The 54362-nt window shown below is 42.3% G+C and overlaps 1 protein-coding gene across 1 annotated transcript; it reads right to left on the bottom strand.

Moving 5' to 3' along the window:
- Nucleotides 1–25605: 25605 nt before the first annotated feature.
- Nucleotides 25606–38092, bottom strand: IAPP (islet amyloid polypeptide). Its single transcript, XM_058191692.1, has 3 exons — nt 38013–38092; nt 37434–37478; nt 25606–25825 (listed from the first exon to the last, which is right to left on the bottom strand). Exons 1-3 carry the CDS (start codon nt 38090–38092, stop codon nt 25606–25608), a joined length of 345 nt encoding a protein of 114 aa, XP_058047675.1.
- Nucleotides 38093–54362: the final 16270 nt, after the last annotated feature.

The raw sequence follows: 54362 nt of genomic DNA, 5'->3' as shown, positions 1-54362 counted from the left end.
CACTCGGAAATCTCAAGTTATAGACTAGATGGAGAGGCAGCCCTGGAAGACTATAGTGCCCAATTGCCTTCTTAATGCTACCAAGGGAGCTGTACAGATATGTTTGTGAAGTCACCAGGAGATGAGTTTGACTGCAAGTTAACGAAGAGTTGGAAGGGACCATATATATTTGTACAGATTTACGACTGTTTTCTAACTCCTAGATCTTCTTTCTTTGATTTTTTTTTCTTAGCTTTTGCACCTTTCCTCTAGCCATTTATACCATTCATTCCATACCAGATAATAGTCTGTTTCTCCTTTTATGTTTGTGAATTAGTATATAAATATGTTACTATGTATAAAAGAGAAAGGAACCACATGTATAGACATATAGATGTAAAGGAGAAAAATGGATATGCTATGAGGAAATGTTGCAAAAAAGAAAATTGTTAAAAACTTTTCAAAATTATTTAATAAAAATTATTAAGAGTTGGAAGGGACCTTTGAGGTCTTCTAGTCCAACCCCCTGCTCAAGCAGGAGACCTTATACAATTTCAGACAATTGGTTGTCCAATCTCTTCGTAAAAACTACCAGTGGTGAAGCCATTCTGTTGATTAATTGTCTCACTATTTCTCCTTATTTCTAGGTTTGTCCTCTCCTTGATTAGTATCCATTGCTTCTTGTTCTGCCCTCAAGTGCTTTGGAGAATAGTTTGACTCCCTCTTCTTTGTGGCAACCCCTGAGATATTGGAACACTGCTATCATGTCACCCCCATCCTTCTTTTCATTAAACTAGACACATCCAATTCCTAGAACTTTTCTTCATATGTTTTAGCCTCCAGTCCCCGAATCATTTTTGTTGCTCTTCTCTGCACTCTTTCTAAAAGTTTCAACATCTTTTTTATATCGTGGTGACCAAAACTGGATGCAATATTCCAAGTGTGGTCTTACCAAGGCATTATAAAGTGGTATTAACACTTCACATGATCAAGTGATTCTAAGCACACTGTGAAAACCTAAATTTAAGTGCCTCAAGATGTGTTTTATAAACACTGTCAGATCTATCCTATCACAATTTAGATCTCCCTCCAATTTTATCCTTGTAACAGCCTTTTGCGTTACTGCAGGTTAGCCTGAAAAGTAGTTATCGGCACGAGATAGTAAGCTGTGTTTTGTTAATGATAGTTAGCTAGAATAATCCAACACGTTAAGCTATCACTTATAATATGCAACTCTACTGGTTGGCTTTGTGCTAAGTGCATATAAGTAAACAAAATGTGGTTTTTTTACATACCAAACAACCTTTGTTGATAGAATGGGGAATATTTAATTCTGGGACTCTAATTTTATCTAGGCTGCTAAAGACAAAGTACCCACCAGATGGCAGGAAGGGAGTTAGACTTATCTCTTTCTCTTTACTTCCATCTTGTGGCCACCTGAATTTTTGCAGCCCAGTATCTGGTGCTTGTGATAAGAAGCTCAGTTAATTTCATACCTTTTGGTATTTTCTGATAATATGAACTAGACACTCGACTTTCTGTACATTTTTGAATCTCTCTTCTTGCAGAGTGGCTGAAGGATTCAAAATCTGCAGGATGGTGGGTTTAGTGTGGACAATCTATAGGACCCTGTCTCCAAAATGTCTACTCTGTGGATGTTTTAGAGATGATTTTGGCAAGATTTTAGCCACTTTGGTCTAGTGATTACTACACCAGGGTAGAAACCAGAAAACTGTGGGTTGTAATCCACTTTAGGCAGGAATGTGGTTTCAGCCTAGTCATTTTCTCTCAGTCCAAACCACCTCACACAGTTGTTGTGGGAAAAATAGAAGGAAGTAGTAATATTAGGTATTTTTGACAACTTAATTATTTATAAAAATAATACAGGTGGGATTAAAAAAATAAAGATGCTGGACCTCTTCCAAGATCCTCTTATCACGGGGTCAGGAGGAATTAAATACAATAGTGCAATGTAAACCACTTCTGATATTGCACATTTAAAATGTAGATGAAGTCACAGCTCCATCCTGCTCTGTTCCCCATGTTTTAGGGAGGAGGAAGATTGGTAGGTCTGAAATAGCACTTCTCGTGTTTTATGGCAAAAGGGGAACAACTCTAAAATATAGAGATATCCCCATTGGCAGCGTGGAAGCTTCTGGGGCTAATATGGCTTCCATCAACACTGACACCAATCTTATTTGCTGTTAAAGATGAAATTTCTTTCAGCTGCCATGCTCTGCCTGCTTGCCTGCCTCTCTCTTTCTGTCTATCGTCTCTATCTCTGTCTGTCTGTCTGCCTGCCTGCCTGCCTGTCTATCTATTTGTCATCTCCTATCTCTATCATTTCTATCTTTATTATCTATGTAATTATCTGTCTGTCTATCATCTATCCTCCTATCCCTATCATTTCTATGTATGTCTATTTTCTATTTATCGTCTGTCTATCATCTTTTTCTCATCTCTCTCATCTATGTATCTAGCTGTCTGTCTGTCTATCTGTTTATCTATCTATCTATCTATCTATCTATCTATCTATCTATCTATCTATCTATCTATCCATCCAGTGGTGGGATTTCAAGTAATTTAACAACCGGTTCTCTGCCCTAATGATTTCTTCCAACAACCAGTTTGCTAAACTGCTCAGAAAGTTAACAACCGGTTCTCCCGAAGTGGTGCGAACTGGCTGAATCCTACCACTGTATCTATCTATCTATCTATCAGGGGTGAAATGCTCCTGGTTCAGACCGGATCGCCCGATCCGGTAGCGATGGCAGCAGGTGGTTTGGAGAACCAGTAGCAAAAATCCCTGCCCCACCCCCATGCCCAGCAGAGCTGCACAATCAGCAGAGGAGGTGTTTTTTTTTACTTTTAAAAGCATTTTTTCTTCCGCCAAAAAATGCTTTTAAACGTAAAAAAAAAAAGCCTCTGATGATCCTGTGGCTCAGCTGGGATCGTCAAGGGCTTTTAAAAGCATTTTTTTACAACCTCTTCAGCCGAAGAGGTTGTAGAAAAAATGCTTTTAAAAGTTAAAAAAAAAAAGTTGGCCACGCCCACCCAGTCACATTATCCTCCCACCAAGCCACACCCACACAACCGGTAGTAACAAATTTTACATTTCACCCCTGCTATCTATATCTATCTAGTCTATTTCTGGTGTAACAAAGCTTATAACACTGGCTTTTGAAAGAAGACTGTAGATTAGAGCGATCTGCAGAAATGGTTCGTTCAAATGATCAAAGGGCTAGAATGAAATTACTTGGGGAGAGCGAAAATTGAAATAATTGTCATCCCTTGTGACGATAATAATATTGTTCATCTGTCGCTTCTGACTCTTTGTGACGCAATGGGCAGAATTCCATCCGAATTGTCTATTAAGCAACAGCGGCTTTCTATTTTTGCGAGCTCCAGCCTTGCAAAAATGATAGTAGCTAATCATTTTTTTTCTTCTGTTGGCCTTTCTGAATTGCCTTTGCTTTTTCCAACCATTAGGGTGTCCTTCCATAAATTTCACCCTCATATTATAGGTCAAGAATAACTAAGCAACATGATTCTTGATCACTGATGCAATTTCATGATTCTTGCTTGCCCAAGTTTTACTTCATCACGGTCCCAATTGATGTGTTCAAAGGGCAGATGCTCGTATTTTTGTGTGTATGTGTGAATGTATGTGCCTGGGTAGAAAAATAGAAGGATGTGACAAAGATTCGCAACCTCTTGGACAAAGCACAGCATTAACTCCATATGCGCGCTAGTCTTTGAGTTTAGTATAGGAGTGTCAAACTCAAGGCCTGGGGGATGGATCCAGCCCACGAGGTACTTAGATCTGGCCCATGGGGCTGCCCTAGAAACAGGAAAGGACCAGGCCGTGGTGCCTTTTCCAGCAAAAATGGAGCTCAGGAGGGCTGCGTGCTGCCCTCCCAGGCTCCGTTTTCAGCTGCGACAGCCTCCTGCCGCCATCTACAAGTGAAAATGGTGTTCCTTTTCATTGGCAGAGGATGGTAGGAGGCCATTGCAGCTGAAAATGGAGGTCCGGAGTCTGTTTTCGCTGGCAGAGCACCACAGATGCCCCTGACACGAGTGACATCAAGCTGGCCATAACCCCCTGGCCATGCCCCCCTTGCCCCCCCAGGTCAAACACAACCCTGATGCAGCCCTCGATGAAATCAAAGTTTGGCACCCCTGGTTTAGTAGATCACAAGGACCTAAAGAATCAAGGCCACTGGATCCACACCTTCAACATTAAACAAGGAATCAAACTGCTGTTCATTACAGAAATGTAAATGGATTGCAAGCAGGCTTCGTTGATGAATGGATAGGTTTATGCTTTGCTTAAATGTACGGGCAATCCTTACTTAATGACCAAAGTAATGATGGACAAACCCCCCCCCCAAAAGGTCTGTACGTCTGACATTGTCGTGTCCCACTCCTCCGCTGACGGCCGGGTCAGAGAAATCTGAATCAGGTGTGCCTCTGCAGCTCTGCCAAAGTCCTAGCAAAGTCCTCAAGGCAGGCAGGAGACCAGAAAGTGACTTCAGCAAGATATGTTTAGACTTTGCCTGACTCAGAGACTGCCAGAAATCAGATCCTTTATATAGGCCATGGGGTGTGGCTCCATGATTCAGCACTTATCCAGGCTTGCCCCTCCCTTCCTTCTGACGCCGCCCCCTATCAATTCTTCTGAAGCGAGGGTCACTCCAATCGGCAGCTGTTGGTAATAAACCTTCCTCAGGCTCCCATGCTGTGGAGGAGGGGGAGGGGTCTAGTTGCTCCGTTTGCCTGGGCATGGAGCCAGAGCTGGGGGCTGGAGATACTTGCTCTTCTTCAGCCTGTCTGGGCATGGAGCCAGAGCTGGGGGCTGGAGGTATTTCTTCCTCTTCAGCCTGTCTGGGCATGGAGCCAGGGCTGGGGCCGGGAGGCATGCTAGGACATTCTTCAGTGTTCGGAAGCAGATAAGCAGACCCCAGCTGTGGTGGTGAGATCGGACGAGACACAACAGACATGTTCCAGACTTTTGATGGGAATACAAACACTCTGGGAACACAAACAAATACATACACACACATTGCGGTCACATCACCACATTTGGGGCTCTTTGCAATCAGCTGATTTTTATCTCTGCTTGCAGTGTACTACAGTTATGTGACAATGATACCTGATGGTTTTTTGCTAGTTTCTGGTCTTTTTGGCAGGTTTCCAGCCCCCCCCAAAAAACCCCCCACAGAAATGCAATGGCTCCTTTAAAAATGTTTTTGGACTGGAAGTTTAGATAGATAGAGATAGATGGATAGATGGGTGAGGAGAGAGAGAGAGAGAGGGAAGGAGGGAGGAAGGGAGGGAGATTTTGTTTACCTTTCCATTTAGGAGCTTTTCAGAATAAAAGTATATTGGTGTCCAGCCTCTGTAAAATCCTGGTTAAGATTATACTTTCCCCCACTTTCCTTTCTAAGAGAAAGAAGAGCTATTTTAGCACCCACCCCTCTCCTAGAAGAGTGAAATATTTTAGGAAATATTAAAAAATGCAGAATATTATATTTCCCCTAAAAGAGAAATGGCAATCTTAAGGGAGACAGAAACTCAGCCCCAGCTCCCTGCCCCCAACAGATATTTGGTGCCCATTGAGAAGGACTGGGCCAGCCTATCTACAAAACAGAAGACCTTCAGCCCCAGGGTGATGGGATTAAGACATGACCCTCCAGGACATAATAGGATTAACCCATCTAGCAGCAAGGCTCACTGCATTGCAAAACCTCCTAAGGACATTATATCAGCCCAGGCTCCTACCAAAGTTGATTCAGACGAACATGACCTCACATGGCCCCACGGGAGTCTGACAGCCAGCAATAGAATACATGCCCTTGCCACAGGAACAGGAAGCTCAAAGGCAAGGCTCAAGAGAGGGTATAAATAACCCTCACTCTCCATGCCATGTGCTCAGCTGCACCAGGACCATGTGCTTGATGGTTCTGCTTCATTAAACCATCTTTCCAAACAGCCCCCATGTTTCCAGTGTCTTTCTCCTCACTTGGAACTGAACCAGATGGATATTTTTTCCAACAATGGGATGTATAAAGGAAGACCAGGGCAGTAGTGCTGAACTCTTTACAGTTCCCCCCAAAATGTGGGCTGATCTTAGATGCAGTTTTGTGCACCTTTGCTTGGAAGCAATACATTGGTAAATAAGGCAAACCCTGGACTGCATGTGGGTGAGGAAAATACATTCATCTCAATTCTTCCTATCTCTTACCCCCAAACCAAAGGAATTGGGTTATTAATCAAGCACCAAGATGGCTTTCTGTCCACAGCACTGTCACAAATTTATTGCTTGCCTGAAAAGGGAATCTGACCTGTATCCCACACATCTGCTCTCTAGAGAGTTCCCTCCAGGAGCTTCCTAAACTGATCTGTCATATTATTTTTTCTTTATGCATTAAAAACAGAACCTACTGCAGTGCAGTCTTTATATACGGAAATTCAGATTTCTTTCTTTCTTTCTTTCTTTCTTTCTTTCTTTCTTTCTTTCTTTCTTTCTTTCTTTCTTTCTTTCTTTCTTTTTTTCTTTTTCTTTCCTTCCTTCCTTCTTTCTTTCTCTCTCCTTCCTTCTTTCTTTCTTTCTTTCTTTCTCTCTCTTTCCTTGCTTCCTTGCTTCCTTCCTTCCTTCCTTCCTTCTTCTTTCTCTCTCTCTTCCTTCTTTCTTTCTTCTCTCTCTCTCTCTCTCTCGCTGTTTCTCTCTCTTCCTTCCTTCTTTCCTTCCTTCCTTCTTTCTTTCTCTCTCTCTCTCCTTCCTTCCTCCATTCTTTCTCTCTCTCTCTTTCTCTCCTTCCTTCTTTCTTTCTTTCTTTCTCTCTCTTTCCTTGCTTCCTTGCTTCCTTGCTTCCTTGCTTCCTTGCTTCCTTCCTTCCTTCTTCTTCTTTCTTTCCTTCCTTCCTTCTTTCTTTCTTCTCTCTCTCTCTCTCTCTCGCTGTTTCTCTCTCTTCCTTCCTTCTTTCCTTCCTTCCTTCTTTCTTTCTCTCTTTCTCTCTCTCCCCTTCCTTCCTCCATTCTTTCTCTCTCCTTCCTTCCTTCCTTCCTTCCTTCCTTCCTTCCTTCCTTCCTTCCTTCCTTCCTTTCTTTCTTTCTTTCTCCGCTCCCCTGTGTTTACCTTCCCTGTGTTTTGTCGGGAGTGAAAAGAGTTTCTGACAGTACTTTGCAGTGCTCAGAAAGCGTGTCTTTCAAAACAAAAGGTACAAATGGATTTAAATCCTTTGAAAATAAAAATCTGGAGCTTTCATGCTAAAGAACAGGAGTTCTTGGAAATTGCCTAAAATGCAAAAGAATCATGTGAGAACATAAGCAAACACACACACACACACACACACACACACACACACAAGCTTAATGATGGCAAGACAACAGTTTTCAGTCAGAAGACATGAAGAGACAGTTTAAAATAACCAAAGATATTTATAAGTAGGATTTAAATACCATAGTTTACCTGCAGTTATTACACATTTACAAGAGGGGGAGATGTTAAGGCTTAGTCCTCAACTTACGACCACCATTAAGCCCAGAATTTCCATTGCTGAGTTTTATGACCTGTGTTGCCACAATTGCTAAGCGAATCACAGCAGTTGTTAAATTACTATCATGGTTGTTGAGTGAATCTGGCTTCCCCATTGATTTTGCTTGTCAGACGGTTCTCAAAAGGTGATCACATGACCCAGGGACACTGCAACCGTCAAAAATACATGTCAGTTCCCCAAACGGCCGAATTTGGAATATGTGAGCCTGGGGGATGTTGCAACAGTTGTGTGAAAAATGGCCATAAGTCATTTTTTTCCAGGGCTGTTGTAACTTCAAATGGTCACTGCCTTCGGTTGAGGACCTGTATACTGCACGAGTCAAAAAGAGGGCTGTGAAAATACTTACAGACCCCTCACATCCTGGACATAAACTGTTTCAACTCCTTCCCTCAAAACGACGCTATAGAGCACCGCACAGCAGAACAACTAGACACAAGAACAGTTTTTTCCCAAACGCCATCACTCTGCTAAACAAGTAATTCCCTCAACACTGTCAAAACTATTTACTAAATCTGCACTACTATTAATCTTCTCATTGTCCCCATCTCCTTCCACTTATGACTGTGTCTTTGTTGCTTGTATCCTTATGATTTATATTGATATAGATTGTTTCCTGATGGCTTATTTGTACCCTATGACTATCATTAAGTGCTGTATCTTAGAATTCTTGATGAACGTATCTTTTCTTTTATGTACACTGAGAGCGTGTGCACCAAGACGAATTCCTTGTGTGTCCAATCACACTTGGCCAATAAAAAATTCTATTCTATTCTATTCTATTCTATTCTATTCTATTCTATTCTATTCTATTCTATTCTATTCTAAATGAATGGTTGTAAGTCTATGCTACCTGTACTTTCTACAACCTGCGTAAATTGCAGAATATCACATCCATATCCTATTGCAACTGTCTCCAGATTTGCAGCAACTGATCATAAAGATACAACGACAACAATGAGAACGTTACAAAATAAAATTTGGACTTCTTTTTGTTTTTCCTTGAACACATTTTGCTTCTCATCCAAGAAGCTTTTTCAGTTCTTACTGACTGGTGGGGAATGCATGGATTTGCATTCTTTCCTACTTTCAGGCAGAGAATCTAAATCTTTCCGTTAGATCTGAAGAAGCTTCTTGAATAAGAAATGAAACCCTTTCAAGCCAAGCCAAACCAAGGAAGTCCAGCTGCTTTTTGGAAAAGCACCTTTGGGACAATCATGACTGGGTGATTGAGAATCTCCATAGACCAGGGGTCCCCAAACTTGGCAGCTTTAAGACTTGTGGACTTCAACTCCCAGAATTCCTCAGCCAGCAAAGCTGGGAATTCTGGAATTCTGGGAGTTGAAGTCCACAAATCTTAAAGCTGCCAAGTTTGAAGACCTCTGCCATAGACATTTAGACCTGTGGACAGAATTCTGGGAGTTGAAGTCCACAGGTCTTAAAGCTGCCAAGTTTGACTAATATTTTTCCAGATCTTTTCCATAACAGTCTATCCTCCAAGATGTCTTTTGTCAGAATTAAATGTATCCACCTCATTTGGTCTCATTACATAGGAGTTTTGATTTGAAACATTTATTTGGAACCACAGCTTTTAGCAAATTGTCACAGGACTTAGTTTCTTGTCTCATGGTCATTTTCCTCTTAGAAACACCGTTTCATTTCTCGGATATAAATCATTTTTTTCCCTTTCCACTGTGAATTCAATTCTTTTCTTTTTTACTGTTTTGTGGGAGGCATTTGAAAGCAGAAACGTCATTTATCATGTCACCCGGAGCCAATTTGCACACTTCCCTTTGCAATTCATGATCAAATAAGTCCAGGGTTGCCTGGCTCCACTTCTGTGTATTTCCGGAAGCCCAAATTAGTTCTCCAGGCAGAATCTGCAAGAGATGGTCTTGGAAATGCCCTTCTGCTGCTCATTTCTGATTGCTGCGCAGGTGGCGAAGACTGTCTGAGACTCAGCTTGTCAATAGATAAGACCAACAGATAAATGAACCAGGGCAATTACAGCCCTGAAAAATGAATCAAGTTTTAATTTAAAAAAAAACCACCTGTCATTATAATATCCAACATGCAATAGTCTTGCAGTAGTTATCCTGTGGTAAGATGGGCAGCTAGTACGTAAGGCAAGGTAAAATAAGGTAAGGTAAGATAAGATACGATAGGATAAGGATAAGGATAAGGATAAGGATAAGGATATGGATGAGGATGAGGATGAGGATAAGGATAAGGATAAGGATAAGGATAAGGAAAAGGATAAGGATAATAAAATAAAATAAATAAAATAATTTAAGTTAAATTAATTAAATTATAAAATAAAATAAAACAGTAAAATAATAAATTAAGTTAAATTAAATTAAAAAATAATAAAATAAAATAAAATAAAATCTGACCTTGGGAGACTGGAGGAAGAGCCACAGTCTAGACCAGGGGTCTCCAAACTTGGCAACTTTAAGCCTGAAGGACTTCAACTCTCAGAATCTCCCAGCCAGCTTCGGGAGTTGAAGTCCTCCAGGCTTAAAGTTGCCAAGGTTGAAGGCCCCTGGTCTAGACAACATTCAGACAAGCAGCTGCTGAATGTCCACCAAAAGAATGAAGGGATGGCAAACATTTCCTAAGGGACCCTCTCTAGTTTCTTCGACTGTCAGGGAATGAGAAGAGAGGAGAGATGGACTTTCCGACTTTTCAGATTCTGTTAATGTAAACTTTACAATAAAGCTAGAACTATCACTTATGGCAGTGCTTCTTATCTGGATCATCTTGCAAGGCTGACCTCAATTTTACAAGCCTGAAATTTTATCTCTCCCCCCACCACCCCTGCTTTTACTTGCCAATTAACTAGAGAGGGTCTCTTCTGGAACATTGCCATGGCGCCAGTCCTTCTGTGGACTCAGCTGCCTGAGCGCTGTCTAGTCTGCAGTTTTTCTGCCCATCTTTTAAGGTCATTCCCACATATCGATAACTCTACACTGCAGTTAATACAGTAGTCCTTGACTTATGACAGCAATGGGGCCCAAAATTTCCACTGCTGAACAAGGCAGTTGTTGAATGCGTTTTGCCCCATTTTACATCCTCGCTTGCCATAGTTGTTAATTAAATCACTGCAGTTGCTAAGTTGAGTTTCAGTTAAGTGAATCTGGCTTCCCCATTGATTTTTCTGGCTAGAAGGTCGCAAAACAGGATCACATGACCCCGGGATTCTGCAACCATCATCACCTGCAACCAGTTTCCAAGTGTCTGAAATTCGAACAAATGACCACGGGTCTATGCTGCAACGGTCGTAAGTGTGAAAAATGGTCATAAGTCATTTTGTCAATGTAACTTCAAACCGTCACTAAATGAATGGTTTTAAGTCGAGGACAACCTCTACTAATAATAAAACCATGCAATCCAGGGATGAAATGCTACCGTGATCGGACCGGATCGCGGGATCCGATAGCGATTGTGGCTGGTAGTTCGGCGATCCGGTAGCGATGGCGGAGCAAAGCTCCGCCCACCCGCCCGGGTGTCATTCTTCCTGGTCTTAACCAGGAAGTAATGTGTTTTTTACCTTCTGAGCATGCGCAGAAGGTCTGTGTGTGCATGTGACGCGCGTTTGCATGCGGACAAAGCAAGTGCGTGTGCGAACAAAGCGAGCATGTGTGTAAACAAAGCAAGCGACCACGCACGGTGCCTGCCCTCCTGAGCCAGTAAGGAAGGTAAGTAGATTTCACCCCTGATGCAATCTGTTTGTGAGGAGTACCTCAATTAAGGTAGTATCTATTGTGCAAGATTTTTGTAAGGAATTGGTTCAATATTAAGCTACTCAGCTTCCCAAATGCGGTCACCATGTGATCCAGAGCAGGGATCTCCAACCTTGGCAACTTTAAGACTTGTGGACTTCAACTCCCAGAAAGCTTTGCTGGCTGATAAATCCTGGGAGTTGAAGTCCATAAGTCTTAAAGTTGCCAAGGTTGAAGACCCCTGATCCAGAGGAAAATCCTAGATTGGCTTGATCCAATACAATTGTTTTTAAGTCTTGATATTTTTTCCTCATAAAATTTGTTTTCCACAAGTGCAGAGTCCCTTTCCTTCCTTCCTTCCTTCCTTCCTTCCTTCCTTCCTTCCTTCCTTCCTTCCTTCCTTCCTTCCTTCCTTCCTTCTTTGCAATTCAACAGAATATTGTGGTTAAGTTGGAGATTGTGAGTTCAGGTTCTGCCTCAGCCACGAAAGCAAGTTGGGTGACTTTGGGCCAGCCACTCTCTCACACTCAACCCAAACCACCTCACAGGGTTGTTGTTGCAGGGAAAATAGGAGGAGGACGATATATGTTGGATATGTCTGCTGCCTCAAGTTGTTTGTAAAAATAATAAAGAAGGAATACAAGCAGACATATAAATAAATAGGCCAATCTGCTTGTCACCCAAGTCCGAACTGAGAGAGAGAGAGAGAGAGAGAGAGAGAGAGAGAGAGAGAGAGAGAGACTGGCTTAAAGACTCCTAGCTGGCCTTCATGACTAAGGTGAGACTAGAACTTATAGTCTCCTAGTGATTGGACCAAAGATTGGATCTAGCTGGCTTCATGCCTAATGCAAGACTGGAAGTCACAGTTTCCAGGTGACCGACCCAAAGTCACCCCTCAACTTTCATGCCTGAGGCGAGCTAAAGCTCACAGTCCCCTTTTTCTAGGTTGGGGCTTTAACCACTAGACTAGACAAAATTGGTTCTCTTTCTTAAGTCTAGATAGTGAGCAGTGAGCTATTAACTTGGCTGCTTCCTTTCTTTGTACCTCCTTCATTAGTGGCCATTCCAACTTCATACAGAATACATAGATTGCAGGGACGCATCCTTCAGTTTCTTGTCACTGTGGGCCTCTCCATTCCTATCTATGTGTCTGTCTGTCTGCCTATCTGCCTGCCCCCCCATCTCTCATTCATCCATCCATCCATCCATCCATCCATCCATCCATCCATCCATCCATCCATCTATCTATCTATCTATCTATCTATCTATCTATCTATCTATCTATCTATCTATCCACGGTATCTAACTATCATCTATATCTCTATTTCTATCATTTAGTACGGTATCTATCTATAAACTCTCTCTCTCTCTCTCTCTACGGTATCTAGCATCTATATCTCTGTTTCTCTCTATCATCTATTACGGTATCTATCTATCTATCTATCTATCTATCTATCTATCTATCTATCTATCTATCTATCATCTATCACTATGATCTATTTCTACTCTCTCTCTCTCTCTCTCTCTCTCTCTCTCTCTCTCCTTCCTTCCTTCCTTCCTCCCTCCCTCCCTCCCTTCTTTCTATATTTGCCATTCCCAGTAAATGTTCTAGGAAAGAAAATGAAAGTGAACAAATCACTTTGCTAACAGAGGATACGACAGCTTGAGGCTCCAAAAAAAAAAAAAAGATTAAACTTTTCATCTTGGTTACGTATTCCATCTCCAAATCCATTTTTTCTGCCCATAGCCCAAACTCTTCCAGATCAAGTTGTCCTTCCTAGAATAGGAAACTAATGCCAATTAATCTTTTTCGTTTTCTTTATAGCTCAGTATGTTCTCCATTAATACATCCCATGTATACTAAAGTTCAAAGCCTGATAATTGTAATTGGTGTTTTTTTTTTTTTAAAAGAGAATAGAAATGCCATAGTAGTCTGGTTTCGTATTAGATATGAGATGACAATTTTCCCCTGAGCTATGGGTCACAGTGACCACAGACCATTATTTTCTGTTCTTTTAAATCCGGTGGTGCATTAAAGAAAAACAAAAAACACCACATCCAATTCCACAAAGTAGCGTTAAGTCCAAGGCCTACCAGAAATGTGTGAAGTTTCAACTCATTGAAAAGATCACAAGCTGCATTAAGTCTTCGGAGCCAAGATCTTGAGAAAAAGCCTCATTAATGAGTAATGGGTTATGATGTATGATAAGGGGATGAAGCATGAAAAAGGACTAAATAGTTTAATGGAACGGTATACATCAAACTGAGATCCCTGCCTTTAAACTCATTTTGGGTTCAATCAGGAGTGTATTGATCACCAGCTCTTCATGCTGTTTGAACACTTCTAAGCATGCTGGATGTTGTGCAGAGTGGGTTTGTAATGGTCTTCACAGAAGTGTGTGCGTGTATGTGAAAGTCAGTAGGGTCACAAATGGCACAATATAACGTCACTGTGCTTAACTTGGGTTGCAGATAGCTGAGTTATATTCTCACTCACAACTAAGTGCTGGCTGGGGAATTCTGGGAGTTGAAGTCCGCAGGTCTTCAAGTTGCCAGCTTTGAAAAACACTGCTCTAAACCACGAGTCTCCAACCTTGGCAACTTTAAGACTTGTGGACTTCAACTCCCAGAATTCCTCAGCCAGCTTTGCTGGCTGAGGGATTCTGGGAGTTGAAGTCCACAGGTCTTAAAAGTTGCCAAGGTTGGAGACCCCTGCTCCAAACCATGGTTTATGGCTTGGCAATGTGTGTGGACCAGAATACTGTGTTAATGTGTTACATGAGCAAGCCATTTCTTTCCCCCCCCCTTTTGTACCAGTGTTTGAATTTCTATGGAATGATAAAGGCAGTATATTGTAGTGCATGTGGCATTGTGTTACATATAGAAAAGGACTGAGGCTTGCATCACAATCCTGCCTTTCTCAATCGGAATGTCTCCCGTCCTACAATTCAAACCCCAGCAAATGGAACAACTATCTGGCTTAGGCAGTTTAAAAGATTTCATACATGGAAAATCAGATTACAGACCACAGCAGTAGCATTAATAATAAAATAATAGAGTCGGAATGGACCTTGGAACAGTTGTGGGTCTCAAATCCTGGCGCTATCGGTGTTGTGGTCCGCCAGCAGCCTATGGAGCTGGCAATGGAGTCAGACAGCAATAAGGCTGAGGAAGAACATGGGCCAGTCCTGGAGGCTGGGGAAGGCCCAGATGAGGGCTCTGCGTTGGAGGCAGAGGTGGAACCAGGGCCATCGGGGAGTGATGTGCGGACTTCAGAGCCTCCATAGGCTGACAGTAGTGAGGCAGAGGAACAGGAGGAGCCTGTTCCTAATGCATACATGAGAAGAGCTGCCAGAAGGCAAGAGCAGCTCAAGCAAAGAGGATGACTCGGGAGTAGGGCCAAGAGATGATTGGCTCCTCCCATAAGGCTTAAAAGACCAGCAATGGCATTTGGGCTCTTTGCCAGAAAACAATGTTGATATCTTTGTTCTTGCTGCATTTGTTTCTTATCGGCGTCTTCTGAACTTTTGCCAAGAAAGACCTTTGGCAGTTTGCCTAATTAGACCAAGGTTGGTGATAAGACTGAGGAATTTGTGTTGGGAAGAATTTGCTTTGATTTAGTTTGGACTACGCTGAGAATGAGTTAATTCTCAGCTGTTCGAATAAAGTTTGTTTGTTTTAAACTGACTGAGTTTGCTACTACCTACTTGGGCCTGGGTCACAACAATCGGTTTGCTATTGGTAGCATGCAGGTGTGCGCGCTCGCTTTGTGAGCATACGGCGCAAAGCGTTTTAGATGACATTTGGGTGGGTGGGTGGAGCCTCCCGCCGCTGCCATTACTGGTTCGTTTGAACCAGGGCGAACTGGGAGCAACCCATCACTGCCTTGGAAGTCTTTTAGGCCAATCCCCTGTTCTAGTAGGAGATCCTATATCGTTTCAGACAAGTGACTGTCCAATCTCTTTTCTTCTTCCAGTGATGGAGTCCTCACAATTTGTCCACTCCGTTGCTTCTTGTTCTGCCTTCAAGTGCTTTGGAAAATAGCTTGACACCCTCTTCTTTGTGGCAGATGTCCCTGAGATGTCCGAACGGTACTTTTTCAAGAGGCAACTGGACTTTCTTGTTTTTCTTCGAAGATGTTTCGTTTCTTATCCAAGAAGCTTCTTCAGCTTCTTCAGAGTGCTCTCTGAGCTTGGTTGTTTTCTTGCAAACGTTTCATTACCCAACTAGGTAACATCATCAGTGCACTGTTAACATTACCTAGTTGGGTGACTGGAGCACCAAAGACCCCATAGAATACGCTATCATGAAACCAATATAAAAATTGCTGTTGACTGCCTCTGGAATATTTTTTCAGAGTTTTTACTTTAGGGAAATTTCGCCAAACTACGATATCTCCCTCTCATGTATAAAGGCTAGATCGCCTGTGATTTGCTTGTAAAAGGGGGTAACCCAGCAGAAGACAAAAATTACAGCTCTCCCCATTTATTTTCAGAACCAAGTTTAAATACAAAGTTAGAGAGGATGCAAAAGATTATGGCAGCTCACGGTGCAGGTGCTAAAAACTCATCCTGCTCTTCTTGGATATCAAATCATCTCAGTCAACAACTTTTGCGAGTAATGACAGAGTGAGGGAAGGAAGGAAGTGTCTTTGTGATATATATCTGTATATCCATCTACCCACCTGAAGAACGTAATTCTGATGATGGAAATTACAGAGGTTGGCAAAAAAGGCCAAGGTGCATACGAATGCTTGAATCTGCCAGAAAACTGATTTCATCTCTTAGTAATCCGCAAACATAGCATTTGTTAGAATTATCCAATCTTGCTACCCATAAAGCAAGGAAGCTCCCACGGAAATAAATCTTATTTATGCCCAATATTGACAGAACATTTATGGGCCTTTTTTAATCCAGCTGGAATCACCTTGGGTGGCGTTTAGTAGAATCAAACTGGCACAGCTTAATTGGGTATTGAAAAATGGAATTTGTTTTCTCTCTAACTGAACGCGGAGCAGAAATTTCAGGGTGGGGGTAGAAGAGGAAAGGGTGCAGAGAAGACTGTCTTTATTAGAAGTTCTGTAATTCCTCCTTTTCTTGGCCAAAGCCTTCTCTTCATCCTAGTGACCTCATATGGCTCTTTCTGCAAACTTTAGCAAGCGAGTTTCTGCTCTGACTTGCCTTCTTTAGGATTTTGTGGTGGGTAAGGGATGACGGAGAGAGAGAGAGAGAGACGAAATTAATTATTGTGAGATGCTTACTGTGATCCTTAAAGAGAGTTTTAAATTTTTAAAGGGGCATCTAAGTTCCTTAGTCTTTATTGTCAATAGCAAAAGCAATAGCGTTTAGATTTATATACCGTCCCATAGTGCTTTACAGCAGTTTATGGGTGGTTCATAATGTAGAAGCATTACTTGCACGTTGTGTCCTACAAATGGGTCCTCATTTTACCAACCTGGAAGGACAGTAAGCTGAGTCAACCTTGAGCCCTATCTGGATCGAACACCAGTCTGTTGGCAGAGTTTGTCCACAATACTTCAGTTTAACTACTAAGCCACCAGGTCTCCTCCATTATTACCAGAAATAATAAAATAACCCAAAGGATTTCTTTTGCAATATTGGCTGGGAAAAGGCCAAGTGCAGAGACTTGAGGTCAGATATTCAGATTATCAAGGTTGCCCTGATAGACCAGTTTCATTGGAAAAAACAATTAAAACAGGCAGAATATTATATTTTCCCAAATGGAGAAAAAACAGAGGCAGAAAGCAGCCCCAACAACCTCCAGCAAATGCCTGAAGTCTTTAGAGATGGATATTTTGTGCCCATTAAGAAAGACTGGGCCAATCTATTCACAAACAAAACACCTTCAGCTCCAGTTGATGGGATTAAGAAGGACAGGGCTGGATTTTTAGGACAGAATAGTATTAACCCACCACCATTAGAATAGCAAAAGACATGAAGTCAGTGGTGGGATTCAAGTAATTTAACAATTGGTTCTCTGCCCTAATGATTTCTTCCAATAACCAGTTTGCCAAATTGCTCACAAAGTTAACAACCGGTTCTCCCGAAGTGGTACGAACTGGCTGAATCCCACCACTGCACGAAGCTCTCTGCATTGCACAACCTCCTGGAGCATTTCAAATACAAAACCCCAAAGAATGTATGAAAGCCCACCTATGCCAACCCCATTTTTTCAGCTGGCCCAGAACTACATGCTGTGGTTGTTTCTGCTCATCAATAAACAGAATCCTTCTTACCAACCGGACCGGATTTTTCTTCCAACAGTGGTAACTATTTATCTACTCGCATTTGCAAGCTTTCAAGCTGCTAGGTGGGCAGGAGCTGGAGCAAGTAATGGGAGCTCACCCCCTTCATCAGAGTTTGAGTCTCGAACCCAGACTGTCAGCTTTCCAGTTGACAAGCTCAGGGTCTTTAACTGCTAAGCCATTGGGCGCCCTTTTCTAATAATAATAAATAATATTATTAATATAATATTATATATATAATATATATATTATAATATTATTTAATATCCAGTTCTGTTAATACTAATGTCCTGATCCAGCTCCCCAAACGCGACAAACTCTCTGAAGTTAACTCAAAGATTCCTTTATTAGGAGCTCCAGCAGCCCTGTCAAAAAGTTTCTTTCTCAACGCAGGCTAACAAGTCCGTCAGGCCAAAAGATGAATAGTTGTCTGCCACATCTATTCATCTCCACCCACTGCCTTTTATCCCCAGAGCTATGGTGGGGCTTCGCTAGCAGTGGTAGCTCTTCCGTCCCAAGGATCAGCCCACAGATTTCCACTGCTCTCCTCTCCTCTGCCTTCTGTGCATCCGCCCATCAGACACTGGATCCAGCTGTTCCTCCTCTTCCTCATCAGACCTAGAGGCTGTTGATTATCCATCTGAGGGCTGACGAACAGCCCAGGCTCCGCCTCTGTCTCTTGCTTTCTCCCAGCTCCATTCCCTTTTCCCGCTCGGAGGTCTCAGGTTGCCTTGATGCTGACCCTGACTCCCACACCTCCTCCTCATCTGATTCAGCTTCTGGTAGGGGCTGGCGGCCGACAGGTCACAGCAACTAACAAATTGCAACACATCTCATTCTTTGAGTCCATATCCCTCAAAGGGGAAGAGGATACCTATTACTGGAATTCTAGAAAAAGAAACTGAGTCTCAAAAGAGGATTGTGTAAGCAAGCTTGTAGTTGGAACCAAAGTCTTACACATATCCCCATCACTTCCTACTATACCAGGGGTCTGCAACCTTAAATACTCAAAAAGCCATTTGGCCCCTTTTCCCAGAGAAAAGAAAACACCGGGAGCCACAAAACCTGGGTGGGCACTCACTTCCACCAGTCACATGACCGCCCCTCCCCCAGCTACGCCTAACCAACCGGTCATTATGGCAGAGAACCAGTTGTTAAAAAACACCAGGAACCACAAAATCCTTTTGACATATCTCTCTCTCCCCTCCCTCCTTCTCTCTCTCTCCCCCCACATCTCTCCCTCTCTCCCTCTCTCTCTGTATCTCTCTATCTCTGCCCTGGCACTTCTTCTTCCCCTGCCATCACCCTTACCTTCTCAGACCAGACGAGGAGTGACTGGGAGGGGAGGGTGAGGGGCAGGGCCAGCCAGTGGTGGGATTGCCTGACAGGGAACCAGAGCAGAGGGCCCAAAGAGCCGCATGCGGCTCTGGAGCCTCAGGTTGCTGACACCTGTGCTATACAATATATTTCCCATCACCCAAAGGCAAATTTTGGAGGCAAATAAAGTTATCTAGAAAAGTGAGAATGGAACTCTGGAAGATAAGTACCACAGAAGTAGATCACCTGGAGGTTGTGTTTTGTTTCTTTTTTTAAAGACACCCATTAACATACAATTAGCCTCAAAAAGAGGGCAAAAAATGAAATTCTTATTTATAATTCAAGAATTTCAGCAGGATACAAGAACGCCAAATAGTTCAGCGGTACCCCACAATGGTGTCACAAACCAGCACCCCTGAGCCGCATGATTTCAATCTCTGCTATTGTTTGACAACCCTTTTGCATTTCAAAAAGGGAATAAAAGTTGTGCATCAATTAGCATTTAAAACGATTTATCTCACCCTGAGATTTGAGTTCCCCTTTGTCGGCTTTTGAGATCGACGCAGGAGGTAATGACTTTCGAGACGCAGATTGTTCAGATGTGAGGGGTGCATGAAATAGAATAATGTGAGTTTTGCGGCCTCGAAGATCCGGTTTGCCATTCTCTTTGGACTAAAAGAGATCTGTTCAGCTCAGATGGGTGTGACAGAGACTACTATTGTCCTTGGAAATCTAAACAGATGATCTAAGAAGGCTTTGACTAGAGTCCATAAAATAATATTTCTCCACCTTGGCACCTTTAAGATGTATGGACTTCAACTCCCAGAATTCCCCAGCCAGTATGGCTGGCTGGGGAATTCTGGGAGTTGAAGTCCATATATCTTAAAGGTACCAAGATTGAGAAAACACCTCCCTAAAATATACTATTCGATAATTTCATTTTACAAGGATTCTGGCTTTCAAAAAATACACTGTCTTTGACCAGAACCCCAAGATTGCCCAATCAGAGAACGGAGCAAAAACTGAGAACTGAGCAAAATCAGAGGTTGGCTGAGAATGAAAAAAATCATGAAAGCTTTTCACGTGCTTTTATTTTCAAGGATCTGAGTGAAGAGGGGCAATGGGAAATATTTTTCATTGCATTCTTCACAGGCTATGAGGGAGCACAAGCCTTGATAGTCTAATACAGATCACTTTGTGTATGTTCCATTCTATCCTTGATAGTGCAGGGTGGCTCAGCGGTTAAGATGCTGTGCTTGTCAGCTGGAAAGCCGGCAGCTCAGGTTGGAAACCTGAGAGCCGTGTGATGGGGTGAGCTCCCATTCCCGCCCCAGCCTGCCAAGCAGTTTGAAAGGATGCAAATGCAAGTAGATAAATAGGTACCACTAAGATGGGAAGGTAACAGCACTCCGTGATGTCTTGAGGGCCACATGACCATGGAAATGTCTCAGGACAGTGTTGTCTCAATGGCCTTGAAATGGAGTCAGAAAAAAGTAGTGGAGTAAAAATCCACTGCCCCCTAGAGTCGGAAACAACTAGTGGAGTAATTTTTTTTTTACTTTGCTACTGGTAGTACACCCATTTGTAGTGTTAGAAGAAAATGCCTTTTTTTATGAGTGGAGTCAATAAGTTTAGTTTAGTTTATTGCGATTGCACCTCGTACAACAAAATTAAATGCCATCTTCAGTGTACATTATACATTAAAAAAATAAATAAAACAAAAACACACATCCTTCACATTCCATATAATTGGATTGAAAATCCCTGATATTGTATTAATATTGCACTATACAGTAGAATTCAATATAGTTACTGCTCTGGGATAGAAGCTGTTTTTCAACCTATTTGTCCTTGTCTTTATTGTCCTGTACCGTCTGCCAGATGGTAATAGTTCAAAAAAAAAAGGGTGAGATCCAGGATGAGATGGATCTTTAAGAATGTTTTGAACTTTCTTAAGGCAGTGGGAGCTATAATGCTCCAACCAATGATCCTCTGGGCAATGACGTTAACCCTCTGGAGTCCTGTCCTATCTGCCACTGTGCAATTGGCAAACCATACACAGGTGCAATAAGTTAAGATACGCTCTATGGTGCAGTGGTAGAAGGCTACTAGCAGTTTTCCTTTCAGTTGTTGTTTCCTGAGACGTCTCAGGTAGTATAATCTCTGCTGGGCCCTTTTGACCAGTGCTGCGATGTGAGCGCCCCAGGTCAGGTCCTCTTTTAAGATAACACCCAGAAACTTAAAACTAGCCACTTGTTCCACTTGGTCTCCATTGATAACCAAGGGCTGGATGTCTGATCTATTCCTTCTATAAGGTCTTTGGTCTTATTGGTGTTAAGGACCAGGTTATTGTCTCCACTCAGGGCACTTCCTTGAAACAGAGGTAGAATTTATTCAACAGCAAAAATGAACAACATAGCAGTCGAACAGGGCCATGTTTTATAAGGAAAGGTTTGTAGGATATGAGAAAATTCAAAAATAAAATAGTATGGTTATAAATGCATTTAAGCGGAGATTCGATTTTGCTCGGGCAGGGGGTTGGACTGAATGACCTTCAGGGTTCCTTCCAGTTCTGTTACTCTGTTAAATTTGTTAGACATTATTCTGCTTTAAGATAGTGGAGAAAAGACATGCTGAAAAGGTAACAACGTTGTGTTAGAATAAATCTTCTTTCTTTGAGGCCCAGCTAAAGGGAAATTCCTTAATGCCAAGGCAGTAGAGATAAGGAAGAGCCATGCTTGCAAAATATTTTATGGGTAGTTATAGGGAGGTGTTAATGAACATGAAATTAGAGAAAGAGATGATGTTGTCTCTGAAAGTGTAGCGGATTAGTGGGGATCGGTCACTGGGTCCCATGTAGGATGGGCATGGGAGGTGGGGCGTCCGGATAGGGAACTATAAAATGTAATGCTTTTGAAATTTCAGGTGTGGCTTCCTGGCTCAAACTCCTTGGTTGAGATCTGCTGGGATAGCACCCTATTTTGCAAAATTGCTTTTATTGTTTTTATTTATTTATTTATTTTTGTCACAACATTATATACAAGCACATATAATGAAAGAAAACAATAGGACAGGAACGGTAGGCGCTTTTGTGCACTTTTACATGCCCCTTATAGTCCTCTGAGGAATGGGGTGAGGTCAATGGTAGACAGTTTTTGGTTAAAGCTTTTGGGAGTTTGAGAAGAGACCACAGAGTCAGGTAGTGTGTTCCAAGCGTTAACAACTCTGTTACAAAAGTCATATTTTCTGCAATCAAGGTTGAAGCGGTTAACATTAAGTTTAAATCTATTGTTTGCTCTTATGTTATTGCGATTGAAGCTGAAGTAGTCTTTAACAGGAAGGACATTGCAATAGATGATTCTGAGTGTTAAACATAGGTCATGTCGGAGTCGGCGGAGTTCTAAATTTTCTAATCCCAGGATTTCAAGTCTGGAGGTATAAGGCATTTTGTTGTTTACAGAGGAGCGGAGAACTCTTTTAATATAATATATACAACTCTTTTAATTTATTAATATTAATATTAATTAATATTAATATTAATTAATTTAATATATAACTCTTTTAATTTTCTTTTAATAAAGTCTCTTTGTTTTCATTGCACCATGCTTGTTGGCTGAATTCATTTCCAACAGGTTGGAAATATTTGTAGGAAAGTTTAAAGCTTTTGTTAGTAAAGCATGTCTATGAATTTATCCAAGCTCCTGGTCTGTCACAAAGCTGATATTTTAATTCCAGATATTCTAAGATGCTTTTCTCTTGCTATGTCTGTAGTTATTTACTTATTTGCTAATGTGGAAGCAAGAGTTGGATTCTGTCTAAGAGCAAAAAACAGTTGTTTTTTTTGGTTTGGTTTCCTTCACTCATCGTGCAAAGAATTTTCCTTTCCCAAAATTTTAGTATCCCTTTTACCTTTATTACCTTGCTTTCCCAATATGGCACCTACTTTCTCATTTTTATTTGAGTCCTTTTAAAGGGAAGTCATTTTTGTAGGAAACGTGTTCACTGCAAAATGGCATAATTTTTACCTTTTATGAATATGTCTCAGTTCAGGGATTTTAAATTTGGCTTTGGAATTTTCAGCTATATTAAATTGATTCTCGCCTCCTCCCTCTTTCTCATTTCATGATTTTCTAAATTGTGTTCTCCAGTTATTGTGCATATACTGTATTTTGCCTGCTTTATAGCCAGGAGGAATATAACTGATCACTAAATAATGATGAATCAGAATCACAGGGCTGGAAGGGTTAACAGAAATAAAAGAATAACAGAGTTGGAAGAACTTTGGAGGTCTTCTACTCCAGGGGTCTCCAACCTTGGTCCCTTTAAGACTTGTGGACTTCAACTCCTAGAGTTCCTCAGCCAGCTTTGCTGGCTGAGGGACTCTGGGAGTTGAAGTCCACAAGTCTTAAAGGGACCAAGGTTGGAGACCCCTGTTCTACTCCAACCCCCTGCTCAAACAGGAAACCCTATAGCAGTGATGGCTAACCTTTTTGCCGTTGTGTGCCAAAAGTGGGGGGAGCGCAGGGGGTGGTGGTGTCGCACGCACATGTGCTGACACCCATAATTTAATGTGCCCTGCCCCCGTGCATGCACATGCAACCCCCCCCCCGCTCCTCTCACTTTTGGTGCGCGATGGCACGGTGGGTCCGGTAGGCCTGTTTTTCATCCTCCCTAGGCTCCAGAGCCTTTCTTGCAGCCTGGGGAGGATGAAAACAGCCTTCCCCCTCCCTGAGGTCCTCCAGAGGCCGGAAACGGCCCATTTCCTAACTTCCGGTGGGACCGGAAGGCCCATTTTTTGCTCTCCAGAGGCTTTCTGGAAAACGGCCTTCCCCCCCCCCCCAGGAGGCCCTCCAGAGAATGGAAACAGCTGTTTTCCCAACTTCCGGTTGCCCAAAAATCAGCTGGCCGACACACACATGCATGCTGGAGCTGAGCTAGAGCAACGCTCATGTGCCCACAGATATGGCTCCACATGCCACCTGTGGCACGTGTGCCAAATGTTCCCCATCACGGCCCTATAGCATTCCAGACAAGTGGCTGTCCAGTTTCTTCTTAAAAGCCTCCAGTGATGGAGCTCCCACAATTTCTGAAAGCAAGCCGTTCCACTGGTTAATTGTTCTCACTGTTAGGAAGTTTCTCCTTAGTTCTAGCTTGCTTCTCTCGTTGATTACTTTCCATCCATTGTTTCTTGCCTTCTAGTGGTTTGGAAAAGGGGCTGACCCCCTCGTCTTTATGTCAGCCCCTTAAATATTGGAACACTGCTATTATGTCACCCCCCCCCCCAGTCCTTCTTTTCCCTAGACTAAACATACCCAATTCCTGCAACTGTTCTTTATATATTTTACTCTCCAGGCACTTAATCATCTTAGTTGCTTCTCTCTGCACCTCTAGAGTCTCAACATCTTTTTATGTGGACAACCATTTAGATATGAGCCAGCAGTGTGCAGCAGCTGCCAAAAAAGCCGACACAGTTCTGGGCTGCATAAACAGAGGGATAGAATCAAGATCATGTGAAGTGTTAATACCACTTTATAATGCCTTGGTAAGGCTACACTTGGACTATTGCATTCAGTTTTGGTCGCCACGATGTAAAAAAGATGTTGAGACTCTAGAAAGAGTACAGAGAAGAGCAATAAAGATGATTAGAGGACTGGAGGCTAAAACATATGAAGAACGGTTGCAGGAACTTGGTACCTAGTTTAATGAAAAGAAGGACTAGGGGAGACATGATAGCAGTGTTCTAATATCTCAGGGGTTGCCACAGAGAACAGGGAGTCAAACTGTTCTCTAATGCACCTGAGGGTAGAATAAGAAGCCATGGGTGGAAACTGATCAAGGAGAGAAGCAACCTAGAACTAAGGAGAAATTTCCTGACAGTTAGAACAATTAATCGGTGGAACAACTTGCCTGCAGAAGTTGTAAATGCTCCAACACTGGAAATTTTTAAGAAAATGTTGGTACCTATTCCTAGTCCAATGCAATACCACAACATCACAATAACTTATTGGCTGAACACGAATGACTGACCCAGAATCCCACATGGTTGAGGAAAGACCAGAATCTAGGTTTTCCCCATCCTAGTTCAGCACTTTCAACACACACACACACACACACACACACACACACACCGTATATCCTGTATATCACCTGGTTGAAACGCAAGATGTAGATCTATCAATAAATGCATCATATTTTATATATGAGCTGGCATGGGTCAGGTTGACTCCCTGCCCATCAGATAATATTCCGAAGACACACATCTCTCACACTTTGTCTTTTTAAACATTTTAATTAAAAAGAAAGAAAAAAAAACATACTTGCAGCCCATTCTGATTTCATGTGGCATGGATTTTATGAGATTTATTAATCTTTCCTCCCCCCCCGCCCCATCTTCTTCTTTTTTTTGGTTTTTTTTATTTTAACAAAGGGATTTCACAAGAATGTCGACAACAGACATAGCAGGGACACCCCCCCCCACTTGGCAGATCATTTCCCAGCAAAGCAGTGTGATAAATCCATGGAAATCACATCCATCAAATATACACAGGGGAAAACAAGGCACTGTGAGATATAAGCAGGTAGGTAGCCAGTGATCAAAGCAGTGTGACCAGACAACCCATTTTTTTCAAGCCTGTGGCCAAAATATCGGCCTGGCTGAAACGGAACGAATGGAAAACTGAGAGGACCAGGATTTTATAACATGAGACCCAGAGACAGGAAGAGCAATTTCTAGCGAGAGCCGCAACCGTTGTGCCATCCTGCCTTCTTAAAGCTGTAGATAATTGGGAAGTTCTCTGCTCCTCTTCCCGTAAGTGTTGGACCCTACATTGGTAGGCGAGTAGATGGTCCCGATGGTATTGCTGGACCGGACCAGGAAATCTGCCAAGCGTTGTGTCACACACGTGGCGGTGTTGCACCTCCGTTTGTCCAGATGGTGGCTGTTGCGAGTTAAAAACAAATAAATTGAACAAACAAGCCGATAAATGCTAAATAAAAGCAAACAGAGAGAGAGACACAAACACACACACACCAAGATGATCACCTTCCATAGCCATTTTACAACACACAACAGGTAAGTGTATAGCAATAGCAATAGCACTTAGACTTATATACCACTTCACAGTGCTTTTACAGCCCTCTTTAAGCGGTTTACAGAGTCAGCATCTTGCCCCCAACAATCTGGGTCCTCATTTTACTCACCTCGGAAGGATGGAAGGCTGAGTCAACCGTGAGCCAGTGAGATTTGAACTGCTGAACTGCAGCTAACAGTCAGCTCAAGTAGCCTGCAGTGCTGCACTCTAACCACTGCGCCACCTCGGCTCTTGAATATGCTTTGAATAAATGCTTTATATTCATTCTTATCAATATTTGGGAGGGGGGGGAATTTTGCAGGTTTCAAGAGTGTAAACTCCCTGGATGAAAGTCACATCACCTATGGCTCTTCTAATTCTCCTTGAAGGCATTTAGCAACAGCAATAGCATATAGATATATATACCGCTTCGCAGTGCTTTACAGCCCTCTCTCAGCGGTTTACAAAGTCAGCATATTGTCCCCAACAATCTGGGTCCTCATTTTACCCACCTCAGAAGGATGGAAGGCCGAGTCAACCTTGAATCCGTCTGCTTGCAGAATTTGAGGAGGTATTTTGGGAAGTAGATCAGAATGGACTATTTTGAATGGGCAGATCTAGTTAGCTATAGAGAGAACTCTAGGTTTACTTCTAAAAAAGTAATTACTATGGTCTTCTTAATCAATAGCAAATGAGCAGCCTACTACGAGGCAGAGTTTCTGCACTTTACAGATACCACAGATCCAAAACTTCCTTCTAGATCTGATTGATAAGAAAACTTCCCCAATGTGTAAAATGTTTTATCAATAAAGCGAATACATCTTACATTGTGAAAATCTAGTCTCATTTTTCTCCAGGTATAAATTGGCCCTGAAATCCAACAGGCAGAGCTGAATTAGCGAGTTCTCCATGCCACCAAAGAATAAGATTGCCTTATTTTTCTGTTAAGGTACTTGATAGACCAATCATCTCTTGAAAATTACCCGTGGGAGCAATCTTCCAAAGGATGCTATATAGCTGTAGAGGCAGCACAATGGTAAAAGGTGTAGAAAGGTCTCAGGAGTTCGATGGAATCCCATCAGGATGATAGAAGCTCTCGGATCACCTTGCTGATTTTCTTTGCGAAGGGGAAGAGGTGAGCAAATTATGAAACTCAATTCGTGAAGCCAATATCACAGTCGTATTGAAGCTAAATGAAGGCTGCCTACCTCGTTCCAGACCGGACCAATCTTATTCACGTTGGTGGGTGATAAATTTTTATTTACACAATGGAGATATGTGAAAATTCTTGAAATCAGAAGCGAGTTTCATCTCGGGCAGACATTGTTTGAATTAAACGAAGTGTTTTATCGAAGGAGTTTTGATAGCAGACCAGGGTGAAAGACCTGGATTTAAGAGTCGTAATTAATATAGAAAACAACCTTTCTCAGTGTATCAGAAAAAAAACCCACCGGTTTCCTTTGTAGGTTTGATTAAAATCTACAATCACAGTTTTATTCAGCATCTAAAAAACAGTCATCTTTAATCTGGGGAGTGCTGAAAGTGTTGGGATTTCAATTTTCAGGATTCTCAATTAGCATAAGGCTCACAAAAACACAAAAATATAGATTGTACTACTTGATTTGCCGATCGATCCCCCATCCCACCCTTTTGACCCTCAGCAAAATGAGGAGACTCAAAAAATTAGCATCGCCGAGTACATATAATCCTTGATTTACAACCGTTCGTTTAGTGACTGTTCAAAGTTACAACAGTGCGGCATCCCCATGGTCACGTGATCAAAGTTCAGACACTTGGCAACTGGCTTGTATTTGTGACGGTTGCAGTATCCCTGGGTCACGTGATCCCCTTTTGCGACCTTCTGACAAACAAAGTCAGTGGGGAAGCCAGATTCACTTAGCAGCCGTGTTGCTAACTTAACAACTGTAGTGATTCACTTAGCAACTGTGGCAAGAAAGGTCGTGCAATGGGTCAAAACTCACTTAAAACTGGCTTGCTTAGCAATGAAAATTTGCGGCTCAATTGTGGTCATAAGCCAAGGACCACCTGTACGCAAATCATTCCTTTTTCGTACTCAGCTACAGTGCTAAATTTTTATTCCCCTTCAGAATGTTAAAAGTTTCCCATTTTAGAAGGTGTTCTGCAGGTTTAAATGGAAGAAGGCACTGGGCTTTGGATAAAGGACGCAGGCTATCGTCCAAGTTTCTGTTACATTGCAATTTTTTTTTAATTTACATTTATATCCCGCCCTTCTCCGAAGACTCAGGGCGGCTTACATTGTGTAGGGCAATAGTCTCATCCTATTTGTATATTTATATACAAAGTCAACTTATTGCTCCCAACAATCTGGGTCCTCATTTTACCTACCTTATAAAGGATGGAAGGCTGAGTCAACCTTGGGCCTGGTGGGACTCGAGCCTGCAGTAATTGCAAGCAGCTGTGTTTAATAACAGGCTGTCTTACAGCCTGAGCCACCCACGGCCCTATTTAAAAAGTTCTCTTGTTTCTTAAATATAAACCTTGGTTTGTTCACCACAGACTAGCCACTGTACTGGGGCTTAATGCATGGTGCCAATCCACACTAAATGAGTTGTAGTTAGTTTATGAGGCCGCCTAATTCGTAGTTCCAACTAGGATCATTGGTCTCATGGAGTATATAGCATAGCCCACTTGGGAAAAATAACTGTTCATGTGAAGAGTTAAAAAAAAAATAGTACCAGGAGACGCACATAAAAGAGGTATAACTCAAATCTAGAGCTTACATTGCTATGTTAAGGGTAGGGGTGGGCTGCTGGGGATTTGCAGGGGTTCAGGAGAAAGTGAGGGAGAAGGGCCATCAGGACTTACCTCTGGAGCACCGGCTTCCGTGGCTCAGCTCCAGGAGCCAGAGGCAGGCCAGGTGGAGGAGATAATGAGGCCTCCGTCCCCTGACTCTTTCTCCCCCCAGGCCACGCCTCCAGACCCAGCTGATGGCAATCAGGCCTGGCTGGACCCTAGGTTTCGTAGGCAGGAGAGGCAGGAACAACAGAAGCAGGGGTGGGGCAGGCCTAGGAAGTGCTGAGTATGGAGCCATGCCCCACAGGATATAAAACCAGTGAGGGCTGCTATGCCTCTTCGTAGCAGGCAAATCAACTGCTTAACTAGAGCTGAAGTATTGTTTGTTCCTGGGTGATTCATCGGCATCAAGGGAGATAACAGAGTCACTTGGCAGGCGCTTGCTAGTTTGCTGCCAGAGCTGATAGTGCTAGCTAATTAAGCCATCGCTCGGACGGAGGCGAGGGGGGACAGAACATTAAGATTCTGTGCAGTTCAGAGAACCCCCAAATCTCACTCCTGGCTGGCTCTGCCCATCCCGCCCCGCCCCTACCAGGAGTCGCCATGCGACCTGTTTTGGATGCAGCTAAGTGCAGGGCACGCATGAAGGCTCAGGGAGAGTGAAAAATGGGCCTACCGGAAGTTCAGGAAGGCTGGAGCCTGGGGAGGCTGTTTTTACCCTCCTGGAAGCTCAAGAAAAGCCGGGAAGAGTAAAAATGCCCCCCCATCATGGTGCAGGAGGCCAACTAGGCCACGCCCACCATGGCCACGCCCACCCAGCAACCAGGCAGAGAACCCTTTGCTAAAATTTTTGAAGCCCACGCCTGATTAAGAGTGATTTTTGAGGGAATGATATCTGTCCAAAGGAGTTATATAATATATATCTGGAGGAGGTGGCCCCTTCCAAATGCTGATTGAGTCCAGCCATTATTTATAGTCTAAAATGAAAAATCAGTCTTGATTCAGAAAGAACAAGGAAGATGGGGAGACTGGCACAAAATGTGCAAGAGGATATATAAAAATAATGCAATTGGATGCTCTGAAGCATAGGTGCCTCTTCCCAACCACAATAATCCCACAATTAATCCACAGCCAAGTGAGGTCCCCCCTTTTGTATTGGCGTCACAATGTCACATACAAGCGTGTGAGGGTTGGAATTATCCTCACGAAGGACCAAGTCACATCTTATCTCATTTCCCCAGGCCCCTTCTTACAGGTACACACATTCAGGAAGCAGATTCACACAATAGTCTAATAATAACAGAGTTGGAAGGGACTTGGAGGTCTTCTAGTCCAGGAAACCCTATACCAAAACTCATAAAACCGGACAAAATTCACTTAACAAATGTTTCACTTAGCAACATAAATGTTGGGCTAAATTGTGGTCATAACGTGAGGGTTGCCTGTTTAATCCATGCTAGCTCACTACAAGAATCTGAACTACTAACAGTCAAGATAAATTGGCAGTAAATAAGAGTCAATGGAATTCAAAGTGGGCTGAACTTAGATCTCTTGTGGATTCAAAGGGATTCCAAACTGATGGCACACTTGATCCCTCCCTTGGGTTCAGCCTGCTCATCTCTTACATGGACATTTCTTTAGATCAGAGGTCTCCAACCCTGGCAACTTTAAGACTTGTGGACTTCAACTCCCAGAATTCCTCAGCCAGCAAAGCTGGCAATTCTGGAATTCTGGGAGTTGAAGTCCAGAAGTCTTAAAGTTGCCAAGGTTGGAGACCCCTGCTTTAGATCATGCAGAATTTCATCGGAGAGACCTATTCAAGGCTTAGGGAGGTTTCAGAGCAGACATTTTGAAATAGCTCATTGAATGTAAACACGGTTCTTGTGTTTTCAAGGTTCATCGATCAGAGCAGAAGACATGAGAAGACATCCCTTGAACACCTTTCTCAAACTGGTGTGTTCCAGTTGTGTTAGGAGTGTAACGTTTTGAATTCCTAGTTAGAACAAACATCAGACCGATGAAATTTCATGGGTGCTATAGACCCAACCAGCACAGAAACTCACAGGTGTGTGGAAGTTGCTATAAATAAACCGATCTGTGTTAATCATGAAAGCAGGTGAACGTACAAAAGAGCCTAGATGTGATTTTTTTTTTCAAAGCATCACCTTCAGGATATAGCCAAAAAGGGGAAATTATACTATCATTAAGTCATTAAGAGGCAACAATGACTCAATGTTTAGCTTCAGATGAGCTTTTACAGGCTATTTAGAGAGCTTGCTGATAGCATGAGAAGTATTAGAACGACAGTCACCTGCTATTGTCTATTTTCCTGTGGTTGGTAAAAATCTATCTACAGATTTCTCAGGCTCTGTTCAAACTCCTTCTTGCCCACCCAGAGTTGTTGAGAGTTGTTCTAATAAATGAGCATGGGACTTGCCAGTCAAACCACAACTTTCAATTAAAATAAAAAATAAACAAGAAAGGCCAGCTGCCTTTTGGAAAAGCACTTTTGGGTGATAGAGAATCTCCACATAAACTTTCAATAAATCAAAGCTTTTTCTGGGTCACAAAATTGAAGGACTTGTCCTGAGTATTATGCAAGGTTCGCACAAGCCATTGGGCTATTAATAGAAAGCATATTCCACAGCTGGGTGACAGAATGATTTAACAAGTTATGTCACCTGCGTAATTTGTGACATAATTACACTAATGGTACATATTGTTGCATTCTAGTTGGCATTGAAGTGATATAAATGTCACTTCGGCATGCCAGAAGTTTGCAATGCATGCATTATTCTTTGTGCATGAAACTGTGGTTGGAGGCATGATATAAAACCTATTACAATTGTCCCTATGTATTCTCAGGCTTCATAATTCCTAAGAATATCACAGCCTTGCTAGGACAGTCTAATTCATCAGCATTCTGCTTTCCATGATGACCCACGATTAAGTAGTCCTCAAAAGCTCTCAAGTAAGTCAAGTAAGGACATACATCATTCCTTCTGTTGTTCTGGAGCAACTAATAATGACCGACATGCTGTCTTTGATTTGGGGGAAATTGCCATCATAAAATTACAGAATCAGTGTTGGGAGGGATATCATCAAGTCCAGTCCACTGGACACTGCAGGATTCATTGAAACCCCGATTCAGCCTCTATTTGAAAGGGAAGGAACCACTTCCCATGCCGTAATTGGTAGCTCTTAACTAGAACAATAATAGAATAACAGAGTTGGAAGGGACCTTGGAGGTCTTCTAGTCCAACCCCCTGCTTAGGCAGGAAACCCTACACCACTTTAGACAAATGGTTATCCAACCTCTTCTTAAAAACTTCCAGTGTTGGAACATTCACAACTTGTGCTGGCAAGTTGCTCCACTTATTAATTGTTCTCACTGTCAGGAAATTTCTCCTTAGTTCCAGGTTGCTTCTCTCCTTGATTAGTTTCCATCCATTGCCTCTTGTCCTGCCTTCAGGTGTTTTGGAGAATAACTTGACTCTCTCTTCTTTGTAGCAGCCCCTGAGATATTGGAGTACTGCTATCATGTCTCCCCTAGTCCTTCTTTTCATTAAACTAGACATACCCAATTCCTGCAACTGTTCTTTATATGTTTTAGCCTCCAGTCCCTTAATCATTTTTGTTGCTCTTCTCTGCACTCTTTCTAGAGTCTCCACATCTTTGTGTTGTCAAGAAGTTCTTCCTAATGTCTAATCTGTTTCTTCATCCTTGGAAGTTTCATCCCATTAGTTCTGGTCTTACCCTGTGGAGCAACTGAGAATGAATGCAAAGTCTTTCTTCACAATGTGACAGCTGAAGACAGCTATTATGTCTCTTTTCAACCTTCTCTTATGCAAGCTGAAATCTCTAGGTCTTTTAACTGTTCCTTATAAGACTTGAGTTTCCAGTCCTTCCACTATCTCGGTAAACCATCTTTGGACTCGCTCCATTTGATCCATGTCTTTTTTTTAAACTAGGGTATTTTTTTTTAAATAAACATACCTAATACTCCTTCCTCCTCTTATTTTCCCCAAAACCACAATCCTGTGAGGTGGGTTGGGCTGAGAGAGAGTGACTAATCCAAACTCACCCAGCCAGCTTTCATGCCTAAGGGAGGACTAGAACAGTGGTGAGATTCATTTTTTTTTACTACCGGTTCTGTGGGTGTGGCTTGGTGGGCGTGGTGTGGCTTGGTGGGCGTGGCACAGGAAGGTTACTGCAAAATTCCCATTTCCTCCTGATCAGCTGGGACTCGGGAGGCAGAGAATAGATGGAGGCAGGGCCAGTCAGAGACAGTATTTACCAGTTCTCCAAACTACTCAAAATTTCCGCTACCGGTTCTCCAGAACTGGTCAGGACCTGCTGAATACCACCTCTGGACTAGAACTCTCAGTCTCCTGGTTTCTAGCCTGGTGCCTTAACCACTGGATCAAACTGGCTAATAGTGTGTGTGTGTGTGTGTGTGTATGATGTATGAACGTACGTATGTATACACAGAGAGGGGGGGGGAAGAGAGAGATGAGAGAGAGAGACAGAGACAGAGACAAAGAGAGAGAAAGAAAAAGAGAGAGAATTACAGAAAGAAACCCCTATTAGGTGCATCTATATTGCCTCTGCATCCATGTGCAAATGGCACCAGCCCCTTTTCAGGATTCAAGGGGTTGCCCAAACCAATTCAACCTCCAGATTAAGCCTGTTATGTAAATACAACCAGAACATTGTGCTGTCTGTATCTTTATTCCTGTCTTTCAATCATCTACCTAGAGCAAAACATTTTAAAATTAAAAAGCTAGAAAATTTGCAGAGAGAGATATTTGGGCTTCACTAGAAATAGAGAAAAATTGGGGTGTGGGGGATGTAGGACTATAAAACCTGGGAAGATTGCCTTCTGTCATCATGAAGATTTAGTTTTCTCTTTATACCCGCTGTAGTTTAATGCAGCGGTGAAATCCAATTTTTTTTACTACCGGTTCTGTGGGTGTGGCTTGGTGGGCGTGGTGTGGCTTGGTGGGCGTGGCACAGGAAGGTTACTGCAAAATTCCCATTTCCTCCTGATCAGCTGGGACTCGGGAGGCAGAGAATAGATGGAGGCAGGGCCAGTCAGAGACAGTATTTACCAGTTCTCCAAACTACTCAAAATTTCCGCTACTGGTTCTCCAGAACTGGTCAGGATCTGCTGAATACCACCTCTGGACTAGAACTCTCAGTCACCTGGTTTCTAGCCTGGTGCCTTAACCACTGGATCAAACTGGCTAATAGTGTGTGTGTGTATGTATGATGTATGAATGTACGTATGTGTACACAGAGAGTAGGGGGGAAGAGAGAGATGAGAGAGAGACAGAGACAGAGACAAAGAGAGAGAAAGAAAAAGAGAGAGAATTACAGAAAGAAACCCCTATTAGGTGCATCTATATTGCCTCTGCATCCATGTGCAAATGGCACCAGCCCTTTTTCAGGATTCAAGGGGTTGCCCAAACCAATTCAACCTCCAGGTTAAGCCTGTTATGTAAATACAACCAGAACATTGTGCTGTCTGTATCTTTATTCCTGTCTTTCAATCATCTACCTAGAGCAAAACATTTTAAAATTAAAAAGCTAGAAAATTTGCAGAGAGAGATATTTGGGCTTCACTAGAAATAGAGAAAAATTGGGGTGTGGGGGATGTAGGACTATAAAACCTGGGAAGATTGCCTTCTGTCATCATGAAGATTTAGTTTTCCCTTTATACCCGCTGTAGTTTAATGCAGCGGTGAAATCCAATTTTTTTTACTACCGGTTCTGTGGGTGTGGCTTGGTGGGTGTGGCAGAGGAAGGATATTGCAAAATCTCATTCGCACCCTACTCTGGGGCCAGCCAGAGGTGGTATTTGCTGGTTCTCCAAACTACTCAAAATTTCCGCTACCAGTTTTCCAGAACCTGTCAGAACCTGCTGGATTTCACCCCTGGTTTAATGCCATCATTTCTTTCTCCCATCTCTTCCCCTGATTAAGAAAAAAACCACGCTGTTTCTTTCTAAGTCTTAAAGCTGGACAATTTTTAAGTATTACATACTTATGCTTATATATATGCTTATATATTGTATAGTTATTTCATGGTTATGCTTATATATACTGTTGTGACAAATAAATAAAATAAAATAAATAAATAAATAAATTTTTGGTTGTTAAGAAAAAACTGGTGATTCTATTCTGAGAATTCTGGCTGTCAAATTCCTAAATAGATACCCTAAAATGAACCCTGGATGAGAGACAAAAATGATCTTTCCACTTGAAAAGTTTAAAACAGGACAGCTGCCAGCCCTAACCTGCGTACCTTCCATGGATGGATTTTATCTCCCAGAATTCCCCGGCCAATATAGCCATTGCTGAGAATTCTGGGAATCAGAGTTCCCCACTTCAAAAGTCACCCAGTTTAAAGAACTTCCGAGTCCTGTTTGGTGCAAAAATAATAGTGCACTCCAAAAATGCATTAATTTCATTTAACTGCTGAGCAGGAGGGAAGATTTGTGATCTGGAAACCGTCAGTTTCCATTCTCCAGGTGTAACAAAGTGAAGTGATACCGAAATGTTGATGTATGCTGTGACATCAATCCTATAAGTGCCACGATTATGTTCTGGCATTAATACAGAGATGACAACATGTATCCTTATTTAACAAAACCCAGCAGAAACTATTTTCCTTCTGTTTCCACCCTACCTTGAATATCTTAAGAAAGAAAGAAAGAAAGAAAGAGAAAGAAAGAAAGAAAGAAAGAAAGAGAAAGAAAGAAAGAAAGAGGAAGGAAGAAAGAAAGAAAGAGGAAGGAAGAAAGAAGAAGAAAGGAAGGAAGGAAGGAAGGAAGGAAGGAAGGAAGGAAGGAAGGAAGAAAGAAAGAAAGAAAGAGGAAGGAAGGAAAGAAAGAAAGAAAGAAAGAGGGAGGGAGGGAGGGAGGGAAGGAAGGAAGGAAGGAAGGACGGAAGGAAGGAAGGAAGGGAAAGAAAGATGGGGTATAAATCAAAGAAATACAAAAAGGTAATAAAGCAAGAAATGGTTTGCATATAACTTTGAAAAGGTTCTTGATTTATACAGTTTAAGTCCATACACAGTTTTGAAAAGCCAGGAATCTGTTATGGAATTCATCTACAGTATCTATGTAATATTTAAATCAGGATGGGAAATCAGGGACCTATTAGATCAAATTCAACTCCCATCATGTTTATCTAGGATTTAAGGGATCTACAATAATTAAACGCAGTGTGTCCTGTCTTGGTTTATACTTAATGTTTTTTTTCCCCATGATTCAGAATAAAGATGTTCTCAGCCTTGAGAGATCTTTCTGAAATCCAAAGGGGTTCAGTATGAATAATTTTCATTTATATTCGCTTAAACATTTATTTTATGCTACCATCTTCTGATACAGTCAGAATCTATTTTTTTTATCCACTATGATTAACTAAATTTACCTAAAATAATCAAAGTTAGTAGAGATCAAGAGTCTTTAAAGGTTATCTCTATTATATACCTATTGATCATTCCAAATACCTTTTTAAGCTGAACTATATGTGAGTAACAAAATGTGACTATTTTGACTTTTTTCGAAAGGTAGGACTCTCACATGGGAATAAGTGTGGGGTTATTTGGAAATTTCCAAGCCCTTCAGCACGTTTACTGATGATTTAAAAACTCTGGGTAGGGAATGTTTTAGTATAAGAACAAATGCTTTGTTTTAATCTTCTCAAGATTAATGGAGACTTTCTCCTCAAAATAAACCTGGGTCAAAAATCTAAAGCCAGTATGGATGACTTTCCTGATATCTTACCTGTTTACAAATACGATACCATCTTTAACAACTCCTCCCACACCTTTTTTTTTAATTTTGAGTCCATCTCTAACCATTCCTCCTTTTTTATTTGTTTAAAATGGCTGTGGGAACAGTTTAGATTCTCATTCAGATGAAAGGAGAAATGAGACATTGCGGGCACATGTTTGTATGGGTTTAAAGACATTAAAGTCTTCTTAATAAATGCAATAGCCTTTTTATAGAGCAAGATAGCAGTGAAGGCAGAAATACTGGTAAGCATTCAATATATAAAGTTAAAGGAAGAAATATTGCGGCCAGTAAAACATCAAAAAGTATACATTGCCATTCCTTGTAGGACAGAATAACCTTTAAGAGATCAGTCTGTCTGTCTGTCTGTCTCTCTATCATCTATCTATCTATCTATCTATCTATCTATCTATCTATCTATCTATCTATCTATCTATCTATCTATCTATTATCTTGTCTGTCTGTCTATCTGTCTGTCTATCCATCATCTATCTATCTTATCTATCTATCTATCTATCTATCTATCTATCTATCTATCTATCTATCTATCTATCTATCTATCTATCTATCTATCTATCTATCTATCTATCTTTCTTCATATTTTTAGACTGTCCATCTCCATCAAGGATATAGTTAAAGTAGAATCAACTTAAAAGGGTAATTCAATTTTAGGAGCATCCATTTGGTCCTGAAATTTTGCTTTAAAGCCTACTTTTTAAAAAACCTAATAATACATAGAAAAACGTTAACATCTTAGAAAAAGGGGAGGGTTTTGTTATCTGTGAATCTATAGCTCAGAGAGTAGGATGCCTATCCATTAAAGATATTATGGAACAACTGGGTCAGTCTGTAATAAAACCCCATGAGTTTGGGGGGCACCTTTTCTGTCCAGTAAATGTCATTAAAAAGCATAAGTTCTCATGAGTTGCATCTCACCATCAGAGATACAATTGTCGGTTGGATGTCCCATAAGATAAAGCCAAATAAAGTAGCCTTTAAATGAGAATAAACAGCAAATTTCCCTTTCTAGATAGGATAGGATAGGATAGGATAGGATAGGGTAGGGTAAGGTAGGGTAGGGTAGGGTAGAATAGATTAGCATAGCATAGCATAGCATAGCATAGCATAGCATAGCATAGAATAGGAGTTGGAAGGTACTTTGGAGGTCTTTTTCAAGCAGGGAACCCTCTACCATTTTGAACAATTGCTGTCCAGTCTCTTCTTGAAAACCTCCAATGATGGAGAAGCACCCACAACTTCTGAAGGCAAGTCATTCCACAGATAACATTGTTCTCACTGTCAGGAAATTTCTCCATATTTCTAGGTTGGATATCTCTCCTTCATAAGCCTCTACTTTTTTATCCACTTCTTTATCCCCTTTGGGTTCTTTATCCCACCTTTGGCATCAGCGTGGTTAAATAATGGTTCGGGCAATGCTACACAAAAGTGTGGTTTCTTAAGGAAAGAGGAAGAGGAAGGAGGAGGAGGAGGAAGAACAGGAAAGGTATAAGCTTTAAAGTCACTGACCTCTCGACTGGTGTTGCTTCCAGGGAGTTTAAAGTAAGAGACAAGATGATGAAAAGAAAGGGTCCCTTAAGACTGCACATTTCTCTTTCGGCTGCTTTCGAATGAAAAGACGGGAGAAAGAAGAATTTTAAGAAAGCCAAGTTAACAAATTACAAACAGAAACACATGCACCCCACTAACAATTTTCCAAGATTCTTTTCGTGCCGAATGACAGACCTTGCTAGCTAAAAGCTATGATGGGGATTCGGTGAGGTGGCTCACCTGAGACCAATCCAACCCCAGTTTTTAACCTTTTCCATGTTCCTATCCGAGTTTATGAATTTACCCGAAAGAAAATTAAAAACAGGAGGAGATCTCCTAGCCGTCTGGCTGGAAAGCGTTTGCTTTGTGCATCAGGTCCTCTCCTGTTTACCTTTGCATTATCTTTCTGAAGAGTTACAAGAAAAACAAAATATTCCCATATTTTGAGATTTACCTGGAGGGTTAAGCGAAGGTCCCTGTAACAGCAGATAAGGACAGGTTCTTCTAATCCAATAGTCTTTGTTGCTATCTTTCTGGCTGGCAGACAATGCTGCTCTTATATACCCCCTCATACTTTGTTCGGCTCTGACATCAAGCAGCAAAGAGAGAGAGCGTGTGTGTGTATGTAGAGAGAGAGAGAGAGAGATTGGCAGAGAACGATTTTATCATTAACTTCTGTCCCCATAGATGGAAATGCCCTGGTAAAAAAGCAGGCGATGGATGCCTTTGCCCATCGCTTAAACTTCAGCTGAGTCCATTTGGGGGGGGGGTGCTTTGCAAAGTGATGAGCTAATCAATTATGCCTCAACAACAACAACAACAACAACAAAAATGGGTTTGAATAAGATCTCTTTTTTTTGTCCTTTGTCCTTTTTATTTTGTTCTATAAAATATAAAATACGAAAGGAAATTGAGGGTGGGAAGGGGGATGGGGAAAAGGGGGTGAGAGATACAAGGGGGAAGAGAAAAAGAAAGAAAAGGGGGCATTGACTTCCAACTCTTCCCAGCACAATACAAGATAACACAACTTTTTTTGCTTTTACACATTAATATATAACTAGCCATTTCTATAACACCAAATCTTTCAACTCAACAAAACCAAGATCAAAGTTTCATTTTTTCTTCTTCTTCACAAACACGAATTCCGGAAGTGATATCCAAATAAGAACATATTTTCCTCTTTAAATAATCAATTGAACCACTCCTGCTTCATCTTCCTTGCTGTGGAAATAATGTGTACTTCTATTTGCATCTAGTAATCTTTATGAACTGTCACCATTTTTACGTTACAAAATTCATTGTACTCTTTCAAATTCTTTGGCCTAAAAAAAGAAAAAAGAAAAAATAAGTTTAAATAAGATCTTGAGGGAAGGGTTCCTGCAGGTGTTCGCGGTAGGGCTAAGTGAACAAATGAAACAGGATTTTTAGGAATTGCCAAAGAAAAAATGGCTTGCCTTCGGAAGTTGTGGCCGCTTCAACCCTGGAGGTTTTTAAAGAAGAAACTGGAGAATCACTTGCCTCAAATTGTACAGTGTCTCCTGCTTGAGCAGGGGATTGGACTAGAAGACCTCCAAGGTCCCTTCCAGCTCTATTCTGATTGAAAAGGAATGATTGGGAGATTCAGGGTTACTGAAAAGTGAATAGAGGAACATTTGGGAAGGTTACAATTTTTTAACAATGTTTATATCCCAACTCAAGCGGTGAACATACCTAATACTCCTTCCTCCTCCTCTTTTCCTCACAACAACAACCCTGCGAGGTGAATTGGCCTGAGGGAAAACAAATGGCTGAAAACAACCTAGCCACCTAAAGTGGGATTAGAACTCAGAGTCTCCCGGTTTCTAGCCTGTTGCCTTAACCACTACAATAAACTGACCTATTTTGTTCTATTTTCTTCTGAGAAGCCACCAAAAAAACTAAAGTTATTCCAAAGGCTGAATAACTAAAGTTATTCCCAACATCTTTTTTTTTTATTTCATTTTGTCACAACAGTATACACAAACATTGTCATAAATAAAACAACATATCATGAAGAATATATATATATCCCAGAAGCACGAAGCTGAAGCCTGAAGATGACGAATGAGACTTTGTCAAAACGTCGCCAAAAAAATATGCATCAGCTATATTAATTTGATATAATGAAGGGAACAATAGGACAGGAACGGTAGGCACTTTTGTGCTCTTATGCATGCCCCTTATAGTCCTCTTAGGAATGGGGTGAGGTCAATAGTAGACAGTTTTTGGTTGAAGATTTTGGGATTTTGAGTAGAGACTATGGAGTCAGGTAATGAGTTCCAAGCATTAACAACTCTGTTACAGAAGTCATATTTTCTGCAATCAAGTTTGAAGCGGTTGACATTAAGCTTGAATCTATTTTTTGCTTTTTGTCAGTAAGGTAATGACCATCAAGTTTGTACTTGTTGATAGGATTCTTTTTTCCAATATGTAAGACTGAGCATTTGCTGGTTGAGATTTGGAGTTGCCAAGTTTTAGACCAATCGGAAACTAAGTCGAGGTCTTCTTGAAGGGTAGAAGTATTGTTAGTGGTATTGAATAGTTTGACATCGTCAGCAAAGAGAACACAATAACTTGAGATGAGGTCACAGAGATCATTTATGTATAGTATGAAGAGCATAGGTCCAAGAACACTACCTTGGGGAACGCCACTTTTGACAGGAACAGGATTTGATATAGCGTTGCCAATTTTGACCACTTGTCTGTTTGACAGGAAGGCATTTATCCAATTGTGAAGAGGTCCCGAAATGCCGTAGGATTTTAGTTTGAGGAGTAGTTTATCATGTACTACTGAATCAAAAGCTTTGCAGAAGTCTATGTAGATTGCATCTATTGCTTTTCCTTGATCAAGGTTGGTAGTCCATATGTTTTTGCAGTGGAGAAGTTGTAAGTTACAAGACAATTTTTTTCTGAAACCAAATTGTTTATTAGAGAGAAGGTTGTTTGTTTCAAGGTGGAGTGTAATGGATTGGTTTATGATGGATTCCATTACTTTGCATGAGACACAACATAGAGAGATAGGTCTGTAATTTTCAACTAGGCTTGGATCTCCTTTTTTGAAGATAGGGATGACTGTGGCTAGAGACCAGAGTTTTGGAAGGGAACTAGTTTTGAAGGCTTTATTAAAGATTATGCTTAGGGGTTCAGCTATATTAATTGAAAGTTTTTTTAAAAAGTATGCACATAGTCCATCTGGTCCAGTAGATAATGATGGTTTCAGGTTGCGAAGGGCTTTTTCAACATTATCTTCTGTGAAGTCTATATGTGTCAGGTCGTTGTTTTCTTCTGTGAAGTCTATATGTGTTAAGTTGTTGTTAACATTTTTGGTACGATTGAGGAATGTTGGATATGAGCCATCACTGTTTACAAAGATTGAGCCGAAGAATGTGTTAAAGAGGTTTGCTTTAACTGTTTCGTCAGTACATTCTTTGCCGTTAGGTTCTTTTAGTGGTGGAATGGATCTTGTTTCTTTAAGTTTATTGTTCACAAAATTATAAAAAGCACGATTGGAATTAGTGCGTAGAAGGTCTTCTTCTTGCTTGGTGTGGTAAGTGTTACATTCTGTTTTTATTTGGTTGCAAATATTTTTGTAGCGGTTTTTGAAGTTTGTTACATAACCCTTTTTGGTTTTTTTCCAGAGGGATTTTTTTTTGGATTGCAGCTTTTTTATTGATATGGGTAATTTGCTTTTCCTTTTGATTTTGGTGGTGATTTGTGGTACGTATAGTTTGATGATTTTATTGATTTCAAGTAAGAATACTTTATAGTGGTCTTCTGCAGTGATACAGGTTGAGAATAGATTTTGCCAGTCAAGAAATGAGAGATCGTTGTTTATAAGGTCATAGTTGGCTTTTTTTAAATTGTAGTTTGGAGTACTATTGTTGTGACGATTTATGCGAGGGTATGTTTAGATAAAAGTCTATCATGCAGTGGTCACTGTTGGAAAAGGGTTCTTTTACTTGTAGTCCATAAATTGAGTTCGCGTTATTACAAAAGATGAGGTCGAGGCAGTTCATGAGTCTAGTATTGTTAGTTACTAGTTGTTCAAGACCTAGGTTTGTAACTGCGTTGTATAGTGTAGTATGGATTGATTCGGTTGTACATTCGTTATCCAGTTTATAGAAAGTAGATTTAGGTCTCCCAGAAAGATGAGAGGATATGGGCAAGAGGTAGCCCATGTTAGTAGTGAGGTTAACATATTTGCATGAGCGATGTCGTAGTCAGGGGCTCTGTAGCATAGTATGAATCTAAGTGTGGTGTTGGTGGACAGGTCACATACAATAGTTTCAGGTAGAGAGAGTTTATGTGCAACTTGAATATTTTTTAAGTTCAGTGATTTTTTGTAAAAGATAGCTACTCCACCACCTCTGCGGTGTTCACGATCTGATCGAAGGACTTGGTATTCTTTGTTTGAAATAATAGAGTCAGTGAAGGATGAGTTTAGCCATGTTTCACAAACAAATATGATGTCAAATGTACCATTGTTTAATAAGAGGATAAATTCAGGTAATTTGTTTACAATACTTCTTGCATTTATTAATTTACATTTGAGACCTGTAGTATTTAGTGTAGGAGAGGTAAGGGGCGTGCATACCTAGTTTTGATTGGTAGTTGATTGAGGGTTTTTTGTAACAGGTAGTAGAAGGTAGGTTGGTTGAGCAATGAGTGGTTGATCGTTGGATGATTGGAGGTTTTGAATGGGTGGTTGAGGATTTACAGGTTGATCGATGGGTGAATGGGTGTTTCGATTTATAGATGGATGGATGCCTTGTTTGGTGGATGGTTGAATGTTTTGATTGGAGTGTGGTTGAGTGATGGGGGTTTGATTGAAGGATTTTCTTTTTATGCAGTAGTCAATGTAAAGGTTAGTTTCTCCTTCTTCTTGTCGTCGTTTGAGCTCTGAAAGAAGTTCACGGGATCTAATATGTTGTAGGAATGATAAGTCTGGTCTAGCTCTAAGTTTGTTGTAGCTGAGGTTGTTTCTGGCAATTGTGTTTATAGTATAAATGAGATTTCTTTTGCTGGTTTCATTTTTGCATATGATTCTACAGAATTTGGGTGCTACTGAACCATCGTTGTATTTGAATTCAGGTCCATCTCTGGAGACTTCGGTTATTTCACTAGGGTCAAAGGATGTTAATTTGTAATTTGAAATGATGTTTCGTATTTTATCAATATCTGGTTCATTTGTAATATCTAGACCAAATAATATAGCATTTTGACGTTTTCTCTCTCTCTCCATTGTATCTCTTACTAGTATTGCTACGTTGTTAGGTTGATTGGTGGATGTTTGTGGTTTAGTTTGTGTACAAGGCACAATTGAATTGGGAGAAGTTTTTGGTCAGTTGTGTTTTCATTTATTTTTGTTGTAATTTTATTTTCAAGGTTTGCTATAATTTTATTTTCAAGGTTTGGGGTCTCCAACCTTGGTCCCTTTAAGACTTGTGGACTTCAACTCCCAGGCAAAGCTGGCTGAGGAACTCTGGGAGTTCAAGTCCACAAGTCTTAAAGGGACCAAGGTTGGAGACCCCTGTTCTAGAAAGGCAATTCAGCTGCTGAGAGTAAATGAGCTAGAAAGTCAAGATGGAGATGGAGAAATAAGAGAGAAGCCATTGAAAGGAAATACAATGTTTGCAAAAGTGCAAAGAATCTTGGTGGAAGGGAGATCAGACAGGGTGGGTTCTGTAGCCCCTCAGTGTGCTGAGAAACCATAGAATGCTTCTTGGGGAATAAAAGCCACATCTATCAACAAGGAGATTGTTGATCAAGGAGATGCACCGAGAAGAGAGCCAACCTAAAAATAAGGAGAAATTTCCTGATAGTGAGAACATTTAATCACTGGAACAACTTGCCTTCAGAGGTTGTGGGTGTTCCATCACTGGACGTTTTTAAGAAGAGATTGGACAGCCCTTTGTCTGAAACGGTTTTGTCGTGTCCCACTCCTCCGCTGACGGCTGGGTCCGGGAAATCCGAATCAGGCTTGCCTCTGCAGCTCTGCCCAAAGTCCTAGCAAAGTCCTCAGAGCAGGCAGGAGACCAGTAAGTGACTTCAGCAAGATAAGTTTGACTTTTTGCCTGACTCAGAGACTGCCAGAAAGTAGCTCCTTTATATAGGCCATGGGGTGTGGCACCATGACTCAGCACTCATTAAGGCCTGCCCCTCCCTTCCCTCTGCAGCCTCCGCCTCCAATCTTCTGATGCGAGGACACACCAATCAGCTGTTCTTGGGAGTAAACCCTCCTCAGGCTCACCTGCTGTGGAGGAGGGGGAGGGGTCTAGCTGCTCCGTTTGCCTGGGCATGGAGTCAGGGCTGGGGCAGGGAGATTCTCCTTCTGCAGTTTGTGTGGGCATGGAGCCAGGACTGGGACCGGGAGGCATACATTCCTCAGTGTGCGGGAGCAGGTAAGAAGGCCCCGGCTGCTCTGAGGGCGGGCAAGACACAACACTATCCCTCACCGCAGGGCCCTTCCCCCGGGGCTGACGATCGGGATGCGGTCGGGCTGGGTTCTGCTCAGGAAGGCCCGCACCAGGTCCGGGGCGTCGTCAGGCGTTGACCAGGTGAACTCGGTCCCGCACTGCCACGCAACCAGGTATTGGAAGCGCCCCTTCAGCCAGGGGGAGCCGCGTATGCTGCGCCCCTCGTACCCCCCCGCCCCGCCCGCGCCGACGGCGACGGGTGGCGCCGGGCGCCGAAGGGGAGACGGCAGGGCCTCAGGGACCAGCAAGGACCGATGGAAGACGGGATGGATCCGCATGGAACGCGGGCAGGGTCAATCGGTAGGCCACCGGATTGATGACCGCCGACGGGAACGGACCGATGAACCGTGGTCCAGTTTCTTCGCCGCCGGTCGGACGGGAGATGCTTTGTGGAGAGCCACGCGGTCTCCGACCACCAGTGGGGTGTTGCCCGTCAAATCGGCGACCGCTTGTAGTCCTCCTTCGCCGATTCAGCTGCCGACGCACCATCTGCTGGACCGCTGCAACTCGGAGAGAAAGGACTGTGTCTCGGGAACCGGGGAGTCCGGGGGCGCCAGAGGGAAGAGCCGCGGATGGTACCCCAAATTGGCCAGGAACGGGGTGGTCTGGGTGGAGGTGTGTTGGGAGTTGTTGAATGCAAACTCCGCTAGGGACAGGTAATCGCCCAGTTGTCCTGCTGTTGGTTCACGGCACCGGAGGTACTGTTCCAGGACGCCGATGACCTTTTCCGTCCGCCGTCGGTCTCCGGATGGTGCGCCGACGACAGGCACACCTGCACCTCCAATGCGCCATCAGGCTCTTCCAAAGCGGGCTGTGAACTGCACCCCACGGTCCGACACCACCCTGTCCGCAGGCCGTGGAGGCGTGCTCATGCAAGAAGAGACGGGCTGTCTTGGTGGCGGTGGGCAGCCCGCGGCACGGGATGAAGTGTGCCATCTTGGTGAGCATGTCCACCACCACCAGCACCGTGGTGAACCCGAGGCGGCAGGTCCGTCAGGAAGTCCATGGAAATCGCCCCAGGGTCTGTCAGGAGTCGGCAAGGGCTGGAGGAGACCGAGGGCCCCGTGGCGGCCTTGGCTTGCCGGCACGCAGGACGCCACATAGGCATGGACATCATGCCGCAGCCACCAGAAGGTCCAGCGTTACCAGGTTGAGAGTCTTGAAAACCCGAAATGGCCCGCGCAGGGTTGTCGTGGCACTGGGTCAGGACGACCGGAGCGGCCCGTGGACCTCCATCATCCCGGAACTTGAGTCGTGTTTCCAATGTCCACGGAGACGTGGGGCCCGCTCCTCTGCCGCTGCTGAGACCAGGCGTCTTGGCGCTGCGCCTCGCACCCGGGCCCGTAAGTCCACGGTTCCCAGGCGGCGGCCAAGGCTTCCGCCGGCAGTACAGTCCGTGGAGGAAGAGGGTCTTGGGCGCCAGGTACTCCGGCTTACGGGACAGGCGTCCGCCCTCCGGTTGTGCCACTGGGGATATAGGTGACGCGGAAGTTGAACCGGGCAAAGAACAGCGACCACCGGATCTGCCGCTGGTTCAACTTCCGAGCCGTGGTGAGATGTTCGAGGTTCCGATGGTCCGTGCCCGGCCTAGGGTTTCCCTGGCGGGCCTGCTTCCGACTCCAGGATCATGAATACTGGCGTGATGCTCCGCCCGCGCTTCCTGGGGCATGCGGCGAAATGGCCGGGCTCCCACAGTACAAGCACAGTTCGCCTCGGCTCGCTCCTGGGCCGTCAGCCTGGCCGCTCTAACTCCATGGGCTCGCGGCGGCCACGGCAGCGCTGGGTGGCCCGGGGGTCGGCACGGTCGAGGGACGTCTTTGTGATTGCGGCAACAGCGACAGGGTTGCTGGAGATGGGTGTCGAGGCGCAGGCAGAGGGGCACCAGGTCAACGAGGGTCCATGGCGCCCACCGAGCCAGCTCGTCCTGGAGCTCTTCCGAAAGGCCCTCTTATTGAAAGAGTTTTAAAAACAAAACATTTTCCCCTTTTTCCCCTCCTCCCAAAAAACAAAACAAAACAAAACATTTTCCCCTTTTTCCCCTCCTCCCCACCCCGGCTTCCCGGGTCAATCACAAGGTAAAGTCCAATCCAAATAACCACATCCAAAGCTTTTCGTCTCCCAACCCCTCCCATTACATAAAATAACTTTCTAATTATTCAAAGGCAATCTGATATTTCTTAATCTGATATCTGTTTTGTAGATAATCAATCCATTTTTCCATTCAATTAAATATCTTTCCTGCGTATTGTCTTTTAAAACGCTGAGATTTTAGCCATCTCAGCCAAGTTAATAACTTTCAATATCCATTCTTCTATTGTAGGTATCTCTTCTTTCTTCCAGTATTGTCCAATCAACAGTCTTGCTGCTGTTATTAAGTTCAAAATCAGTTTAGTCTCAATCCCTGTACAATCCATTATAATTCCCAAAAGGAAAAATTGTGGCAGGAACTTTATCTTCTTCTTCAGTACATTTTGAATAATCCACCAAATTCTTATCCAAAAGACCTTAATTTTCTTGCAAGTCCACCAAATATGAAAATATGTAGCATCATCACAATCACACCTCCAACATTTCGCTTGGATATTAGGATACATACATGATAATTTTTTGGGATCTAAATGCCATCTATAAAACATCTTATAAAATTTTCCTTAAATTCTGTGCTTGTGTAAACTTAACATTTCTAACCCAAATTTTCTCCCATGTTTCCAACATTATTGGTTCCTGAATATTCTGTGCCCATTTTATCATACAATCCTTTACCAAATCCTTTCCGAATCTATTTCAAGCAACACATTATACAATCTCTTTATATGCTCCTGGGTCTGATTTCTAATTTGCTTTATTAAATTTTCCTCCTTTGCATTATACCAATTTTTGATCTTCTTTCCATCTAGCACTTATTTGCCCATATTGAAACCAAGTATAATTCCTCCCTTCTTCATTTAATACCTGTAATGATTTTAATTGCAATCTACCTCCTTCAGCATACAAAAGTTCTTTATATGTAATCATTTCCTGTTTCTGTTCTATATTTATATTCTCTATTGCATGTCTAGGGCTCGCCCATATAGGAATCTTATAATCTAATTTATAGGATTATTTATTCCAGACCATAAAGAGCACTTCTCAACACATGATTCTTAAAAGCCCTATCCACTTTTTTCCATAAAATAAGTACGCATGCCATCCATATAACAAGTCATAACCTTCTATATTCAAAATTCTTTCCTCTGTTAAGTTAAACCAGTCACTTATTACTGAGAGGGTTACTGCTTCATAATATAGTTTAAAATTAGGCATTCTTAAACCACCTCTTTCCCGTGAATCCTGTATTATTTTCATTTTAACCTCGCCTTTTTACCCTGCCATATAAATTTATTAATCCCACTCTGCCAATCTTCCAAATTTTTATCCTTTTTAATTATAGGTATCATCTGGAACAGAAACAAAATCTAGGTAACACATTCATTTTAATAGCCGCAATCCTTCCCAATAGGGATAACTGCAATTTCTTCCAGCCATTCATATCATTCTGAACTTTTTGCCATAGCAAGTCATAATTATTCTTATAAAGTTTCTTGTTCGATGAGCTAATATAGACCCTAAATATTTAACCTTTTTACTACCTCAAATCCTGTCATTTCCTCTAGTTTTGTTTCTGTTGTATAGACATATTTTTAATTATCACTTTTGTTTTATTCTGATTTATTTTAAATCCTGATACCTTTCCATATTTATCAATTACTTCCAACAAAATCTACTTGAATTTATAGGATTCATTAACGTAACCACTACATCATCTGCAAAAGCTCTAACTTTGTACTCATATTGTCTAATCTTAATTCCTCTATTTTCATTAATTCTCGTATTTTATCTAATAATGGTTCCAGAGTCAAAACAAACAATAATGGTGATAAGGGACATCCCTGTCTTGTTCCTTTCGCAATCTTAATAACTTCTGTCAAACTACCATTTACTATAATCTGTGCTGTTTGCTCTCCATAAATCGCTTTAATTATTCTAATAAAACAGTCTCCAAATTGCATTTTCTCTATTAATTTAAATAAAAAATCCCAATGCAATCGATCAAAGGCTTTCTCTGCATCCAAAAAAATAAGTGCCGCTGAAGTATTCTTCTTTTCCAAATATTCCAATATATTAATAATCTGTCTAACATTATTCCTCATCTGCCTCCCTTTTATAAAACCAGATTGATCAGTATGAATTCTTTGTTGTAAAACTAACATTAATCTATTTGCTATTATTTTACAAAATCTTATAATCATTATTTAAAAGTGAAATCGGCCTATAGTTACCAGGTTTAGAGCAGTCTTGCTCCTCTTCGGTATCAGTGAAATAAAAGATGTTTTCCATGACGGGGGTATCACCACTCCTAATTGTATCTGATTAAATAATTCTTTAAGTGGGCCTAATATTTCATCCTGTGTTTTTTTATAATAAGTTGCTGTAAGACCATCTGTACCAGGGTTTTCCCCATTTTTAATTGTTTAATTGCCTCCACTATTTCTCCAGTAGCTATCGGCCGGTTCAGCTCCTCCTCTGTTCTAATGTTAGAATATTCACCTTATAATCTTTCAAATAATCATAAATGTCCCTATCCAATATTTTGTCTTTTGCATATAGTGCAGTATAAAATTCTGAGAATGCCTTTTTAATTTTATCCTGTTGATATGTCTCTTTACCTTTATATTCTATTTTTTGTATGACACGTGCTTTCTGTTTCTTCCTTAAATTATATGCCAACCATCTCCCAGGTTTATTTGCATTACAAAAAGTATTATGTTTAGCATATTGTATATTCGTTGCCACCTGGTCTGCCATTAACATATTAAATTGACTCTGTAATATTTTTATAGCCTCTTTAAGTTTATGATCTTGTGGGTTTTGAATTAATAACTGTTGCTTCCTTTGAATTTCTTCTTCCAAATATCTACGCTGCTTTTGTTTATTATTCCTTTGCCTGTTGTCCAAATAAATCAATATCCTCTAATAAACGCTTTGCTCGCTTCCCACACAGTTCCTATAGGTGTCCCTTTGTACATATTAAAATCAAAAAATTCTTTTAACTGTTTCTTACAATAAGTTACATTATCCTCATATCTAAACAGATTTTCATTCAACCTCCATGTTCTACCACCTTTTTTCCCTTGTAATAATTCCATCCATACTGGGCTATGGTCAGTTAAACACCTCGAAAATATCTTCGTTTTCTTCACCCTAGAAAGCAAGTCATTAGAAATTAAAATAAATCAATGCGTGAAAAGATTGATGCCTATCAGAAAAAAGTAAAATCTCTCTCATCTGGATTCCGTAACCTCCATATATCTCTAAACTCAAAGTCTTCCATCATTTCAAAAAGATTTTGGTAATTTTGCATGTATAGGTATCTTCTTGGAGGAGTTCTCTTATCCCTTCTTGTATCAATTACTCCATTCCAGTCTCCTAATAAAATAAACGAACTATAATCCCAGAGGGTCAATCTCTCATGTAACATTTTGTAAAACTTTTCTTGTTGCTGATTAGGTGCATAAATACCTATCAACAAAGTCTTTTGCATCTATCACCAGTTCAATAGCAATAAATCTTCCTTGAATATCTGCCTCAATTAGCTTAGCTGGTATATCCTTCCTGATATATACAACAATTCCATGCTTCTTTTCCAAAGCTGATGCAACAAAATGGTTACCCAATTTTGAATTAATTAAATATTTTTGGTCTGGTAATTTTATATGTGTCTCTTGCAAACAAATCACATCATTTTAAATTGTTTCAAGTAGTGAAATATTTTCCTTCTTTTCTGAGCTGAATTCAAGCCATTAACATTCCATGACAAGATTCTATTTGCCATTACTGGCCTCCTGAAGCTTTGAAGCAGACAACGGAAGCTCCTCCTCCGGTATCTTCCGTCTAGCTCCTCCCACAGCTTCCATAATGGGATCCTGACTTTTACTTTGAGACTGTTGCTCTTCTTTACGCTTAAGGGCTCCTCTTGTCACCCTTTGCTCTTGTGGTTCCTCTAATACTGGCAGCAATAAAGGCTCTTGGGTCACCACGCCTTCTTGAGTCTCTTGAAGTTTTTCTATCACTTCTATTTCGACTTTCAAAACTGTAGAAAGAAAATCCTTTGCCTTTAAAACCGTGTCAATTCTATATCTCCTTCCTTGATAGAATAGTGTCAGTCCAACTGGCACCTCCCATCTGAATTGAATCTGATGTTTTTTAAGTTCTTGTGTAAAAAAAGCAAATTGCTTCCTGTCTCTTAACATCTTTGAAGGAATCTCTTTCAACACCTTCAACTCCTGTTCTCCAATTTTTAAAGTTGTCTGATATGAAACTTGCAGAATTTGATTTCTCATAGTCCTTTTCACAAAATAAACCACAATGTCCCGAGGAAGCTTTCTCTGTCTTGCAATCCAAGAATTAACTCTATATATTTTATCAATTTGGTAAGCTACCTCTTGGGGTCCACTTCAATAAATTCAGCCAATGCTTCTGATATAATTTTTCTTAAGTCTTCTCACGCTCTTCTCGCATACCACGAATTCTAAGAGCTCCTTCCATAAGTTTATATTGTAATATCACAACCTGATCTTCATTTTGATCCACTTTTTTCTGAACACCTTTCATTTCATCTTCTAAATACTTATTTGACTGAGAGATCTGTTGCATTTCCACTTCCAATCCTTCAATTTTTTACTCAGTCCTTGAACTGCCATAAGAATATCTTCTCTTATTTTTGCATTAAAATTCTCCATCATCTCTTTTGCCTATCTTCAGAAAGTTTTAATTGTTCTTTCAATATTTCCTCAAGACTTGGTTCAGATCCCTTCTTCCAGAAGGCTTTAAAGGTTTAGCTGCCATTCTGTCTTCAAAAGAATCAGGAATTCAAACTTAATAACTCTCCTTCCTCCTTTCAGTATAAAAACTCCGTTTGTAACAATCCACAAGTAACGCTGCTTCATCGTACTAAAAATTTTACTTTCACTTTTAGACGCCATTTTAAAAGTCAATTAATCAAAGACAAAGAAAGGTTTCAAATTTCAAAAAGGGAGTCGGTACTTGCCGTGCTGATTCTACATCAAAGTTCGAACGCTTGTGAAATTCCCGTCTGCTTGGAATATCAATCAATTTAATAAGTTCTCTAGAGCAGAAGCAACATTCCTCTCCTTTTCCCTGATAAAAACAGGGGCGTGCTGAAGTTGGAAGGAGTGGAATTCGGTGGGGTCATAAATCCAGGAAAATTCGCTCTTAAGAGCAAACCCCCTGTCAGACCTGCCACTCTTCCACAATTCTGATAACCTCTTTCACCCAGAGATTATGCTAAGCTCAGTGAACAGTGATTTATTTTCTGTTTCACTGACTTTTACAATCTTCTAACACGGAGTGCTCTGTTTGAGCACCCAGCAGGAGGGTGACGTCACTGGAGCCTCCCGAAAGGCCCCTCTTGAACGCGTCCGCTAGTGCCGTGTCGTTCCAGTCCGAATCATGGCACAGCAACCGGAATTCCGCGATGTACTCCCGGAGGGGGCGGGGCCCTTGTTGGATCTCTCCGAGGCGCCAGGCAGCCGTCTGGGCCCGCACAGGGTCTTCATACATCAGGCGTAGTTGCCCCCAGAACCCCTGGTAGTCCGCCAGCAAGGGGCTGTCCCTGAGCACCAAGGGCGTGGCCCACTGCGCAGCCTGGCCAGACAACAGGTTCATCACGAAGGCCACCCTGGCCCGGTCATCTGGAAAGTCCCCGCCGCATTGCCATGTAGGTCTGGCACTGGGCCATGAAGGCCGGGAACATCTCCATCCGTCCTGAGAACTTCTCCGCACCGTACCGGGCTGTGGCGCTGAGGAGGAGGAGGAGGAGGAGGTTGACTGCTGGGGCATTCCCAGCAGCCAGTTGAGCAGTCAGCTGGGCGACTTGCTGTTGCAGTTGCTGGTTGTCTGTTTGTAGCTGCTGCACAATCAGCGCCAGCTGTTGCAGATCCATCTTGTAGATGTGTGAGGAGTCAGGCAAGATGTCGTGTCCCACTCCTCCGCTGACGGCTGGGTCCGGGAACTGAATCAGGCTTGCCTCTGCAGCTCTGCCCAAAGTCCTAGCAAAGTCCTCAGAGCAGGCAGGAGACCAGTAAGTGACTTCAGCAAGATAAGTTTGACTTTTGCCTGACTCAGAGACTGCCAGAAAGTAGCTCCTTATATAGGCCATGGGGTGTGGCACCATGACTCAGCACTCATTAAGGCCTGCCTCCTTCCTCTGCAGCCTCCGCCTCCAATCTTCTGATGCGAGGGTCACACCAATCAGCTGTTCTTGAGTAAACCTCCTCAGGCTCACCTGCTGTGGAGGAGGGGGAGGCGTCTAGCTGCTCCGCTTGCCTGGGCATGGAGTCAGGGCTGGGGCAGGGAGATCCTCCTTCTGCAGTTTGTGTGGGCATGGAGCCAGGACTGGGACCGGGAGGCATACATTCCTCAGTGTGCGGGAGCAGGTAAGAAGGCCCCGGCTGCTCTGAGGGCGGGCAAGACACAACAGGTTTAGGGCAGGGGTCTGCAAACTTGGCTCTTTTAAGACTTGTGGACTTCAACTCCCAGAGCTCCTCAGCCAGGTTTGCTGGCTGAGGAACTCTGGGAGATGAAGTCCACAAGTCTTAAAAGAGCCAAGTTTGCAGACCCTTGGTATAGGGTCTCCTGCTTGAGCAGGGGGTTGAACTAGAAGTCATCCAAGGCAGCGGTGGGTTTCAGATATTGTTACCACCGGTTCGCCATGCGCGCTCATTCTTGCTTCGCGTATATGCCTTCCACCCATGTGCCCGGCCTTCCATGCATGTGCTTTGCTTGTGTGTGCCCCTTCCGCATATGTGCCCAGCCTTGAAAACGTGGCTAAATAGGGCGGCATAGTGCCGGGGCAGGTGGGCATGCCCACCCGCGATCTCCACTACTGGTTCGGGTGAACCGGTCCAAACTGGCTGAATGCCACCTGTGATCCAATGTCCCTTCCAGTTCTGTTATTCTGTTAATCCAAAAGCCAGAGCAATAGGGTAATGATAGCCAGCAGTGGGTTCTACTTACCTTTATTACTGATTCACAACGGAGCGTGCATGTGGGCTGACTTTGCTTGTGCACGTGCGCACTTCTAGACATGCACAGACCGCCTATGATGACATCCAGTTCGGTGGGCGGAGCCTCTCACTGATTTTACTACAGGTTCTTGCGAAGCGGTTTGAACCGGGGGCAACCCACCACTGGTGTTAGCCCCTTGAGGTAGTTCAGCAAAGAAGCACATCTATAAATACTATGTTCTGTCTCCTTCTCCACTTCGGATTAACGAGCTGGCCTTCAGCCAGTGGATTCACGGCTCTTATGAGTCCTGGCAGAGAAATCACAGCTGCCTGCCAAAGTTCAAACAAAGGACTCACATAGAAAGACTTTCAGCTCTTTTTGAAATGGTTCAGCTAAACTTTTGCTTCCCGTGGAATGAGAGTAGTCCCAAAGGTCCTTATATATCCTGTGGGGTGGGGCTCCTGCCGCACCCTTCCCTTTGATGACGCTGCCTCTCTAATCTTCTGAAGCACGGATCAATCCAAGCTTGATTATTATTATTGTCAGCTGGGTCTGAAGGCGTAGCCTGAGGAAGGGAGGAATCAGGGGATGACGGCCTCATTACATCCTCCGACTGGCCTGGTTCTGGCTCCTGGAGCTGGGCCAAAGGAATCGGTGCTCCCGAGGTAAGCCTTACCGGACCTTCCCCTTCACTCTCAGGGCCACTTTCGGGCATGGGGCCAGGTTTGGGGGCTGGAGTCACAACATACTAGCTCTATCTTCATGATAA

This window comes from Ahaetulla prasina, chromosome 7, assembly GCF_028640845.1.
Source record: "Ahaetulla prasina isolate Xishuangbanna chromosome 7, ASM2864084v1, whole genome shotgun sequence".
NCBI classification, from domain to species: Eukaryota; Metazoa; Chordata; class Lepidosauria; order Squamata; family Colubridae; genus Ahaetulla; species Ahaetulla prasina.
This window is presented reverse-complemented; position numbering and strand designations above follow the sequence as displayed.

Excerpts from the sequence above, each read along its gene's own strand:
- IAPP (XM_058191692.1), bottom strand. The coding sequence starts at position 38,092 with ATGTGCAGTCTTAAGGGACCCTTTCTTTTCATCATCTTGTCTCTTACT. Across the intron at positions 37,479-38,012 it reads GAAGCAACACCAGTCGAGAG|GCTACTTTATTTGGCTTTAT; the intron begins GTCAGTGACTTT and ends TCTCATTTAAAG. Across the intron at positions 25,826-37,433 it reads GGGACATCCAACCGACAATT|CATTTATCGGCTTGTTTGTT; the intron begins GTATCTCTGATG and ends GCTTTTATTTAG.